General features: G+C 42.2%; 1 protein-coding gene across 1 annotated transcript; it reads right to left on the bottom strand.

Annotated features, from left to right (window-relative positions):
- Positions 1-9,162: 9,162 nt before the first annotated feature.
- On the bottom strand, positions 9,163-30,409 carry SERTAD2 (SERTA domain containing 2). Its single transcript, XM_006862960.1, has 2 exons — positions 30,331-30,409; positions 9,163-10,145 (listed from the first exon to the last, which is right to left on the bottom strand). The coding sequence occupies exon 2, from the start codon at positions 10,139-10,141 to the stop codon at positions 9,200-9,202; it is 942 nt and encodes a 313-aa protein (XP_006863022.1). The 5' UTR covers positions 10,142-10,145; positions 30,331-30,409; the 3' UTR covers positions 9,163-9,199.
- Between the last annotated feature and the right edge of the window lie 22,373 nt (positions 30,410-52,782).

Genomic DNA, 52,782 nt, shown 5'->3' with positions numbered 1-52,782 from the left:
GAACTTGTTCTTCGTTTGCGTGTGTGTTTGGGTGGTTTTATGAAGGGTTTCCAGGACAGAAGGGGACAGAATTACTGCTCTGAAAGTCTTCATTCCCACTGAGTTTTGTTACAGAACTCCACGGGGATGCTTGATTTCTGGCGCTACAGCTTTCTATACCTGATTGTTCATGACTAAAAACTTTGGTTTCTTGAAGTCCCATAGCACAGGAGGGTTATGCAGGTGGAGTCCGGAGTTTGGGATTGACGTAGCTCCTTCACGCACCCCAATCTGCACCTAGTCTTCCGTAAACCGGTTTAGCCTTCCCTCAGAGACCTCTCCAGATTCGCCAAGAGAGTGGATACGAACGCTTCATACTCTACTGAACTCTACACAAACAGCAAGGATTATTGTCTCTCTAGAACTTCTCCAGGCCTGAGGAAGTAACATTTCTTGTGAGCATAGAAAGCCCGCGGCCACCTGGCACTTTCAGGCACTTCAGCTTGGGGATTGCTGTTATTGTTGTTGTTAAGTGCCATCGAGTGGATTCGACTCATAGCAGCCCTGGATAGGGTATCCTAGGTGCAGCTGGTGGGCTTGAACCGTCAACTTTGTGGTTCAAACCAACCTTGCCGTCCAGCGCATTAACCCGCAGTACAGTGACCTTAAATCCCTTTCTAGAACGGGCCTGACTGTGCGCCAACACGCAGACACAGACATGGATATACTCCTGAGAAGACCCCTGGGAACAGTATGGAAGGTGGCGACCCTGCAGGGAAGGTGGGCCAGGCCAGGATGTGTTTGCGTTCTGCCACATCCCCTGGCCCAGCCAGCTAGGAGCAGGTCCTCTAGCTCACCAGCCCTCCCCTTCTTCTCCAGCCTTTCTCGGCCTGTGCGCCCGCAGCCATTTCTTGTCACAGATGAACAATAGGCCTTGCTGGCAGCTGGCAGCCTGGCCGGCCTTCGGGGGTAGCTGAGGGACCTCCCCTGGTGGCTGCAGGGCAGAGTCAGCAGGGCTGCTAAAGCCGGGTGCCCAGCGTGTGTGTCCTGGTGGTGCCCAGTAGACGTGCAGTACCAGGAGACTGGGAAGCTGGCACGGGTGAATTTAGGACCATGGTTCTCCTTCCACCCAGGAGCTTTTGAGAAATCCCCAATTCCCCCAGGGCCACCCAGAGAGATGCTAGAGAAGCCCCCACATGACTCAAATACAGAGTAAGGGACGAAGCCCAGCTTCTGAGCCAACTGAGTTCCTGAGAGGAGAAGGGCTGGCAAAAGGTCACCCAGAACCTGCATGAAAACAGGGAGTATCAACCATGTGTAACCATCCCAACTTCTGACTCACTGCTAGTCCCAGGGGAACAGCTTCCTTCTCTTGTTCCACAAAGGAATGCTGTGGTGCCAGGAGGAATCCTGAATGGTGCAAGTAGTTTACGCTAAACATTTGTGGTGTTGAGGAAGAAAGCCCTGGTGATTTGTTTCCATAAAGACTGTAGCAAAGAAAACTCAAGGGAGTAGTTCTGCTGTGTAACACAGGGTGGACATGAGTTCAAAGTGACTTTGGGCAACAGGCTTGAGTGGTTTTGTTTGTTTGTTTGTTTTGAAAAGAACCAGAGGTGAAGTGACTCATCCAAGGTCAGGCAACTAATGAGAGATAAAGTTTGAGTAGAACAGAGTCTCTTGACCTTGTCAGCCTCTAGAAGTCACCTGCTGTGGACTTAATGGATCCAGGGCAGTGATGGGAGAGAGAGAGTGAAGGGTTTATAAAAGTCAGTGAGGCCTGGACGGAATCCCTGCTCTGGTAGGTGTCAGCTGTGGGAAGCTGTTAACCTCTCTGTGTCTGGTGTTCCTCTTCTGCTAACCAGGGGTAGTAAAATAAACCTCGAAGACTGGGGTGAACAGTCCATGAGATCATGCTCATGTGTGTGCTCAGTATGTGGGAACCCCAGGGACTGCTAGTCCCATTCAGTCAAGGATTTCCTTCCAAGGCTCCTCTTTGAAGAGGTCCTCTCTTCTGTGACTATTTCAGTGCTTAGAGCCCTTTTGGCCTCCGTGCCTACCTGCAGCACTCAGTGTCCTCATGACTGCCTAGCACCAGTCCCCAAGTCTATGTAAACCCCTGAACACAAGGACTGTGGTCAGTGCCAGCTATGGTTAGACATTATCCTAAGCACTGTGTGGGTAGCAAAGATCATAGTTTGGCAAAGACTTTCTGTAAAGGGCCAGAGATAGCAAATGCTTTAGACTTTAAAGGCTGTGTGATCTCTGTTGCAACTGTTCAACTTTACCATTGTGTCATGAGGCAGCAATACATGAATACGTGTGCCTGCATTCCAGTAAAACTTCACTGACAGGATCAGGCAGGAAGCAGGATCTGACTTGAAAAAGATGGCTATCCCAGCAGCAGAGGAAAACACGCCAGCTGTTTGCAGAGGCGTGAGCCCTCCAGCTCAGAAGAGGCTGGCTATGGCAGGGCTGGAAGGGTGTATTCAGTGGCTCCACGGCATGATAGTATTGAAGCCTGGCCTTGAAATGGTGAGTGGGCTTTAGAGGCCCGAGCAAGGGTGCAGGGGACAGCAGGGGCAGCGTGATGTATGCTGGGGATGAGGGTGCCAGGTGAGGAGAGGGTGGGTCTCGGTCAGACATGGAGTCCCATGCCACTCTCATTCTGTACAGCAGGGTGAACTACAGTATTTTTTTTTTTTTTTTCTCTAACTCAACGCTTCTAAGTGTTTACTGTGTGCCACTTACTACAGATAAAAGAATAGATGTTAATGTCCATAACTTGCATTTTTATTGCACGGTCAACTGTTTTCAAAGTTGAGTATCTACAATGATCTTGTCCTTGTCGGCAAGCACGGAGAAGGTGAGCAATTCACTCATAATACCCAAAATAGTAAAAATGTTAACAAAAAAAGCCCACTGTCATACAGCCGATTCTAATTGTGACCTGCTCTAGAGTATTTGGACTGTGTCTGTACGGGAACCAATAGCCTAACTGTTCTCCTAAGGAGTGACTGGTGGGTTTGAACCACTGACCTTGCAGTTAGCAGCCAAATGCCTAATCCACAACACCACCAAACATAAACCTCTCCTGGGCAACCGAACCTAATTTCTAGTCACTTAGCATCCCCAGAGGACAACTGGAAAGGGCTCATCATGTTGTTAATGGACTGACTGGAACCATTTCCCATGTCTCCCACATCTAGCTTCCTTCCCTCAGCAGCTGGTCTTATGACCTCAAACTGCCTAGACCAGTCCAAGCTCAAGGTGAGCTCGACCCAAGGACTCCACTCACGATGGCCCAGCTGCCGGAAGGGTGCACAGGATCTCTTCCATTAACCCCTGGAAGACACAAGGGAGGGACGAGGGTCTAGACTGTATGAATTAGGGGGTCTACTGGAAAATGGAGTCCTGGTGTGGCGCTGCGGGTTAATACACCAGACTGCAAAGCCATTTGAACTGCAAGGTCAGCAGTTCAAGCTCACCAGTCGTTCCTCAGAAACCCTACACAGGGTTGCTATGGGTAGGAACCGATTCGACGGCACTTCACAGCAAGTGGAAAATGACAGAGTCCTGGAGTGCACCAGACTGCTCACTGGCTGCTCCTTGGAAACTTTAAACAGGGTCACTACGGGGCAAAATGGACTCGATAGCACTTAACAACTGGAAAATGAGTCCTGGTGTGATGCTGTGGGTTACGGCATGGACTGCAAAGTAGGTTTGAAGTGCAAGGCCAGCAGTTCAAGGTCACCAGCTGCTTCCTATTCAGGGTCACTATGGGTCGGAACCAACTTGATGGCACTTAACATGAGTCAGAACTGAAATCAATGGTGCTTAACAACTGACAGATGAAACCCTATGGGGCAGTTTTATTCTGTGACACACAGCAACAGCTGTAAGATGTGGAACAGAAGACTCATGTGAACCACTGGCAGGAAGGATCGTAGCAGGAAGACTAGTTGGAAGCAGGTGCAATTAGAGACTAGGAGGTGAAGAGGGTCTGAGTTGGGGAAAGTGGTGGAAGCAAAGGAGGCTGCAAGAGGAGGGAACATTCTGGAAGACAGGCCTGGGAGAAACGTGATGTGGCCAATGAGAGGTCCGCATGAGAACAACATTGGTTTGGACCTGCTGAGTCTGAGATGGTCAATCATGGTAGGTACCTGAATTCCAGAGCTCAGCAAGTTAGCAGGAGTTGGAAATTTTGAGTCCTGGGCAGCTTACACCACCTGGGAAAAATCTAGCAGAATAAGTGGGCCTTGACAAACAGCTGATCCCAGACCCCAAACCCACACACTGCATCAAGTCAGTCCAAACTCACAGTGACTGTGTAGGGCAGAGGAGAGCTACTCCACGAGGTTTCTGAAGCTGCAAATTTCTATGAAAGCAGACTCCCACATCTTTCTTCCACAGACCTGGCTGGTGGGTTGGAACCACTGACCTTTCAGTTAGCAGCCCCGGACTTAATCCATGGTGCCACCAGGGCTCTTTGGTCAGACCAAACCCTGAAAAATAAGTATTTAAAAACATCTTCAGGTACAGATATAACAAAAAGATTAAGAGGGAGAGAGTGAGAAGAGAAAGCCATCACTGCATCCAGGGGAAAATTCTGGTTGGGAAGGTCAACTAACTAACTCTTATGGAGGCCGACTGAGTCTATTCTGACTCAGGGCGACTGACCCGTGTGCAAAGGAGAACTCCTCCACAGGGTTTTCAAGTCTGTGACTTGTCTTCCAAGGCAAATCTGGGTGGGTTCGAACTGTAGACCTTTTTTGATTTAGTGGAGCGGGTAACCAGTTGTGCCTCCCCGAGACTATTCTTCAACATGAACAAATGAGAGCATTATCAGCTGGTTGTGCTCTGGTCATAAGAAAACAGTGCATACACGCCTTGTGCATCTTTTTATTGTTTATTGTATAATATAAAACTACAAAAGTAAGACTGCTCATTTCCATGTACATTTAATCTGTCCAGTTGTTTAGATTACAGCCCAAACCTACATGTGAATACAGCCATCTGGGTTTCAATGTAACGTCTGTAATATTGCATAGAAAAGGCACAGCTCCCAGGTCTGTGGGGGAAAAGGTTACACCTCCTTTTGGACAAAAAGCCCTCCTTAAAAACCATGCACCAAACATATCACTATTTACAGCTTTTCCAAAATCATGGCTGTTTGCTTGTACAGACTGCACTTCTCTTCTGAGTTTTTTTTAATCCCCAAAAGAAGTCCAAAAATTCTACTGGCTTTGTTTGCAATAGCATTTGATCTTGGCTAATCTTCGAGAACCACTTAGACTCATTCTGAGAAGCACTGTCAGCAACAGTACCCAAGCAGACGCACACACCTCTCTGCTATGGAGGAGCACCGACAGCCAGGATGGGGTAGATACGCTCTTCTCACAATTCTCAGAAAATGTATACAGGTCCAATTTGCAACAGCAAGGATTTGAAATTAAGACAATTAATATATAGTAGAATTACAATCGCTGCACAGTCTTTTTTTTTTTTTACATCTGTCATTTAAGAAGGCTGCCCTGTGGTATTCATAATTCATTATTTACCACAAAGGTGGCTAATAAATTTAAGCTTTAAAAACGATCCGTAAGTTGATACTTTGGCTCTTTGGAGTTTATTTATTTAAGAAAATTTCCTTGACTGACCTTAGGGCAGCTGGGGCGCTCCAGGGGCTATGGCAATAAAAGCTCATTTGATAAAGACACTCAAGGTGTAGCGGAGACTCTGGCTATTTCGAGGGTGTCAGTGTGGGTGCCCCTTCTGTCAGAAAGAGAAAGTGCTACTAAAAAAATGTTAAAAATATTAACCTCTGATGCTCGATTTTCTAAAAATTTGGAGGTATTGAAACATTCTTCATCCATACCTTTTGCATATTTCAAATAGACCCATAGTAGAGAAGAGAGTAAAAATGAATGTGGACTGTGCATACGATGAGAAGACCCAGGGGTTGGGTGCAGACCCCCCCTTTTAATACAGATTTACATTCCTACAGGAGAATACATTCCTACCATACATTCTGCACATGTTACGATCCAGATGTTAGACCTCCACAGTACAATAAATATATTTACACAGAAAATTTAAAAAAAAAAGGAATAAATAACTTATGGGGGAAAAATCACTTCAAATTCAAAGCTCTTATTATTCTGCTCTCATCTTGTCACTTCATTGCACATCACTGTCAGTAATTGTCCCCTCCCAGCCCCAGCCCGCTTGTCTTTCTTATAAAGGCACCTCAGACAGCCTGCTCGGCTGAGGGCCACGTGACACCCTTTTATACAGGGGAAGGCGCTGCTGCCAAGTGGGATCTGGAAGCACACCCCACAGTCCAATGAGGACCTGGACACCCCACTAGGACGCAGACTCTCCCCTGTTGGAACATCACTCTATAAAAACAAGACTCAAAGACAGTTGGAACACTTGATAGTTCTGCTCTTTTTGAAAATGGGTCCAATCCTTTCCTAGGTCTTCCTCGTGAGACTTTGAATCGCAAGAATTTATAGCACGGGTGTCCAGAGTTTGAAAAAAAGCATTTGCCTGCTGTTGTTGGGGTTTTCGTTTTGATTTTGCAGCCTAGCTTTACAAATTACAAGAAAGCCAGAGAACTACTTTTAGGCAACACTTCTCTGTGCTTATCTGAACTGTTGCCCAGCATATGGGATTTGTTTAGACACACGATTTGCTAATCCAACCAAAGTACAGTTGTGCAAAGTTACTGTAAATCCTTTTTTAACAATTGTAACTCAACTGTTTTACCATGTCATTGTTCGGAATAACCAATACTATTGTATATGTGTGCAGCATGGGGCGCGTCTCCCCAAGCTACAGAACCATGGAATCGGGGGCAGACTTGTTCTCTACAAGAAAGGAAAGCTTTTCAAGCTGACAAGCACAGTGACACCGGATGCATCCATAGCACCCTGCCCCCGACTATATGGTCCCTAGTCCTGTCAGAGGAAGACAACACATCTGTAGCAACAGACGTGCCTGCCGTGTGGAGGTTTCTTGTAGGAGAACAAGGGCAATTTGATCAGTTTCTCGCTTCTCTGCTGAGCTGATAATTAGGCTTTAAGACATATTCAAGTGGGGAAAAAAGTAAATTAGAATGTAGAAAGATTTAATTATATCATATACAAATCTTTTGCTTAGACAAGCAGTTCCTTCATCACAAATATATTTGCTTTTGCCATGTGCATTATAAAAATAAAACCATCTATGGCTTCTGTAAAGTGCCATTTTTATAAAGTTGTCTTTTTAAATTGGCCAGAAAGGCCCAATTTTATCCATGGCAAGAAGTGAGCAGAATTGGTGACTGAATATTGACAAATGACCAACAACAAAAACAACAATAACAAAATCCCATAATTTAAAAAAAAAAGAAAAAATTTAAATAAATATAAAAGGTATTCCTAAAGAAGCCACCTGCATTTCAACAATATAGGTTGTCACCTACACTCAACAGCTAAAGTACCATTGGAAGAAAGAAAAAACTACAACTAAAAGGCCATAAACAATTTCGGCAACAAGCATGATACATTGCAAACGGTTTAAAATTAAATGTACAACACTAGGAATCAAAAGCTACGTCTCAAGTGTCCTGTGGGGGGGGGGGGGGGGGGGGGGTGAGGGGGTGAGGCAGGGAAGGAGGAACATGCATAGAAAGTCTGGTCTGTGTATTTGGGTAAAACAGCTTTGTAAAGTGTGAAGTAGTTAAAGCAGTTGATTCAAGAAAGCAACCAGATTGGAAGCCGTGACGTGACTGTGACAAACTCCATCCAGGTTCAGGAGACACAGAGGTCACAATGAGAGTGTGTCCTGGGCCGGCGGCGGTGGCGGTGGTGAGCTGGGCTTGCTGTGGTAATGGTGGAGGATGCCACTGCAGCACTTAGCAACGAGGAGGGAAGGGAAGCTCTGGGGAAGGGGAGTTGGGAAAGACAATTCGGCAACATGATGGATGCCTTCTGGGGAGATTTATTTTATTTGATTTTATTAAGAGCCTTAAGCACTGCAAAAGGGTTTTACTTCCGTGTAAAGGTTGGTCGCTTTTTAATAAAATTTTGTTCAGATGTAAAATTTCAGATCATAACAAAAATTATGCCACAAAAGAAGACTTGGGTTTGATTTAGGAAAAAATACACACACACACAAAAATGGCATACAAACACACACCTGAGTCCTTGGGTAGGCATCCTCTCAAAAGAGGAAGCTAAGGAGAACCATCACCTCCACTCCTAGCTCCATAGCCATCTCCCGCCAACTGCTTAATGCCAAGTTTGATGAGCAGTGGGGCTCGGGCTTTGGAAATCACAGTCCTGGAGGGTGTTTGGGCCAGGGGGTCGAGGCTTGTGAAACTTGTCTGTGTCACTGCCTGGCCCTCTCTGAGAGCGGACGGGGTGTGTGTGTGTGTGTGTGTGTGTGTGTTTGCTTTGGGGGATATCAACTGCAAATTGATTTGATCCAATTTTCTCTTTGCACCATACACATAGAAAACATTACAACTCTATAAAAGTACAAGTGCAACTTGTACATCTGAAGTTTGCAGGAACTATGTGAGCAAATCCTATCAAAATAGCTATTTCATATGTATAAACAGCATTTTTTTTTGTTTGTTTGTTTTTTTAAAAAAACAATATCATAAACTGCAGAATCTGTACAAAAATATAAAATAAATTTGGGCAGCAGTTTCTAAACAGCCATGTAAATGCAACACTTACGAGGAGTAGTTAATGCCTCTAAAAAGGCTGAATTGCCAAGTCAACCTATACAGGGCGAAAATGCCAGAAAAGGTACTGAGATTATCTAAATAATATATATTCTTTTTTTTTTTCTTTTTTTTCTTTGTTTTAACCTCTTGCAATAAAACTTATAGAAAAAATAGACAAATATGCACATGCAACGTACAGCTTTCCCAACCTAACCCTTGTGCTTCACTCGGATTGTTGGTGTCATTCAACAGCACAACACTGTTCTTTCCTAGACCAGGGTAGCAGGTCTCTGAGGAACCACTCAAAAAAAGCATATTACAAGTGGTCATACTTAGACGAAGGCACTCCAACTCTGCTCAAAGCAAAAACTAGTGTGATCCTTTTGTAAAATCTTCTTTTTCTCTGGAAAAAAAAAAAAAGGCAAGCCAGGGTGCATGCACAGTGCGGAGAGTGGTGGTGGGGGCCGTGGGAGCACTTGCGGGGTCTGGGTGGGCACGCAGGTCTTAGGACCCCACCAGCACCTCCATGATGTGGTCCAGTTCTGTGAGGTCCATTTTGAAAGGCTGACTTGGGGCAACGGGCTGACTGCTGTAAGGGGCAAGAGTCTTCAGGAGGTCGTCGGCCGACACCGGGGCCATTTTGGAGGCTGTCCCCGATGCGGACGTGCAAGGGTCAAAATCATACATGGACGTGTCTATGTCAGCAAACAGGATATCATCCAGGGTCAAGTCCGTCAGAAAGCCCGTGGAGGTGGTGATTTCGAAGTTGCCGGGGAGAGACTCTATAAGTTTCGAGTCGTCCGGCCGGCCCTCTGAGAGTCCCTCGGATTTCGGGGTGCTGGGCTCACTTGGGGTCCCTTTCGAGCTGTCAGTGGCGGCTGCTGGGGCCTCTGTGGAGGTAGATGTGGGGCAGAGCTCCTCGATCTCGTCCAAGGCTGAGGAGAAGCTGTCCTTTTCCAGAGCCAGAGCTGGAGGGGACAGTTTGGTGGGCGCCACAGGCGCAGCCTGGGCAGTGCAAAAAGTGTCATCGTCATCCTCAAGCAGAGAGGCCGGGGTGAGGCAGGCCTCCAGGGTAGTAGTGCTTCCGAGGTCACAGGGGTGGGCGGGCAGGGAGGCGGGGTGGCTGAAGGTGGGTGGGGCCTCTCGGTAGCTGTCACCCAGCGAGTCGCTGGGCTGAGAAGAGGGGGCAAACACCGGCCTCAGGCTGCCTTCCTGTTTGAGTTCCTCCTGGATCCGCCTCAACATGTTGTTGATTAAAACAGTCTTCTGCAAACTAGGCTCTGTCAGGGGCCTGTGGTTGTAGAGTTTCATAAGGGAAATGTTGAAGATAGTCTGGCGCTGTAAGGTGTAAGACACCTTAGATGGACCATCAGAGGGAGACACGATTTTGCCTTCCAGCCCATCTTCATGCTCATCAAACTTCCGTTTTCCTCCTTTACCCAACATATATCTGCAAAGGAGAGAGGAAGAAACGGAATCAATCACACAAAAACGAATTTCCACAATGAAGAAAAGAGCTTATTTGGAGGTCAACAGGACTTGGACTTCAGTTCCTTGTCCCCCGTGCCATTTAGAAGAACAGACGAATTCACTGAGAGAAAACCTTCTTCTGAATGAGAGAGAATTGGGACATCCACCTTCCTGGGCCCACAGAGCAATTTTTATCACTAGGTAGTCTGGTAAATGTTTCTTGAGAAATGTGTCCAACATAGACAAGTTAAGAGTTGCCATGGAAACAGTGATTTTTACTTTCTCAGCTCATGTGCTAGCGTTCGCATGCCTAACATTAACATGCAGGTTCAATTTCCCTCCCCCAAATAAATTTATTTTTAAAGCCCGAGAGCACACTTACATCGTGTGACCTACACAGATATACATGTCATAAACTACAGCTTAGACACACCTTGAAAAATTAAAAGAACCCTGTTGGAGAAGGGGAAAATGTACAATGTTGGTGGAACTGTGTGCGCTTTCAAAATGCTCTTTCCTTCCTCATTATGCACAAAGCCTTTCTGCCTGTTTGGTGACATGTGGTGAAGCACTTGGCCTGTGTTAAATGACCGCAGCGACTGAGCTGCCACCATGTTTCATTTTAGAACCAAGCAGAGGAATGTGTATTTTGTTATTTTCCAGCCCAAGTTTTTCCTTGGCCCAATTTCACTACATACAGTTATGTATGACTGCAACTGGATTAATTTAAAAGTAATTTGCTCTGATTACAAGCACTGCTGTTGGGGTACCTGAAATATTTCATAACAAAATACACACCGTTCTTCCAGAGATTACAGATATATTTCAAAGAAACGGCAGCCCTCCTGTCTTAGATCTTGTGAATGTGGTAATGGATTGAATTTTAAAACTGCCATGAAGAACCTCTGCCTTGTCATCTCTCCTGACACTGAGGCTGCCTCCTCTCTAACTCTGGCTTTAGTGAAGACACCCATCATTGGGTTGTCACCTTCTGGACAGTGGGGCCTTCTTCCTCTCCATCGCCTCCTTTTCAGAATTCCTATGTTCTACACAGAACAATCTCAATCAAGCTATTAGCCTTTGCCACAAAGACCTTACTTTTTAACCATTTAATCAAGACAGCTGATTTTTAAAAAAGACAGCTGATCTTATGATGTCCAAGCCAGGTTTTATGGTTCTAATTAAGCCAAATAAACATACTAGTGATTCTGAATACAGCACAAGATCAAGCAACATTTCATTCTGTTAGACATGAGGCCACCACGCGCCAACTTGACATCAACTTAACAACTGCTTGCTCCCTCACCCTCTACAATACTCACACTCGGTGTGTTAATCTTCTCTCAGTGTGTGACTCACTCTGATTTCTTCATATATATGCAATTGCTTTGCAATTATCCAATTTTCCTTCTAAACTCTCCTTGCCGCTTAGTGAATTGCTACAGCTGATTTTGATCTTACCTCATTCTTTCTTACCTCACTCCAAATCTATGCCGTCTTAGACAGTATCGAGCATTCCATAGATGCATAAAGCCTGGCTTTCAACGGGCTAAATATCTCCTCCCAAAAGAGTAAGGCTAAACATAATATAAGAGCCACAGAACTTCCAACACTTTGCTCAAGAAAACCAAGTTGCCCCTGAAGGCACACATGCGAGTGATCACAGAGCTTGCCTGTTTTCAGGAGAGAAACATGAAGATTGACGCAATCTAGCAAAGTCAGAATTAGCTTGAGCATTTATTTGCTAATGTGTATGAAGAATATGGAGCTTGGGTGTGGTGTTGAAGGATAGTTCTCTGGACGAAAGGTCGGTTTGAATAGCAAAGTCGGCGGTTCGAATTCACCAGTGGCTCCTTGGAAACCCTATACAGGCACTTACCACCACACCACCATGAAGAATGTAGAGTTACTGGTATGAAACATTCGCCTTCATTTTGTAAACATTAAGAAAATGGCTGTCAATCACCAGGTACAAAGATCAGGCAAGTAATTAACTATTCTGATGCCAGGAAGGTATAATAAACAAACTCATTTATCTACCATCTCACATAACAGAAATGCTTCCCTCTGTTTAATCCTAAAAGTCTCTTTTGTATATATTCTTGGCAGAGAACCTTTCCTCTCTAAAGTATCGCTGCCCAACTGGAGGTGAGAATGAAATCAGAGCTGAGGTGATTTCACTTCACATTACAAAACATCTTCTACTTTATGTATTAGGAAGTGTTACTGGACAACTGTGTCTGGAAACAGAAAACTGTATTCACAATTATACTATCTGTATTTACTTAAATTTCAGTATTTAAATACTTACAGAAAAATTCCGCATTCACAAAAGTGCTTACTAAAGTGCATTTAATTCTTAAATAAAGCTGTTGCAAAATAATGTGATCATGCCCAACACGTTTCACTTAAAAGTGTGTGTGTACACATACACAAATACATACACACATACTCTTAAACAGCCTTTCTCTGTGGTCCATAGATGGCGCCGGTCTGTGAACTGTTGATGACTGTGATGATATAAGGTTAAGCAGATATTAGAGAATTTTAAACTTTGATAGCAAACTGAGACTAATTGTATGCTTATCAAATCTAATTTTTAAAAATAAGCTTTGTATTTTCAACATATTTGTATTTTTATTTCATTTATAAGCAATTATTTTACTTTTATAAAAGTAACAGTTGATGAAGGACTGAAACAAAACAAAACAAGAAATTGGGCCATTACGGTTAGTTTGAGAAACATTATCCTGAAATATAAACATAAAAACAAATCAGATCACCACCACTAAACTTCTGCTGGTTTTCTGGAGGAGAGGTGACAGGTATGACCTTTTTTGTCAGTCACTATGACACAGAACTGTCTTTTAAAGATCTGTTGCTGAAATTGACAAGACAACTTTGAACGGAATCTACAGAGCTCAGATAGAGATGTAAAAAGCTCACTGGACATGCAATGTTATAGGTATTCAGCAAAATTCCAGTAGTTGAAAATGTGGAGATACTTTCAGAGAGATTCCAATACAAGAATGACCAGCTGTTCATAGCTGTGTGGTAATCCTAATGATTTACAAAGAGATTTGTAATGCTGCCCGGAAGAGCAGGGAGGAGGTCCCTTGTAAGTAGGATCTGTGTGCAGGAATAGATACACAAACTGAATCTTGTGCCTTTCAAATGTGTAAATAAGGACCCATGACATAGTATATATCTCAAAGCAGGTTGGCCTTCATTTCTCTATATCATGTTATGAAGCAAAACTGGCTCCACAGACCCACACAACATCCTGATATAAAATCTAACTCTACTGAAAAATACATAGAAAGTAATAAAAATCTAACAGCATACAATCTACCCCAGTTTTACTTAAAAATGAAGTCAAGTTTTCTGAATGTTTGTTGAACACACTATGTTTAGAAAGTACAGTCTTCTAGCTGAAAAGGCAGTCAAAGGAAGGTTCAAACCGCGAGGTTTGAGAGCGGCTGAGTCAGAGTGGAGGGACGTGTGCGTCTCGTTCAGGGCTTTGTATTAAAGGCACAATTTAAAGAAGAAAAGAAAATACATGCATCTGTTTTAGTGCAAGACAGTGAGTAAGAAGTCAAACAATGCCAGCCTCTTCTGGGATCTCTGGGGCTGTAAGTTCAGGCTGGCCACAGCTAGGCCTGCTGCTCCTCAAAATCCTGTTTCCTCAGCCATGCTAAGAAACAACAATAGTTCTTTAAGAGGGATAGCAGGAGGGCACGTGACCTTTTAAAAGGCCTCACTAGGATGCAGCTGGAAGAGGAAGCAGTAGCGGAGCTCACCAACACTGAGGAAAAAGGAAGGGGTTCCTTCTGCTGCTAGGAGACTGAGGGAAAGGCCCAGGTGACAGTGGTGGGGGGGTGGGGGGAATGAGCTGGAACTCACAGAAACGAAAGGTTTGTGATTCAGTGAGCTCCCAAATCACTCCAAGGCTTTGATACCCTGCTCTGTCTCTGCCTTACAATTCAGGAAGACCCAAGCCCCTAAATAGACGTCATCTTTACCATTTTTCAGACAATACCCCAAAGAGACCCTGAGCTTTAGGGCAGGTGAGAGACCTTCCACATGGAGGAATCAAGAGGGGGCTCCTGCAAACTACACATCACCTCAGACCACCTGAGCTCAGCTCCCTCCTCTTATACAGATGTAACTAGTCACAGCCACTTTTCTACAGACTCATTGGTTCTTAATATCTGGTTTGAGACAAACCACCATCCTACCCCAATAAATTTGTTAGAAACAAACTCCTCAACCAGCTACCACCAAGTCGATTTCAACTCATAGCAAACCCTCTAGGGCAGAGTAGAACTGTCCCACAGAGCTTCCTAGGTTGTAAATCTTTATAGGAGCAGGCAGTCACTGCTTTCTCCTGTGGAGTGGCTGGTAGGTTTGAACTGTCGACCTTGTGGTTTGCAGTCCAACACTTAACCAACTATGCCACCAGGGCTCCTACCTCAGAAGATACAATCTGTTGGGGAGATGATGCTAAAATCCAACAAAAATAACATGTCTCTCGACTTGCCACACTGCACTGTTGTTGTTGTTGTTAGGTGCCGTCATAGTGACCCTGTGTACAATAGAAACACTGCCCAGTCCTGTATCATCCTCACAACTGCTGCTACGCTTGAGCCCATTGTTACTGCCACTGTGCCAATCCATCTTGTTGGGGGTCTTCCTCTTATTCACTGACCAAGCGTGACTTTACCAAGCATGATGTCCTTCTCCAGGGACTGGTCCCTCCTGTCGTATGTCTGAAGTATGAGAGATGAAGTCTGGCCATCCTGGCTTCTAAGGAGCATTCTGGCTATACTTCTTCCAACATACATTTATTTGTTCTTTTGGTAGTCCATGGTACTTTTAATATTTTCCTCTAATACCATACTCAATCCTTCTGTGGATTTCTTGACTCACTGTCAAACTTTCACATGCAGATGAGGTGACCGAAAATACCATGGCTTGGGTCAGGAGCACTTACATCCTCAAACTGACATCTTTGCTCTTGAACACTTTAAAGAGGTCTTGTGCAGCAGATTGGCCTAATGAAACACACCTCGTTTGATTTCTTAACTGTTGCTTCCATGAGTGTTAATGGTTGATCCAAGCAAAAAGTCTTTGACAACTTCAATCTTTTCTCCATTTATCTTGATGTTATTTATTGGTCCGGGGGTGAGAATTTTTGTTTTCTTCACATTGAGGTGCAATCCATCCATCCTGAAGGCTGTGGTCTTTGATCGTCATCATACTGTTGTTGTTGTTGTTAGTGCCATCAAGTCAGTTCTGACTCATAGAGACCCTGTACTGGGTTTCCAAAGAGCAGCTGGTGAGTTTGAACTGCCAAACCACCAAGTTGGTGGTTCAAACTGACTTTGTAACTTAGCACATTAACCCTCGGCGCTAACACCACGAGTCCCATTATACTGTGGTGGCAATATTGCTGTGATGTGGGAAATTATGCCACTAGTATTTCAAATACCAGCAGAATCACCCATAGTGGACAGATTTCAGCAGCACTTCCAGGCTAAGACAGACTAGGGAGAAAGGTCTGGTGATCTACTTCTGAAAATTAGCCAACGAATCATAACAGAAGATTGTCTGATATGGTGCTTGGAAGGCACTTCAAACTACACAGTGGCTACGAGTCCTGGTGTAGTACTGTAGGATAAGCACTGGACTGCTAACCACAGCCCTTCTTCAGAAACACTCTACAGGGTTGCTGTGAGTAGGAGCTGACTCAACCAGCACTTAACAACAATACATTTGAACACACTAACAATTATGAAAATGGCCCAGGCCCAGGCAACACTTCATACTGTTGTACACGGAGTCACCCTGAGTCAGACTTAGCTTAAGAACAGCTAACAACAGCACCAAGGAATCTCCTCAGGAAACAAAGAAACAGAAAAACGGAAGACCGTGGTTATGTCACCATTCAGAGTTCCTGAGTGGCTCCCACAAAAGGATCGTTAGGCGCTGGGGTGACCAGGGAAGATTTACTGAAGTAGGATTTGTAATCCCACCATTTAAAATCTGCATCTAAGCTGTGACTGTCTCCTAATGTCTGTCCCACCCTGACAGTAAGACCCATGAGTGTACAGGCTGTGTGTTTTGTTCATCCTGCATCCTTAGTGTATGACAGAACTGACACACAGAAGACATGAACCATAAATAGTTACTAAATGAATGAATGATAAATGGAAAGTGAAAAGACTTATTTTAAAAGGGCCAGCCAGCCAGAGAAGAACTGTAATAAAGACAATGTGTGTCCCAAGCATGAACTGTATTATGGGAAGGAAGTGTGAGAGAGGAGAGTTGAACAGATCTCTGAGGTAGTAGCTTGATGCACTAGAATCTGAAGTATAGATGCTAGGCAGGAAAAGCTCCAGTTCAGAAAATTCTTTTGTGAATGCCTTTTCTTATTCTTTAGTTCTCAAACTTGGGCAAGTATCAGTCAACTGGAGGGTTTTGTTGCATAGATTGCTGGGCCCCACTCCCAGTGTCTCCCTCCATTCAGCAGGTCTAGGGATGGGGCCTGAAATCTGAATTTCCATCGAGTTACTAGGTGCTGCTGACACTTTGAGAACCTCAAGTCAGGCTTTTCCCCATCTGGTCCTTTTGTGTGTAAGTCTAGGGTACCTGTACACACTTAATTTTGATTTCCAAGGTCTTCTGTATTTGTATTTTGTTGTTTATTGTTGTTGTTAAGTCATTTCCAACACATAACAACAATCTATAAGGATTTCCAAGGGGTGCCTGGTGGGTTTAGACTGCTGACCTTGAGGTTAGCAGTCCAATGCTTATCTTACACCACCCTAGGTGTTCTTATTATTGTTAGATGTCATCATTTAAACAAGTAGAAAAAAGAAACAAACAGCATTTTTTGGATGGTAACTGATAACTGACTTTAAAAAAACTACATGCAGAATTAAGATGTTTTAAGTTCAATTTCAAAGTTAAAATACAGTTTCTCAGATTGATACAAGAGTTCCCACTATCCACAGCAATTGGCAAAGCAGTTCATAAAGATAATGTTTTACATCCTAGTCTGGTGAGTAGCGTCTGGGGTCTTAAAAGCTTGCAAGCAGCCATCTAATAAGCAATTATTGGTCTCTTCCTGTCTAGAGCATAAGAGAATGAAGAAAAACGAAAGCTCAAGGAAGCAATTAGTTCAAAGAACTAATGGTCCACATGATCCACAGCCTCCTCCAACCTGGGACCAGAACTAGATGGTGGTCCTGGCTACCTCAACTGACCACTCTGACCAAGACCACACACAAGGCAGGTTAGAATGGGTTTAAAAAAAAAAAAAAAGTTCAATAGAATTCAAACCCCAGACCAGACTTATTAGTCAGAGATTAGAGAAGCCCCACTGATTACTGTCCTGAGACAACCTTCTAACTTGAAACTGAAGATACTACTTGAAGCCATCTTCCAGTCAAATAAAAGGAATTATAAAATAAACAAAACACCCATGAAGAATGAACATCTCAGAACAATCAACTCCAGGACCAAAAAGGCAACATTTGCCCCAAACCAAAGATATGAAGACAGGGAGGGCCAGGGAAGCCAGACCAATGGAAACGGGGAATATCAAGGGAGGAAATAGGGAAGGAGCTGACACAATGCAAGAATTGTAACCAGTGTCATGGAACAATCTGTGCTTGAACTATTGATTGGGAAAACTAATTTGCTATGTGAACTTCCACCTAAAGCTCAATAAAATGTTAAATAAAGAAAGAAATCAAACAACCTTTTGCATTGGGCAAATCTGCTGTAAAAGACCTCTTTAATATCTTAAAAAGCAAAGCTGTCACTTTGATGACTAAGGCGTGCCAGACCCAAGCCATGGTATTTTCAATCACTATTCTGTGCATGCGAAAGCCAGTTAATGAAAAAGAAAGACAGAAGAAATGACACATTTGAATTATGGTGTTGGTGAAGAACACAGAATTATGTCATGGACTGCCAGAAGAATGAACTTATCTGTCTTCGAAGAAATACAGTCAGATTGGCTCCTTAAAAGTGAGGATGATGAGGCTTTGTCTTTCATCCTCTAGACATGTTACCCAGAGATGGACCAGCATGGTTGGCAGAGGGTCATTAAAATGGAAGAACTTCAGTGACATAGAACAACTGTGAGGATAACGCAGGATGAAGCAGTGTTTTTATTCCATTGTACATGGGGTCACTATGAATTAGAGAAGATGCGAAGGCACCATAAAACATAGGTCAAACCCACTGCCAGTGAGTCGATCCTGACTCACAGCCAACCTGTATAGGATTTCTGAGGCTGTAAGTCTTTGTTGTTGTTAAGTGCCATCAGTCGGATCCGACCCATAGCGACTCTGTATAGGGTTTTCGAGGAGTGGCTGGTGAGCTTGAACTGCCGACGACCTTGCAGGTCAGTGCAACCAGGACTCTTAAGGGAGAATAAAGCCTCATCTTTCTTCCACAGAGTGGCTGATGGGTTTGAACTGCCAACTTTGCAGTTGCCACAGCCCTAAAGGGTGCAGATCAGACTGCTGTGGCCCACAGGGTTTTCCCTGGCTGATATCTGGAAGCAGATAACTAGGTCCTTTTTCTAGCCAGTCTCAGTATGGACACCCTGCTGAAACCTGTTCAACAATATAACACGCACACCATTTGGGAATCGAACCTGAGTCTTCCACATGAAGGGTGTGAATTGTACCATTCAAACCCCACTGGCTTCCCTCCTCGCAATCTTCCCGAAGGTCTGGCCTTCTGGTGAAGATGCTTTCTGACTGTGTGCCAGTCCAAGTTTGCATTGTTTTAACTCAAGTCATTCTAAATAATAGTCATTAAAGTGCTGTAGGATAAGCACTGGACTGCTAACCACAAGGTTGGCATTTCAACCCACCAGCTGCTCTTTGGAAACCCTTATACTTGTAACTTCATTCATGGGCCATAGAAAACTATCAACTTAAAAATTAGCCAGTTGTATTTGGTCAAACATTTAATTAACTCACCCTTAATGTGAGGGCTGGAGTCCTGGTGTGGCGCTGCAGGTAGTGCCCTGGACTGCAAGGTCAGTTTGACCCGAAAGGTCCTACACAGGGTCACTATGGGTGGAAACCAATCCATAGCAGTTAACAACAACAATGTGATGGCTGGAACTGTGATTGCTTTGGCAGGGCCATACCAAATGATTTTGTGGTCCTGGTGTGGTGCTGTGGGATGACGCACTGGACCACAAGGACAGGGTTACTATGAGTTAGAACTGACTCAATAGCACTTCACAACAGCAACATATGGCCCGCAGGCTGTAAGTTCCCCACCCCTGCAATACAGGATTACTGTGAGTTGAATTTGACATCACTTAACCATCACAACAACAACAACAACCATCAACAATGTGGTGCTGTGGGATAAAGCACTGGACCCAGTAAGGCTGGTTTGAACCACAAGGTCAGTGGTTCAAATTCACCAGCCCCTCAATGGAAACCCTATACAGGGTGGCTATGAGTCAGAACTGACTCAATGGAACTTAACCACCATGACCACCACCCCAGAGATGGAGCTCTGGTAGCAAAGTGGTTATGAATCGGGCTGCAAACCTCAAGGTCAACAGTTTGAAAAACTACTAGCTGTTTCACGAGAGAAAGATTAGGCTTTATGCTCCCGTAAAGATTTACAGCCAAAGAAACCCTGTACAGGGTCGCTATGAGTTGGAACCGACTCCATGGTACATAACCACCACCACCCCACAGAGAGGGATTTTACAACACTGACAGGGGACAGTCTTTCCAAGTCAAGCTCTTTAAAAGGGGATCACAATTGACAGCTCCGTTCCAAATTCTGTAAAGAAGAAATGACTGCGGAAGGCATTAACTGACTATATGACCAAAAAGGCATTGAAGGGCAGGGGAGTGCACACCCAGGAACACAGGCAGGCTTGGGCTTCAGCACAGTAGCACATGGATGGAAGGGATGCTTGTTGCCACACAAATTAGGGGGCACTTCAGAACAGCTGAAAGCCCAATCAGTTCGCAGCTTGCTTACACTGTCACGACTGTGATCCAATTGCCTTTTGTACTAGTAAATACCAACAACTAGAAATTCAGAGTTTTTCCTTCTCAGGGGCTGTAGCAGGCTTCACAGTTAAGTTCTGTGGTGGCATTTTAATTCCATTAACAAGGCAGGACTAAGCTATGGTGTTAGTGGTTAGGGAGTGGTTACTTAGAGGGTCCGCAGCTTCTGGGGAGCTGGTATGGTTTATTTCTTCATCTGGGTGGTGAACACACTGGTGTTTTCTGTGTGCTAAGTCATTGGTCAAGTGCCCTTAGGATTTATGCACATTTCTGTAAGCAGGCTTTACTTTAATAACAATGTTTTAAAAAATGAGTTAGCAGTCTCAAGGAAAATAATATGAATTGTTAAAAAAAGCTTGAAGCAACGATACCCATAATTTCTTCCAGTACACCATCCACTGTGACCTCTGGTTGCTGCACAGTGGGGACCCCACCCATAAAGACAATGCTGATACTGAAAACCACCCCTGGGCAATGACTTGTCCTTGTGGATCTACTCCTTTAAAGGCAGGGGAAAAAGTACGACAAGATAATGTAACCAGTCTTAAAACAAGGCTATTCAAACCCACGGCTATTGAGTTGAATCGGACTCATGGTACCTCTGTAGAGGGCTTTCAAGACTGTAAATATTTACTGGAGCAGAAAGCATCTTTCTACCCCAGAGCAGCTGGTGGGTTTGAACTGCTGACTTTGTGGTGGGCAGTTCAGTGTTTATCCCACAGAGCCACAGCAGGACTCTTGACAGAGGCTTATCTCCTCACTGACATTGTGTGTGGACAAAACCCACAGCCCTTAAAGTAGAAACACACACCTTCAGTTTCTTTTCGGGATAGTGGTAGAAGAAAGACTTTTTTGCCCTTAGCAAAATGTTTGTGTGACAAAAGTATGGGACAAAAGGAGAGGCTGGCTCAAAGCTGGGCCAGATTGTTTTGGGACAACTTCTGAATTATAGAATATTCACATTGCTCTTTCTCTCCTCACCAGGCAGTAGCTGTGTGTATGAGAGGTTTAGGATCCTGCTTTTGAAATGATTCAAAGGGAGAGCCTCCACTTGGAAGGGACTCTCCTCTAAATGAGAACTACCCCAGGGTCTACAGTCAGCCTGTGGCACAACAATTCACATGCAGGAATCCTGCTTCAATGGGGGAAGCTATGGCTTGCTCAGAAACTTTGGCCACTGATAAAATACTACACCTTAATAAAACACCCATGACTAAGAAATCTGATAACGTCTCCGATGCTTTTAACACCCTCTCATCTTTGAGATCACATAGTTGGTGATGCTGGTAGAATCAGAGGGGAAAGCTAATAAAAATAGGCCACCTGAGTCCTCAGCTGAAGCTACCTCCAGTGGAAGGTGGGTGGGTACCTGGGTTGGCTAGGTGCGGGTACAGTCACATGCCAGAACGACTGCCTTGGCCCAGGGCAATGGATGGAATAGGGCAGAGTTCCAATGGGGAGACAGCTTCTGTGCTTATTTACAGACAGGGTAAGAACTCCTAAAAGACAAGGGTGAGTTTCAGGGGCAGAACACCAAAAGTCACCTAGGTCAGGAAAGTCCTTTGAAACACACACACATACACACACACACACACAGCGCTCCGCAACCCCCTCCATTCCAGGATTTCAGGTCCCTGCAGTAACATCCATGCTAATTGGTAAGTAAGACAAAGCCTTCCCTAACAAATCGGCAATGTAATTATAAAGCCAGTCACTAGATCAAGCCAGTTAACTGTGCTCCAGAGATAGTTTGAACCTGTAACCTGATACCACTGTTTGCATCCCGGTGCCTCCTCCTGGCTCTCCCCTGCTGCACCCCCGCCGACTGGAGGCCCACGGGGTGACACAGCAGAGCGGTTTATTAATGATCAGAAACAGCATTCTGACAGAGATGGGCAGTGATAATCTTCTGGACTTTTCTTGAGTGTCCTAAAGCCTGTAGATAGCTGAAATTTGGCCAGGAAGTTAACCTCTAAGTAAATTAAGAGGAGAAAGTTTTACTGTTTGGGTTGTTTTTGAAAGTTCACATTTTAACTAAGTCAAGCATTTTTTCTCAGTATTTTTACATGCTGCTATTAGACTGAACATAATTTTCAATATTGTCCGTTTGTCGGATATAATTTGGGAGAAGGAAATTAAAAATCTAAACGTTGACAATGAAATGCATTTAATAAGCAATATCAAGCCAAATTCTGAGAAGGAATTTTTCAAGTAAATTATTTCTTTGGAATAAATTATGACCTTGTTAATAAACATCTAGAAAGAAAAATACGCTTTATGTAAAGTAACTGTTAAGCAGTGTAAAGTATTTCTAATATTCTGTCTTACTGACTGTTTTACTGACCTGACCCTCTGTTGTTGGGAATTTCAGGTTTTAATCCTAACTCTCAGGAAGTTACGGACACTAACCACCTTTTAGCGACCAAAAAAAAAAGAAAAAAGAAAAAAAAAAAAGCAAACAACTCTTTCATTTTACCAGAGAGTTCTTAAAAGCAACACAAAGGTAATTAAAGTAAAAGGTTGAGAAAAATTATACAGTTCTCAATTGAAATTTAACAAAATATACCCAATATGTCATGTAAATTTGTGTGAAAATATTCCAGGATATATTTTATAAAGTCCATGTAGATGAACCAAGATCAACAGAGTGTTGATAACTATTAAAACTGGTTATACTCTTCCCCTTTAATAAGCACAATGAATTATATATATCAACAATGAAAACGATTATATTAACAGAATAGTTTAAAACACTTAACACACAGAAGCTATTAATGCTCTATGTAAACAAGCATACCCAGTACAAGTAGGAACTCCCTTCTAACTCTAAGACTGAATGGCATAACCAGCCACAAGGGGGCATCATAGAGCAACAAGGCAACCCTGAAGTAGACCCTTCACAGCAATTTCTACTAATAGAACTCTAACTATACAAATTTCCAAGATTGTTCCCAAATTCAGGTCTCCACAGGCCACTGCTAAGCAAGCTGGGAGTCTTGCCAAGACCAGACTAAATTATATTAAGCTATGGTTCAAACTCTCAAAATAATGTGTGTAGAAAAGGTTGTTGCCTTTATAAAAGTTAACACTGATGGTTCAAAATGTGTGGTTAAACTCCTTGGAGGATTCTGGAAGTGAGAAAGAACAAACAACAAACACACAAGCCTAAGTCATGAGATGTGGGCGTGGAGAAGCCAAGAGTTTAGAGTTTCCAGGGGGGTTCTTCATGTGGACTCCCAACATCACAATAAGTCTCAAGTTTAGCACTAAGAATTTTATCAGTATAGAAACCTCCAATAATTCACTGTTTCTTAATACAGCAAATTACCTCCACTGAACAAATACAGCTTCAGGCAGTTATGTGGAAAAAGTTTTCACAAAGGATACTGGGGAGGAGCCATCTATTTGTAAAATGTAGAGTAGTTAACCTTCCAGAGAATGAAATAAGTTACTGTTATTTTTTCTATTTGAATTACAAATTAAATCTATATGATGTATATTCAATAATAACTTTAACAGATGAGCTATTATTAAACTTTCCATTTGAAACATAGTAACTGTGATGTGAACATATTATAATACCATTTACATCGAATACATTATTATAATTATATGGAGTCCTGGTGTGGTGCTGTGGATTAATGCACTGAACTGCACAGCTAGTTTGAATGTCATGGTTGGCGGTTCAAGCTCACCAGCAGCTTCTCAGAAACCCTATACAGGGCCGCTATGGATCGGAACCAACTCGATGGCACTTAACAACAACATTATAATTACATAAACAATCATGCTACTTTATAATACTGAGATGTCAGGAGCAAATTTTTTTCCATTTAGGATTTAAAACCTCATTAACTATCAAGTAAAGAGTTCTTAAATTTAAATTTCTTTTTCAGAAGAGTGTCAAGCCCTTCCCCCACCCCATTCATAAGGGAAATATTCTTTCCCTGCATTTATAATTGCTTGGATGGGATTCTCCTTTCAACTCTCTTGTACCATCTTTTCCCCAAAGATACTTTGTTTTTCCCCTCACACTAGAGACCCTTAATAAACAGGGACCTTAAAAAAAAAAAAAGGCTTTGCTTAGAAACCAAAGTCTTTGCCTAAAGTACATAACAACTTTTTAAAAAATAAGAATCATCAGATGTATAAAGCAGTCACATTAAATCAAGTATAATTTGTAAAACAATTCTGTGAATGGTAAAACTGTACCTTAGTTAAAACAAAAGAATGGCTTTGTTCAAAGTTTTGTTAATCAACTACTTCCTACTAAAAGAAATAAAAATTAAGCGTGCTACATCATGAAATGATTTATGGAGTATTTCTTAAAAGTTATGATTAGCCTTTTATCTTCTTTGCTTCCCAAATTTTCAGAGTGGAAAATCATTTAAAAGGAGACATGCTACTACAATACAAAACTGTCCTCACACACGTATTTCATCTTTTACTTCCATATGCAATCTAGAGAGGAAAATTAAAGAAATGTTATTTCGTTATTTACTGAGTAAAACTAAACATTGTGTGGTCTAAATCTGGATTCCTTAAGAGAACAAAATTGCCCCATTTCTACAGCATGACAGATAAGTATAAAAATGTAAGGTACAGCATGATAGGGACATACTTATTGCTGTTAAGTGCTGTCGAGTCAATTTTGACCCATAGCGACGCTGTATAGGGCTTCCGAGGAGCAGCTGGTGAGCTTGAACTACCGACCTTGCAGTTCAAATGACTTTGCAGTCTGACGCATTGACCCAAAGAGCCATTCCAGGACTCCATTAGAGGCATATAAAAGGAAGGCAATGTCCCATGTAAGTAGGTAAACTAGTGATAAGCTTTAACGAAGTTAATTTAAACTTTACATACTTGAATAAGTCACAAAAGTAGAGAAATGGGTATGAGGATACAAACTAAACTTGGGAGCACTGGATGATACTTTGTAAATAGGGCAGCTATTTATTTTTAGAAACTTACTTTGAGGTTATTTTGAGATAAAAATGCATTTCTAACAGAAGACTTCTCTGTATTGATGACTTACTGACTTTATGAAAAGTGCAATCAAAATAATCAGGGTACTAACACTAAATGTAGCAACTATTTTCAAAGGACACTAACTCTTGAGACTTCAATTATCTTTAAGAAAGTCTTTCCCCTATCTACCCAACTAAGTCATCTCCTAATATTCTTTTCATATCAACCTATCTCCAAGGCAATATTAAGGAGGCAGCTCGGTAGTGTAGTGCACAATGAGCTGGGCTGCTAACTGCATGGTCAGTAGTTCCAATCCAGCAGCTGTTCCGTGGGAGGACGATAAGGCTTTCTGCTCCAGTAAAGATTTACAGCCTTGGAAACCCTACACAGGGTTGTTAAAAGTTAGAATCGACTCAGTAGCATACAATCACCACCACCACCACCATAAAGAGGCAGGTGTCAGCTGATGTATCCACATTTGAATTTGTAAACCAGTGTCTGTCAGACAACTAAGAATCATTAATTTAAAATAAAGTAGCTATCACCTGCCAATGGGCTTATTCTAACACCTGCCCAGGTTAATCACGGAGAGTTCGCGCAGCAAGTTCTTCATCAGCCACAGACCATAGTGTTCAAGTTCCTACACCAACTCAGGTTTCTACGACAGCACAGGAGACACAGAAGTACACAAGGAACTTGCTCAATTAAAGTTCAAAAATCTGAAAAGCAAATCTGTATCACGTATTATAAAATGGGAAGATAAGTTTGAAACAGTTACTACCTTGTTATCTCATCAGCTAGAATTTTATGCAAACCTGTCCGAGGGTAGTGATGTCCTCAGGGGTGATTCCCTGAGTTTAGCTCTGGCAACACTTTTCAACACAAGGGTGGGGTACTCAGCAGTCTGCTGGAAGCCCGAGTGGCTGTGTGGTGTGGAATGATAAGCAGCCAGCCAGAAAGGAAAGCAAGAGGCTAAAGATTGATCTGCAGCAAGTGGCAATATATGTTTTGACCATGGCATATTTAAGGAGTACATTTTACTTTTGCCCAACAAGTTCATACAGGCCACCTTAAAAGAGACTGTATATAATATCTTTATTTAAGAGCCAGGATCTCTCCCCTTCTTCATGAGTCTATGTAAAACACCCCTTGGAAAAAATATTGGGTTTAGCTGATATCTTTGCAGTTGTAAAGGGTTTTGTGAGGAGAACTGGAACTGGGGGTATCTTAGAATTAACTAACTGCAAAGCTACAGATTATGCACAGAGACACCCCCCCCCCCAAAAAAAAAAAATAGGTAATGCAGTCATGAATTCATTTTCAGAATGTAAGTCTGCAGCGACCTGGAGTTACTATAGAGAAACAAAGCTGCCTTTGGGCACCTAAAACTAGTCAGACCTGCTGTAGCAGTTGTTCAGTGGCCAGATATGCTCTCCCTCTCCTCCCCCACCCTATGCATCCACAGAGCTCCCTCTCACTGGGGTGGTGGTCCTGGCCAGGCACACTCACTGTTCATCATGCCATCCCTGCCCCTTGTCCATGCAGCCAGTCCTGGACAGGAGGCAAACGGGACAGGCGGCTGAGCAGGAGGGCAGAGGCCAACTCCATTCTGAACCCCAAACTGCAAGGAGTGTAAGGTTCCAACTTATGTGATTCTGAATTTCTATTTCTAAAAGTCAGAAATAAAATTTGGAAGTTGCTTCAGTGAATTCTGGGAGTTAAGTTCCAATGGTGGACAGAAGACTCAGAAGAAAGAACAAACAGGTCCCTTCTCAGCTAGGACCCACTCAAACCACAAAAGAGAGCATTATTTCCAAGAGTGAGTTTTTACACTGCCCAGGTATGACACTCTAGCAAATGATCAGTGTCTGTCTTACTCCATTAGAAATCTTAGGTTTTAAAATATATTGATATTTTTATTGTATTTCAAAGGTAATTTTTAGGTAGCTACGCATATTATTTGTCTCATGATCTTCAAGGAAAGGGTTGTACACACACAAAAAACAAGACTTCTCTTTAATAGCCAGAATAGGAAGGTCTTCTTACTGGCCTGACATATGCCATTCACAGATTCATACAAAGAATGAACTGCTATGCAGTGCTAATGGAGAGAGACACTGCTCCGCCGCACAATGAGTGATGGGTACTCGGGGACAGTCGTGTTCACTGGGGTTTCCCAGGCATCTGCAACCAGGGGCCGAAGTTCACCACTGATATCAACTGCACTGTCCATTTTGAGACAACCATTTTTAAAAAACAAATGGCAACTCAAGTTACTAGCTGTTTCCTTCAGAAATATAAAGATTAAATGAAATACCCACACACTTCTTAAATAAGACGTCTAGCTTACACGTAGCTCAGCTGTTTTAAGGAACAAATATCAGCAGTACGAAGAAAATATGTGATTTGTGCAAGTGTGTTGTTCACAGGATTTTTAGATGCCCATGCTCTGTCAGTATTAATTAGTGGAAAGATCTGTAGAGCGCGAATGTTACCTTTATTGCAAGGCCATTTTCACTTGGACTGGATGTTGCCCTTTGATGCCTTTAGCATAGGCTCTGATCTTTGGACTCACGTTATCAGACACAGCTTTCTCTCTCTTTTTTTTGCCAAGAAACTATTTCAACTAGAGCTATCTCCTGCAGTCTAAGCCACAACAATATACATGCAGTTTCTGTAGTAAAAAAAGTTTAATATTTTTTGCAAGTTGATTTTTCTGCACATTTGATCTATAAATATTGACAAAGGGCCTTGAGCTTTCTGACATACACTAAATATGAATTAAAGCTTCATCCTTTGCCAGTGCTCTTTAAATAGGATCACAGACAAGAAATCTCTAGAAGTTTCTGCTGCAACTTTTACCTTCCCGAGTTACTGAAGTTTAAATAAAATATTTTGACTGAGGGCAAACTGGTAGTATAATCTGCTACTGCTAATTTGTAGTATGCTACTGATAGAAATAAGTTTATATAATTGTATTCAGACAGCTTTTACTGTCCCACGCTGTTGTGAGCGTGTGTACAACCGTTTCTATCATGTTGTAACTTTTATTTTGCCTTTTAAGGTCTGTTTAAAATAGCAGATGTATAAAAGCTATTAGTCTCCACACAAATTATAGTGAATTCTAAAATACCAGAATACGTGCTACCTGGCTATGCTCATTCTTAATACTTCAGTGCAACTTAGTAAAATTTCTATTTCAGCTTCTCGGCGGAAAAAAAAAAAAAGCTTTAAAGTGGGAGCAAATCAGCAAACAGGAGTCGACAGATTTTCTAAATCTAAGTTGATATCCTTCCTCTTAGTACTTTAAGGGAAACAAGACTGAGCAGCTGTTACCTAAGAAGCAGTGACACTCGCCTGACAATAAAACTGTTCCCTAGGACACTCCTGCAGTATACTGGTTGTCATTATAAAATGTGAGTCCTCTCTCCTACCTGTTATATAATGAAGCAAGGAACAGAGCTGAGTGTTTTAAAAAAAAAAAAGGATAGAAAAAGATAAACGCTGTCGAATCCATTTCCGTTGAGTTCTCACCTGACACCAATATGGTTCTCCACATTTTAACGAAGAGTAGGGAGAAAAAGTAAAATTAAATTTGAAGGGTTCCAAACCTGATGAAAAACAAACAATTATATAATAGTATATAAAATATCTAAGTAAATCAAAAAACCTAAGATCAGGCAAGCAAAGCTCCGTGAACAAGCTAGTAGTCTTCCTCAGGCCAGAAGCTGAGAGCTCAGGATGGGTATTTTCACCCTCCCCAATAGATTATGGGGAGGAAGGGCAGTTCTGGGGGGTGAGCTGTTGTCTTTAGTTAGCTGAGCAACTACCCAGATCAGCAAAACAATCCAGAAGAGCATTCAGGTAGTCAGGTCCCCCCGCGGGCGGTTGAGTGGAGCCAAGGGCCCCACTCCACTCTTGTCAGAGACTAGCCATTTCCTAATTGTCAAAGGCTACTTTCAACACTTGGTCCTCAATGATTCTCCCGTTGGCTCCGTGGCCTAGGCTCTTTACACACATTACGGACATTTCTTAACATACATTGGGAAATCAAAAAGGCCTTTCATGAACAAAGCTTGAAAACATTTATTATTGTCTTTAAGGCTGACTGGAGCTGCCCAATTCTATTCAAATAAACGCCGCTATAGGCTGAGACTCAATATCTCACTCACCCAGAGGAGTGCCCCTCCCCATTTCAGTGCTCGTAAAAACCTACTTTCTTCATACGGAAACATCCTGAAACTACCCAACTTGAAAGCACGAAATCATCCTAAAACAAATTATATCTAAAACTATGAGCTCTCCTCCCAGCTCAATTAGTGAGAGGTAACTATTTCATAGCCAAGAAAAAAATTGTGAGAACAATTTTTGACTTTCTCTAGATGTAATGGCCCCCTGACAGCAACCCTTACCTAAATGGTACAAAGTCCAGGGCTTGGGACAGCTGGCTCCCCTCAGTCCCCCTCCCTTTTAGTCACAGGCGGTCACCACAAAGATGACTTGTAGAATTCTAATTTAAAAAACCAATGAGACTCGAAGTTTAATACACGCACATATCCAAAATCAATTCACTTGGGCGCTCAGGGGAAAATACAGCGTTGGAAGTAGAGGGGGAAAGGTGGGGGACAGGGATGCTTCTACGCTAAAAACACAAGGGAAACTCACAGAAACACTTTACAGCAAGTTGACTGCAAACCTGACCAGAGAACTCCAAAGTGAAGCCGTCTTCACGCCAGCCATTCAAGGCTTGAAAAAAAAAGTCTCGCATGTTCACAACACAACCGCCACAACACACACACGCACACCAGCTGTAAACGGCGACAGCTCCCGGCTCCCTCCGCCCAACTGCTCGGCTCGCTTATGCTCCGACCCCCTCCTGACCCCGGCCCACGACGGCGGCCCCGGCCCTTCCCCCAGCAGACCTGACCGCAGACCCGGCGGGCTCCCGGGCCCGAGCTCTGGGTCCAGGGCGCGTCCCTTCCGCGTACCTGCTCCGGCCCCAGGTTCCTCTCGCGGGGGCGCCCGGGCCCTTCGCCGTCCTCCCGGCCCTGGCTGGCTCCCAACGCCAACCCCCTTCCCCCGGAGCCCCGCGTACCCGAGGATCCCCTGCAGCCCGGCGCCTGGAGTACTTACCACATGCAGCTCCACCTGGGAACTAACGCATCAGGAGGGGTTTCCGCCCACTCCTCAAGCTACACCCGCTCCATGCGGACTCCCCCGCTCCGGGGGCCCGAGGGTGGCGCCGGGGAGCGGGCTGGAGGCGAGACCCGGGCTAAGACTCCACCGTCCTCCGCCTGCGCGCACGGAGCATTATACAATGGTGGAGGAGGAGGCGGTGGCGGCGGCGGCGGAGGAAGCGGGAGGCGGGCGGAGGGGGCGCCCTGACTGAGCGAGCGGCAGCTCGTGCTCCAGCACTCGCCGTGCGGGAGTGACGTGCGGCCAGCGAGCCTCCCGCGAGCTCCGGCCGGGGGCTCCGCAGGCCCCGCCCCGGTCCGGCCCCGCCCCGCCCTCCGCCCCGCCCCCTCCCGGGCGGTCCCGGGAGGCGCGATCGTTGCCGAGCCGCGCTGCGGCCGCTGGAGGAGCAGGAAGGAGCAGGCGGAGTACAGGAGGTGCCGGTAGCAGCGCCGCCCCACAGCTCCCCGCTCCCGGTCCGGCCGGCGCACCCTTTATTTTCTCTTAAGGCTTAGGAGAGGGGAGGAAAGAAAAGGACACTTGGGCCAGAGAGCTAGAACTATCACCAGCCATCCCCCGACACTCCAGAAAATAGTCGAGTAAATGACGAAGCCGGTGGTGACAAAGGCAAAGGCGGCGGCGAGTGTAGCGCGCTCTCAGCCCGCTGAGTCGCGCGACCGCAAATATGACAAACATCTGAGCTATTCGTCAACTTGGGGCCGATCAACAGGGGGCGGGGAGGGGGGCGCGCAAAAATCTGGCCTCGAGGCACTGTGTCCACGCTGCCCACGCTGCCCGCGCAGGTCTCCAGACCTGCGCTCTGGGATGGCGGAGTCCGCGGGTCCCAACAGGACACTCTCGCACCCCCACCTCGCACCCAGGTTTGGGAACACACGAAGGACCCACTGAGATACCCAAATTGCTAGTGTCGTACGCGCGGTGGCCACAACCCAAGAGTCAAAACCGGTCACCAAGTCCACAATACTCAGAACTAGAGAGAACCGATCTGCATCATCATCCGTGGCTGTGCCTTGGTGCAGACCCCGTGGCCAGTTGCCCAGGCAGGGCCCCCGCAGATGGGAAGTCAGGCTTGAAGATACAGAAGTGTTCGAGGGGCAGTCCTCGGCCCAGAAGTTACATTGATAGCCTTTCCCCTTTCCTTAAGAAAGCTTTGGCTTTGAATGAGTTCTTACTTTTAACAGGAAAATTTATACTAGTTGGGAGAGGTGTGTGCGCGCCTAAATAGTGTGAATTTAAAAGCATTAAGAAAAGAGGCCAGAGACAGCTCGACTGGAATATTAATGATTATTTTTTTAAATTACATGCTCATTCAGTGTAAAGATATTATAAAAAGTAATTCAGTTACCTTAAAATTTTGGCTGTCACCCCAATCAACATTATCTCAGCTCGCTCTGGCATTTAATGGTCCACTATGCTAGTTGTATTTAAGGATAATAAAGCTTTAAAACCCAACATAAAGGTGATTATAAGTCGTTAACATCAAGACAAGTTTAGACCTCTTCAAGCTGTTCTGTATTGATTGGATATCAATCAAATTGATGATCCTATCGAAATTAAACTTCGACAATGTTTCCTGTTTTATCTTTATTTAAGGGGCGTGGAAAAGGTTTTCACTGTATAAGAAAATTCTCTACAGATGTTTCTTTAATTATTGTTGTGGTTAAGTGCCAGTCACCTCCTACTCAGATTGGCCCAATATACGGTGGTTTCCAAGGTAGTAGCTAATGTGCTTGAACTACCAACCTTGCGGTTTGCAGTCCAGGGCTTTTCCTACTATTTTGTGGATTAATTTTTGCCAAGTTAATCTTTTAAAAAGTTTCATTATAATGGTGTTTAAAAGACACTGAAGTAGTGTTCACAGCCTCTCTGTAGGGCTTGCTCAGTTTACCTGGGTGGCATATCATTCCAATATTTTTCTGTGAGCCAAGATCTTTTTTTTTCCTTTCCAGAGTTCTGCATTTTAGAGATGACACTAACTACTAACAGTTTCTTAACTACCTACTCAACTTATACTTTAAAGCACTCATCTTAGGAAAAGTCATTGAAATAGAAGCTAAATAATCTCTTCCAGTGATATCCTTGTAGGGAGTTCAGAGGCATCAGCTTGGTTAAATTTTAAATTAATTTTAAAATTTTTATGAATTAAAGTTAGCAGAAAGGTAGATTTGCAGAATTTCTGTGGCATTTGGGTATTTCCTAGCCAAGTGAAATACTAGATGTAGTGTCCCTGTAAAAAACAACAACAAAACAAAAAATTATAATTTTTACGTCTCGAGAGTAGACACACGATTCTGCCAAAGTATGTATTCTGGAGCTCTGGTAGCGTAGTGGTTACGAATTGGGCAGCTAACCTCAAGGTCGGCAGTTCGAAACTACCAGCTATTCTGTGGGAGAAAGATGAGGCTTTCTGCTCCCGTAAAGATGTAAAGATTTGCAGCCTCGGAAACCCTGTGCAGGGTCACTATGAGTCGGAACCGACTCCTTGGTACTTAACAACGTCAACATCTTATCAGGGAGAGCAGTAGCTCTGTAGGATAAACACCTGATTGTGAATCACAGGGTTGGCAGTTTGAGCCCACCAGCTACTCTCTGGCACAAAGATGAGGCTTTCTGCTCCTGCAAAGATGTACAAACTTGTAAATCCTATACAGGATCACTATAAGTCAGAACCAACTGGAGAGCGGTTAACAACAAACATCTTATCAATCCACAGGTTACATACAACTGCCTCCTCCCTACACTTTTGGATTTTGGCATCTCTGACTAAGAAGCCAACAACAGCTTGCTAATGTGATCCAACACCAGATGTTTAGCCCTTCCTTACAGGCCAGCACAGCCCGCCTGCTGGACCCTGGGAATCCAAGCCCATGAGAATAAGATGCCATGGGTATGCTTTTAAAAAAATTATTATTTATTCCTTGCAAATGGACAGAAATGTTAAGCACATGGTCACTCTTTGGGGGCATTTAAAAGATCACTTAAAATAATTCTACTCTCAGGGCCTAATTCAGAATTTAGTTTCTCCCTCTGAATTTCACACAACATAACTTTAGAACTAATATAAGAAATTAGGCCAGTCATCCACATTTAACTATCAGAAACATCTGAGGGGGACTTCAAAAAGTTCATGAAAAATCAGAATGAAAATACATGGGATTTTTTCCCATGGACTTTTTGATGCCCCTGTTATTTGTTTACAGAGAGAACAGAAACATTCATTATATTATGTAAGTAAAGAACTGAAGTGGTAATTTCTAAAAATACTCATGAGTATAATTTAAGAGTATTTCTCAGCATTATTTTGTAATTGTGGGTACAAATTTATACTTCGCTGCTTCTCTTTTGAAAATTTCTCTGTCCTTGCAAACTAGTAAGTTACTGTACTAACTTAAGGCCACTTTTAGCATTTAATTAGCATGCACCAAATAAATGACAGGAATAAGCTGGATATATAAACTGAGAAACAAAGACTTTAAAATGACTTTCAAACACTAATTATTTTTCTTTTGCTCTTTTATTACACATTTTGGACTCTACCTGAACTACTGCTAATTATCATCCATTTATATACCTTGCAAATATTGGCCTTAGCGGTTTTATGACAAACAAGATAAACATTTCAGGTATTAAAATAAATTATATATATAGTCAGCAGGGCTAAATAATCTTTTCATAAAACAGAGATATTAACTAAATTTGAACTTCCAATAGTAAACTTCTCTGATAAACTTCACTGATAACTGAAAATTTGGAATAAATCTTCAAAACAAAGTTTTAGCAGTTATAGCATCTGATTATCAAGGAGTTGTTTACACAGGATACATGATTTAGAAAGCTAAATATACTCACAAAGATGACATGGGTTCAGTACCTTTCAGCTACTGTTGTTGTTGTTGTTAGGTGCCATCAAGTCGGTACTGACTCATAGCGACCTTATGCACAACAGGCTGATCCTGGGCCAACCTCACTATTGTTGCCACACTTGAGCCCACTGATACTGCACTTGGCCAATCCATCTCGCTGGGGGTCTTCCTCTTTTTCTCTGACCCGCCACCTTATCAAACATGATATCCTTCTCCAATGACTGGTCCCTCCTGACAATGTGTCTGAAGTATAAGAGACAAAGTTTGGCCATCTTAGCCTCCAAGGAGCACTCTGGCTGCACTTCTTCCAACACAGATCTGTTGGTTCTTTTGGCAGCCCATGGCACTTTCAATATTCTCCTCCAACACCATAACTCAAAAGCATCAATAGCAATTTAAAACTTCATTCTGCCAAAGGAGCAAGTTGATTCATGTTACGTCTGCAAACTCTTCTCCATCTCTTCTTCCACCTACTTGGTCAGATTTTCCCCTATTTCTCCCTAAAGTCACACTTCACACATGCAACAACCTCAACACCACTAACAGGTTCCTTCTGCAAAGCTTCCCAGATTGTTGCAGGACTGCCTGACGACTTGTGCATGCAAAGAGAGGTTTCAATCTTCCCTTCCAAATAGGCCTTTCCTCTTAAAAAAAAAAAAAAAAAAGTACACCTGAAAATACTTGAATCCTAACTTGGGATAAAATCTTAAGGGCAAATTTAAAGAAAGTACATTTAAAACTATTGTTAGCACTGTGCTTTTGTTGATTCATCCCTCCTAACCATTACTAGTGATGGCTTCTGTTGTACCTTTGCTTCCTTCTTACTCCATTTGCCACAATTTTCCATGGAAACCCTTCAATAACTTGTGAGGCCCACCTCTAGAACACCCTCAAATGCTTCCACCTTTGCATTCACCCTCCCCTCTGCTCCACTGCAAAGTAACTCTAGGGCTCCCATCCTGCTGCAATGTTGCCCCCTCTAAGAGTGGTGGTGGCAGCTTCTCAGAAACATCTCTGCTCCTCCTAAGTTCTTGGCACAGTACTGCCCTCCTGTTGGTCTCTACACATTGACTCTATAATTGCCTGTCTACAAATCATTCTCCTTGAGGTGTTGACACTCTTCTCAGAACACTAGGCTTCCAGAGAAAATGTCAAGGAATATATGTGATCACATAGATTCCAGGCCTTACTGTCTCTAGGAATCAACTTGGTGAAAGGAAGAGTTCTGAACTAGGAGTGTGTTGTTATTGTTAAGTGCCTCTGAGTGAGTTCCAACTCATAGCGACCCTGTATAGGGTTTCTGAAGCTATAAAGCACTGCGGGAGCAAAATCCTTATCTTTTTCCCACAGAGCAGCTGGTGGGCTTAAACCGCTGACCTTGTGGTTTGTGGTCCAGTGCTTAACCTACAGAGTCACCACGCTCCCCAAGAGTATGAAGACCTTCTAAAAACTAATGGTTTCACTTTGATTCATCAAAGTGTTTTCGTTTCTTAATCTTGCTCTGTCACAGGTTTACAATGGACACTGGGTTCTGGTGGTAAGAGCTCAGAGTCCAGCCATTCCGCCACAGCCAGCAGTGAGGCTGAATCAGACCCTCGACAAAGCTGCTTCCACACCCCTCAGGAGGGGCATGAGCTCAAAGATTCCCATGTCCCCTCCACAAAGGTAGAAGTCGAGGAAAAAACAATGACAACAATTACTTGCATGGCATAACTTTAGGACTCAAATGAGATAAAATGGAAGAGCTTTGTAACCTGCCACCAAGTTCACATTAACGTATTTCTAAAAGAAAGGTCTAGAAGTACAATGATAATGTGCCTTCTTCAAAAGGATACATTCTTAGATTTGTTTTTCACGTCTAACATTTAAGACTTAAGCTAACATTAAGATTTAAGCTGAGGCATCCATACTCTCCTGAATCTGTTACCCACAATAGTTCGAGCCTCCTAGCTGTGATGTCTCTAATAACTCTCTTTACAGGGTGGTATTGTGGGTCTATTTCCACAGAGATTTACAGTGTCCGAAGCTCAAAGGAGCAGTTCGATTCTGTCCTATAGGGATGCAATGAGTCAGAAATGACTTGAATATATGAGTTTCCTTTGGGTTTACATATGTATAAAGGAGCTCTGGTGGCACAATGGTTAAGCACTCAGCTGCTAATTGAAAGACCAATGGTTTGAACAACTCACCAGCCACTCTGCAGGAAGAAGGACTGGTGATCTGTTCCCATAAAGACTGTGCTGTTATTAAATGCTGCTGAGTAGGTTTTGACTCACATTGACACTGTATACGGTTTCCAAGGAGCGACTATTGAGATTGAACTGCCAACCTTGAGGTTAGCAGTCCAGTGCTTATCCTACGGCACCACAAGAAATGCTAGCTTAGGAAACCCTCTGGGGCTGTTCAGCTATGTCCTATATGTTAGTAGGAGTCAGAACCAATGACATGGCACCTAGGAACAACATGTACATAGGAGTAGAACAGCTTACAAGGCACTGTTGCATAGGTTCACTTGTCCGCTCTTCATAATATCTCCTTTAAGCCATTAGCATGGCAGGAACTATTGCCCACATATTGCTGTTGTTGTTGTTAAGTACCATCAAGTTGGTCTGACCCATAGTGATCCTGTATAGGGTTTCCAAGGAGTGGCTGGTGAGCATGAACTGCCGGCCCTGCAGTTCAAACAGACCTTGCAGTCCAGCGCTTCAACCCACAGCGCCATACCAGGACTCCCAAGTCCACATTAGAGCCATGGAATAACAACAAATCTATTTTTTACACAAATAGCTTCCGCTTTGCCTGTCATTTGCCTTGTTAGCACCACATCTTCACCTACAGAATTAACAACTCACAACCACAACAACAAAAAAGAAACCCATCATTCCCTCTGGCCCCTCATTCAATTCCAATATAGTGCATAAAGTTGTTATCCTTGTTTATTATCTGGGATAAACACTGGACTGGAAACCACAAAGTCAGTGGCTTGAGCCCACCAGTTGCTGTGTAGAAGAAAAATGAGGCTTTTTGCTCTGGCAAAGATTTATAGCCTCAGAAACCCTATGCCAGGTTGCTATGCATTGGGACCAACTTGATGGCATGTAACAACAACCATCTCTAGAACAGTACCTGACATGCATCAGGCATTTAGCAAGTAGTCACTGAAAAAATGAATGGACTAAAGAATGCTGAAAAGCTTATATCAGCTTCACAAACTCAAGGGGTAATCTTTCTTGTTAAAATTTCCTTTTCACTGAGCTCTGTGTGTGTGTGTGTGTGTGTACCTATGACTAACTATACACACACATTGTTTAAGTATTATTTTGGAAACTTCAAAATGAGAGGGAGCAATGTGAGAGAGATATTATTGTAATTAAAACTGCTTTTTAGCATTTCTAGAAGATGCCATTTGAGTTTCACATAGTTAAAAGGACTATTGGGTACTCACAAAGTAATGTATTGTTAAGAGTTAGTCTAGACAGCCTAACTATTTGGGGAGCAACCTTGTAAATAAATGTCAAATTATTGCCATAATTCCACCATTCGGAACTTCTTTATTGAGAGTTTACTCTTTCTACTTTTTTTAAGAAGTAAAGTCTCTTTCCAGGACAAGATGGAGGAGTAGGCAGACATGCTGAGCAGACCCTCTGCAATAAGGAGATGGGAGACCAAGTGAAACAGATATGGACAGTGATTCTGGAACCCTGAACTTCAGAGAATAGGATAGAGAGGTATATACTGAGTGACGACTGCAAGAGAAAGCGGAACAGGAGCAGTGGTAGAAAAGAATAACAGCGGCCATCTTGAGTTTTTGCAAGCAACTGTCGGTACAGTGGCCATCTTGAATTTTTGCAAGCAGTTGTCGATACAGTGGCCTAGAGGAGCAGAAGTTTACTGGAGATTGGTGATTAGTGGGGTGCAGTTCTTCCTTGTTCACCACACTCTTGTCAGCCCAGTAACCTGTGGCAATCCCCTCTGAGGTTAGGCACCAGACACACCACCCCTGCATCTGGAGGTCCGTGAATCCACCCTGAATTACACTACCCAGACAGAGAACTGTGTTCACACTTCCACTCTCTAGCACATCCACCAGGACACAGCTGGTGAGTGGCTGAGAACACACCTACATACAGTCATCAATTAAATATAAATATAATGACACCACATGTCTCAGAGAAAATAATTTCTGCTTATATGAAGTAACATGACAGGATGCCTCAAACCAGTGACCAAATATAGAAACAGAAAATAGAATACCAGAAATGGTATTGAAATTACTTGATAAGAAATTTAAAAGAACGATATTTGGATTCCTTCAGTGGATTGAAAGAATGAATGAGAAAACTGCAGATGAAATTAAGGAAAACACAGAAAAAATTAAGACTAATTCAGGAAAATACTACAAGAACAAACAGACAAAATAAGTGAAAAAAATTGGAAACCATACAAAAACAGCAACCAGAAAGCCAGAAGATTAATACTAAGACTTAGGAAACAGTTCATTGAAAGGGCAAAGAAACAGAGTTGAATCAATGAGGGCAGATTAGGGAGCTTGAAATTTGAAGACAAATCTCTCACTATTCATCTGCTAGAATAACAGTCAGAAAAAAGAACAAAAAAGCCCAAGATTTATGTGGGACACTATTCAGAGGAATAACTTGTGTGTGATTGGAATTCCAGAACTGGAAGAGACAAAAAAGTCAATAGAGAAAATTGTCCAAGAGTTGTTGGAAGAAAACTTCCCTAATATCATTAAAGATGAGAAGATATGCATTCAAGAATTTGAATGAATTCCAAACAGGACAGACCCCAAAAGAAAATCACCAAGACATGTTATAATCAGATTTTTTACCAAAGACAAAGAAAGAATCCTGAGAGCTGCTCAGCAAAACATAAAGTTATCTGCAAAGGAGAACCGATAAAACAAAGTTTTGATTTCTCAGCAGAAACCATGCAGGCAAAAAGACAATGGGAAGACATGTGTAGAATTCTGAAATAAAATAATTGTCCAGAACCATATAACTAGAAAAATTATCCATAAAATATGATAGCAAAATTAGGAAATTTCCAGGGGGGACTACAAAGGCAAGAAGTGACTGGCTTACAAGCTTTCAAGAAGGAACCTGGTGCTAGGGAGCATGGAGGAAGGCAGAATCTCCAGTAGGTACTATTCAATCTCTCTGGGCGGAGCTGATGAAAGAAGATACAGATGGGTAACTTGTGATACTGTAGTGAATAATGCTTATCAGGACAGACTATGAGGGTTGGAAATGCAAAGGTAGACATTTTGTAACAAGGAAGGGAGTGATTAATTCTCCAGGATAGGAGCGGAGGCCTCTGGGACCATCAACGGAGAAGAGCAGAGAGCGGGACCCTACCCAGAGAAATAGAGATGCCTGAGCTAGAGACAGAGATGATGACGTGGAGTGATGAAGCAACTGGGGACTTTGGACCCAGAGAGGGAAAGGGACTGTGGGTCGAAAACTGGGGGGAAGAGCGGGAAGTGTAGGGGGCGGGTTTCTGGGATATGCCCTTTGGGTGGTTGATGATGCATGGAGGGGACTGGAACCATGGCAATGAGATGATATAAGATGGAATGAATGTAAAACTAAAGTTCTCCCATGTAAACTATCATATAATTCACAATAAAACATTTTAAAAAATTAGGAAATTTCCAGATATACCAAAATTAAAGGCATTTGTAAAAATCACACCAACCTTATAAAAAATACTAAAGGGAATTCTTTGAACAGAGAACCAACAACAGACAACAACCTGAGATCAACATACATAACAAAAGCATCCAGAACTCAACCCAAATATAAAAGTATTCAAAGCAAAACAAACCTACATGATGGAAAATAGGGACCCAGAGATATCAGTATGCAACAACAAAAGCAACGATATCAAAAACATAAAGTAAAAAGAGGGAATAATGTAGTTACAGAACTTCCAAGTACAGAAGAAATCAAGTAGATTTCAAGAAACAAAAGTTAATTAAATGACAATAAACCTAACCCTAAAAGTAGACCAAGTCTTACTCCTAGCACTAGCCCAACCCCTACGTCTAACACAACCCCTAGTACTAACCATAACCCTAACACTAAACCAAGTCCTAGGTTTTGCCTAGACCTAGCCAGAGTCTTAATCCTAACTCTTTACTCCTACCCGTCTTCCCCCAAAATAATCCAAAGTCTCAGTTAAATCACAACAGCACTTGATATTTATGGGCAGAGAAGCCTGGTGGAGACTGGAAAAAGCCAAAGCATATGCTTAGGTTATCAACCTTGGTATAAGTTCAAACAAACAAATAAACAAAACACTAACCAATCCTACTTGCTTTTCAAAATTTCATGAGAATACATGAATCAAATGACCACCTATTACTGTCACCTTTATGCCTTCTTGGGTCATGTGAATGTCATCAATCAATTCTTAGGACAACTTAGCAAAATAATGATCGGGGAAAAAAATGTTTCAAAAGTATTACTCTAATGCTAGATGTCCTTTTTGTCTCAAAAATCAAGCAAGTTTATGTGACTTGAAAGACCAGATTCTGTGTTTCACTACACATGATTTTATATCTATTGATAAACACTTGAACCTCTATTGTGTACCTTTTGTAGAGTCTTAGTGTGTTGCTGTGGGATAATGCACTATACCACAAGGTTGGTTTGAACCAAAAGGTTGGCGGTTTAAATTCACCAGCTTCTCCTTGGAAACTCTTTACAGGGTCGCTATTGAGGCAGAAAGGACTCAAAAAGGTACTTAACAACAAAAACAATTTAAGTCAATTATATGTAAAGCGGTTTAAAGACAAATACGGTGATGTTGTAATGGAAAGAATATATTTAAGTAATTTTTCAAATTTACAGCTATAAAACGTCTACTTTAAGAAGTTTTAAAAAATGTCAAAACCTTAATTAGTATATGTTGTTGTTGTCAAGTGCCATCAAGTCAGTTCTGACACATAGAGACCCGCTGTTACGGAGTTTCTGAGGATCGGCTGGTGGGTTTGAACCGCTGACCTTGCAGCTAGTTGCCCAGTGCTTATCCTACAGCACCCCACTAGGACTTCTAGAAGATGCCTCTAGCTACAAGCTATGAGAAATCACTAAAAAAAAAAAATTTTTTAATGTGGGCAGAGATACAGTTTAAATGTAAACACAATATACAACTGAAAGCACATCCATTCTTTGCCATTTTGAATTTTTATTGATTTTCTGGAGGGGAGGTAACACTTCTTTTAGCCACCTATGTAAAACTGTCTTTTAAAGAACTGTTTCCAGAATAAGCAACAGGACTTGTTCAGAATTATACAACCATCCAATAATAGCAATCCCTTGTTTAAATAAAAAGTCAAAAGCCACTTTTATGCAATTTATATTTAAAAATTCAGAAATGCACAGAGTGAAGTCAAGTAGAAAGACATGAAAGCAAGTATCTCAGATAAACACCAATACCACATTAGATACACTTGTGTAATGAGTCAACTGTCTCTTTAAACATATGCTGAATGTTGAACAAAAGATTTAATCTTGCTAACTAATATTAGTTTCAAAACCGTTTTCTTAGAGAAGTCTTGTTTGGGTTATATGAAACTCCTTAAATGGGCAATTATCAGAGAGACAGGGTTTAAGAAGAAAATAATAGTGTGAATGATCTTTATGCAACTTCCCTTTTTAAAACCAGAAGTTGAGTTTGTAACACCGAATTTAGAAAGAAGAGTGGATGGCAGCAAATATCACGAGAAAATCATCTACAGCAGACACCCACTGCCATTCTGTTCTTGTGCAAACCAATGGGCACTCTGTGATCTTCGACCGGCTCAAACAATGCATGGATTTAATCGTCCCTAAAGATGATTCTTTAAAAAAACATACTTGTGCACCTGAAAGAGTCTAATCCAAACAAAAATCTCACTTGAAAAGCGCTGGATTCCCCATTTCACAGAGCACAACCCAGTACTAGGTCTGGAGATCAAGACTTTTTTGTGGGAGTAATGTTGGTAATCTCAGTAACATTTATATATATATATTTTAACTTTCTTTAGGAAACTAAAGCCCAAATTGCTAAAGAAAAACATAAGGCTTAAAGAAATTAATCAGATGCTCATTTTCAATTCATTCTGATTTGCTGCCAGTTAAAACTAGTAGGCATCATCATACCTTTAGTTTTAGTGATCAGAATTAATAATAGCTAAAGTGCCCAGAGTCACTGTTTTCACATTACCACCAGATATGAAAACTGTGAAAATAAACACCTTTCACACAAAGTTCATCAGATGAAAAGATCATGATTAATGGAGAGCCCTACCATTTTATGGACAAGAATATGAATGTCAATTCTCTCCAAACTTATCCATAAATTAAATGCCATTCTAACATAAATCCCAGTAGGCTTTGTTTTTATGGAACTTGCAAGTTAATCCTAAAATTCATCTGGAATAGCAAAGGGCCAAGGATAGCCATAATAATTTTAAAGAACAAGATGAGGGACGTGTGCTATCAGATATCAAGGATTACTTTAAAGCTCTCGTAATTAAAACAGAGTGGTGTTGGCATAGGGACAGATAAACAGATCTATCTGCTGAGAGTCCAGAACTGGGAGTCCAGAAATAGACGCACACGTATATAAAAATGTGCTATATGACAAAAAGGAGACTGCAGATCAGTGGGGACAGAATGGACTATACAATAAATAGCTCAGAGTATTTGCATAAAAAAATAGAACTAAAATAAAATTAGTTGCCTAATATTTATTCAAAAAATACTTTTCATGCAGATCATAATCAAAATAAGCAAAACAAAACACGAAAACTTTTAGGAGAGAACCCAGCAGAAAATGTTTATGGCCTCACAATATGGATGGGTGTGAATTATTTTGTTTTCCTTCTGAGATCCATTCTTCACTGCTTTGCTTTGTGCCTTGAAATGCTGACCTCTAGGGACTGCTCCCTTGCCAACTGGCTTCCAATTGGGTTCAGTCAAAGGAAGGCACCAGAAGGAGACCAGTGGGTCAGGAGAGAGACGCTGGGGTATTTGTTCCCTGCTCCTTCTTGCTTGGGGGCCCACTTCTGGCAGTGTGCATCCTTACATTCCAGGTGACCCCTTCTTCAGGGCTTTCAGTGGGTTCCAGAACACTCCTTTTTGGGGGCCCAGTTCTGGCAGTGTGCGTCCTTACATTCCAGGTGACCCCTTCTTCAGGGCTTTCAGTGGGTTCCAGAACACTCCTTTTTGGGGGCCCAGTTCTGGCAGTGTGCGTCCTTACATTCCAGGTGACCCCTTCTTCAGGGCTTTCAGTGGGTTCCAGAACACTCCTTTCCTTGTCCCTTCAGCTTAGTGTTAAGAACAGCTTTCTACTGTTGCTGGTTTCAGATAATTCAACTTTTGTCATATCTCTGTAAATAGTCTGTTTATTAAAGTCACTCAAGTTGAATCACTTCAGTGGAATTCTGTTTCCTGCCTAGATTCTATTAAGAAAAATGACACTCTACGTACAAATCATAAAGAAAAGATGAATAAGTTCGATTATATTAAAAATTAAGCATCTATCAAATATCTGTTTAAAATATACTATAAACAAGTTAAAAGTAAAAGATTTACAAAGATACATGTGATTCATCAACAAAAGACGAATATCCAGAATTAACAAAGAACTCTTCCACATCTTTTTAAATACATATACGTGGATAAGTCAAAAAAGTACCGCTAGTAAGGTTTGAGGGAGTTCTGGTAGCTTAGTGGTTATGAGTTGGGCTGCTAACCTCAAGGTCAGCAGTTCAAAACTACCAGCTGTTCCATAGGAGAAAGATGAGGCTTTACAGCCTCGGAAACCTTACGCAGGGTCGCTATCAGTAGGAACCGACTCCACAGCACACCACCACCGTCACCAGTAGGGTTTGAGTTCATACACGTATGGGTTTGTTCCAAACAAAACGTGTTTAAACATGTCTCACCAATGAGAAGAAAAACAGAAATTGTAAAAAGTGAGACTGACAAAAACTAAGCTTGACAATATCAAATATTGATGAGACTGTAGATAGACAAGGAACTCTCTCATAAACTGTTGGTGGGTATATAAAGTTGGTGTGACCACATTGAAGATAATTTGGCATTATCTAAAATAATGCAGTCTTTTTTGGCTTAGGTTGCCTGAGAAAATGAAGCACTACAGAAAACAATTCAAGGGGCTATTCTCAGAGATATCAGGGAAGGTATATAGTTAATAGCAGTTGTGTGCTGGCAAATGTTTGCCAATTTTTCTGGAAAATACTCCCATCAAGGCCGGTTCTAAGCCTCCCAAATGAACTCATATTTGGAAGAGATGCACACAACTGCTCTCAGGAGCAGACAACAGTTTCTAGCTACATTCTAGATGCTGAGGACAGAAGTTAGTTTGTTACATTCAAGGGGCTCCAATAAATTTGTGGAAATATGAAATGAAAAGGTAATGAAATTTTTCTATGAAGTTTTTGAAGTCCCTTTTATAAAATGGATACCTTAGGCATTATTGGGGTTTAATTCTTCTTGAGGAATTCTGGCTGTGAGGGGTGAATCTAGAATCTAGAGAAACTCTTGTTGGTTGTTTTTTTTGTTGTTGTTGTTGTTATTATGACAAACCCATTACTGTCCAGTGGATTTTGACTCATAGAAACCCTATAAGATAGAGAAGAACTACCCCATAGGGTTTCCAAGGCTGTAAATCTTCATGGAAACAGAGTGCCCCATCTTTCTCCTGTGGAGTTCCTGGTGAGCTGAAACATCAACCTTTTTTTAGCAGCCGAGCACTTAAGCACTACGCTGTCATGGCTCTTCCTGTATCCTCCTGTATCCCTACGGCGGTGGTGGTGATGTGCCAACAAGTTGGTTCTGACTGATAAAGTCCCTGAATAGGGTTCTGGGGCTGTAAATCTTTCGGGAGCAGAAAGTTTCATCTTCCTGCTGAGAGGAGTGATTTGGTGGATTTGAACTGCTTGCTGACCCTGTAGCTAGCAGCCCAGCTCGTAACCCACTCTGTTACCAGGGCTCCTTTATCCCCCTGTAGAGACAGAAAAAACTTTGTGGCAGTGCTGTTGATAATGCAGAAATAAAGAAATATTCCAGATGACAGTGAATTGATACACTTGAAAACTATAGTGATTCAAAACGGACTTTTTGTTAAGTACTGTCCAGTCAGTTTTGATTTACAGCAACCTTGTATGGTGTTTCCAAGGAATGGCTGATAGGTTTGAACCATTGACCTTGTACTGATCAGCAGTCCAGTGCTTATCCTACAGCACTACACCAGGACTCTAAAATCAAATTGAGAAATATGAGGGACTTCAAAAAGTTCATGGAAAAATGGAACTAAAAGATAATGGAATTTTTCCACAAACTTTTTGAAGCCCTGCCTCTTACAAAAAATATAATACCATCAATGCAATATATTTTAAAACACGTTTAACTATTGCTATGCATTATTTATGGATATGTTGTTGTTAAGTACCATCGAGTCAGTTCGACTCATAGCTACTCTGCATAGAGTTTCCGAGGATTGGCTGGTGAGTTTGAACCACCAGACTTGCGGTTCACACCAACCTTGTAGTCCAGTTTATTATCCTGCACTAGGGTACAGTTATGCAATTAAAGACTTAAAATGAATTATTATTGTATGCCATTGAGTCAATACTGACCCCTAGCAACTATGTATGACAGAGGAATAACTACTGCCCTATAAGATTTCCTAGGTTGAAATCTTTACGGGAATAGAGCGTCAGGTCTTTGTTCCACATAGCAGCTGGTAGGTTCACACTGCTAGTGTTCAGTTAGCAGCTTATTGCTTAGCCAATGTGCCACCAAGGCTTATGAAAAATGTATTATAGATTTAAAAACATTCAGATGTATAGTTACCTCACCTCAGGAAAGAGAGGAAGAAATGGAATCGGGGGAGACATACAAATGACTTTTACTGTATCTTTTAATTTTAATGTATTTTTTTTTAATATCAAAAGCCAGCCCAAATGTTATAATAAACTACTTTAGTTTATTATTTTACACTTCCTTAGGTTAAAAAATACATTTCTTTTTTCTGTATGCTATGAAGTAACATTTCATAAGCTGGTTTTCCCTTACAATTTTTAGTATCTATTAATTATTAGACAATATTAATATTTCAAGCATTCACTTAGTCTCCATGATTTTAGTAATAAACAATTTATTCTTTTCATTCACTTTGACAATTATCTTTCTTCTATCTCTTAACAGACTGTAAAACCCAATGAAAACACTAAAATAACTTTAAATTCTTAATAGGAACCTCGGCTGAAAGGGCCAGTATAAGACAGTAATTGACTTAAAACCTGTGTTTTGAGTATATTTGTCATCTGCCAGACTAGCTATAAAGGATAAAGCTTCTACACAAAATACGGAAGGCATTTGTTACTTCTTTAATATGCCAAAGAACTCATTTAGCATTACAAAGTGAAATCTTGCTTTAAAAAAAAAACAACAAAAAAAAAACCAGACCGGAAACACACACTTTCTCAATGAAATGTCTTTCACTCTATTGAGGTGGCCACCGACTGTTAATTCAAACACATTTTGGTTTTCTTGTTATATGTCTTGATGTGGAAGAGGGGTGGAGGGTGGAATAGAACCCCCACACTCCCTTGACCTTTGGGACAAGATGTTGCACCTCAGTGCACACACAGTGTGATCCTTCTCCAAAGATATTGTCTTGAAATAAGCCAATGTTTTAAGTACACACTTTTCTGTGAGCTAGCAGGCATTCTGAAGCTAGGTGGTTCTAAATAAAGAACTCGAGTCAACAACAGGAAATAACTCCCACAGAAAAAAGGGTAGAATACAAACTCTCACCAACTCTTGTACACAGCTCACAACGGCCTTTTGTTCCATGCACATTAAGCCTGAAATCTTTACTTTTCAGAGCATGCTTGAGCCTTCACAGAGCAGCCCAATCTTTCTTTTCCTTTCATTGGGGTCTTTGCCTTCTTCTTTCCAAGGAAGTTAACCTTACAACTTCTTACTACGCAGTAACAGCTGAGAAAATGAACAGTTTCTATTATGAAAGCTTAACTTTTGTTGTTTTAATGGAGCTTCTTTGGGGTGGGGGATCAATTCTCACTTTAAATACTCACTTTTTCATCTAATCCATACAACCATGTAAATATACATACAAATGTTCTAAAGAATATGTTCACTCGCAGCATACAGTTCTAAATCTATCAGTAAGGCTACATCATCATCTTAACCCATAAATCTAGACTGACAGGTTATCATTGCTTTAATAGTGACATTTCAACAAATCAATGCATCTAGAAGCCAAACTTGTATTCTACTCAAAGGCTCTCATCTTCAGTCTTTAGAAGACAAAGGAGAAAAGTCTAGATCCCAAGCCAACCAAACAGAAAGACCTACTGATGGTGGTTTTCAAAGTCAGAGTTATTCCTCCTGGTCCGGATTGGTGGCATTCAACTATGTCACAGCAAGGACTCTTGACCAGGAAGTGGGCCTGAGCAAAACAGTTTATGTATGTCTGCAGGCTGGTATCTCTTCCCTCTCCTGTACATTACATTCAGCCTTGCCCTCTCTACTGGCTCCTTCCTGAAGCCAATAAATTACAGACTCAAAGCTTTATCCTCACGTTTAAAACGGGAAACAATCCTCCCCCACGCCAATGCAGCAGGAATGCTGGTGACTGCTCCTGTCTTTATCCTTCACAGCTTTATTCTTCCTCCTGCTTCCTCTGGCCACCCCAGAAAAGGGGGTCAGTCCCTCTTAACTGCCACAGCTAGTGGACACATTTCATTCCTCACGTTACCTAGTCTTAGCATTTGACATTATTGACCACCTCCTTCTTCCTCCAACTGCTTCTTTCAGTAGCTTTGGTCAAACTACAGTCTCCTGGTTCTTATCTTTCTGGCCACTCTTAAGTTTCCTTTCCTTTGCTGGCTTCTCTTCCTCTGCCCTTCCCTATAAACCTGTAGTTCTCAGCTTTTAAAAAAACCATCTCTAGTCACAATTTAGAGTCTGGCAGGGAAATTAGGAGTAGGAATGGTTGGGTAGGATAGCGGAATCTTCAAGAAAATTTGGAGGTATTAGTATTTTGAAATATTTCTCAGATGATGATAATCAATACCTAAATGTTCATATCTCCTACAATATGTCTTTCCCCGTTTTTCTCTTCTTCTCACCCTACAAACTCTCCCTGGGTAACCTCACCCACTTTCAGGGCATCTATATCCTGGTGTGGCACTGTGGGTTAATGCGCTGGACTGCAAAGTCGGTTTGAACAGCAAGGTCAGTGATTCAAGCTCACCAGCTGCTCCCTGGAAACCCTATTTAGGGTTGCTACGGGTCAGAACCGACTTGAAGGCACGTAACAACAATAACAACACATACTAACCACAGAGCAATAACCTTTCTCTCAGAGCTTCAGATCTGACCCTTATATGTAGGAAGACCATACATCCCGGCTGGGCTGGGCTTTCCTGGTTTATATTGGCTGCCCTTGCATAATTGTTAATAGCACCCTGCAGTCTAACACTGTTGTTATGAAGTGCTGTGAGTCTTCTGCTTACATATGGCCTTTCTGGTCCTGGGTTTGTAGTTCTATCAAAATGATCTGCTAGGCTACAACTTTGCAGGATTGGTCGATTGCTATGAAAATTAGGTGACTGTGGCCATGGTCTTAGTGGAAGGAGTAAAGGGCCAGTCCCACAGAGGCTGAGGAAGAGCCTGGAGCAAAGTACATCTTTTGGATCTGGGGTCCCTAAGCTAAGAACCTCCTAGACAGCAGAGAGGGAGATGAAGAGTTATAATACTGCAGATGGCCACAGGAAGCACAGCAATAAAAGTGGCATAAACAGGAGACTGGTGCAACAAGTTGCAGTGGGCTTCTCACTCCACAGTGTGAGGTAGCTGCTGAGGGCTGTGGACCCATAGAGCCAGAGCGCTGAGCACCTCCAGGAAGGAGGCTTGTTGGTGGAGTGGGGTGCCTCAGGGTACATCTCAGCAGAGCTAAAGAGCTGTAACATGTCTGAGCAGGGTCAAAGCTGAGGGGGCCCAGTCACCAATACATGACCAAGAGGACGCTATCCTGGCTGAGAAGAGTGGCCAGGCTGAGGGCACAGCTAAGATAAGACTATTGGAAACTGTTCCTGATTGATGAACTGGATCCTATTTCCTGAGCTGTTCTTGTTACTTACAAGTAGATACTGATCCTGAGAGGTAACCTATTACTTCCCTAAATAAATCCCATAACTATGAGTTCTGTGTGTCCATTGCAGAAAATCCAATAACAAAGTAAAGTACCATGGAAGGGATGACTGGCTCAGAATCGGTAGAATTGTAGAGAGGAGGTATGTCTTAACTCCACCTCACAGAAATCAGTTTTGGGCTGAAGGGGATTTTCATCCCACCTCATGAATGTAGACAAGTCTGATACTGCTAGATTACACACCCTTTGCATTCTCTCAAAAGGTTCCTGGTTTGAATAAGAAAAGCAGATAACCTATTAGACATCTCCACTGGATATCATAAGGGCATCTTTAACTCACAGATAACGAAAACTGTCCTAATTGTATTCTCCTTAAGCCTCTTTGTCCTTCTGAATGTCAAAATATAATTAAGGTAGCAACATCCAACTGGGTGTCTAAGTTGGAAATCTAAAATTCAAAGTCTCTTCCCTCTCCCTTGCTCTCATAGTCAGCCAGATATAAAGTCCTATCAATTTTACCTCTTAATTATTTTTCAAAGATGTCCACTCCTCTCTAGTTCACCAACCACTGCCCAAATCTACATCCTAATTATCTTTCACTTTGGTTACGGTAACAATCTGTTTTTCTACTTCCAGTCTTGAATATTCTCTTCTGATGCATCCTCCTCCCCACCTACTATGTGCCAGGCAGCATGCCACCAAGTACTGGAAATACAGAGATGACAGGGAAGACAGACTCATACTGTCATGCAGCAGGTTACATGATGACAGTGGTATGCACAGGGCGAAAGTGGTCAGGGAAGTGGTGATGGAATTAAAGGTAAAAGGGAGTTATTAGTTAAGTAAGGAAAGCAGATGTGGGATGGGTTAAGGTCCTTAAAAGCAGACAGAACAGCATGATAGAAGGCAGAGAGTGAGAATTTGTTGGTGATATGGGTGTGGATGTGGAGTTCAGGATCCAGGCATAGCTATCCAGAAGCCTGGGGAGTTTGTCTGGGGCAGGTCTAAGAAGGCTACATTTGCCACATCAAAGAGATGTTACTGTTGTTATGAAGTGCTGTTGAGTTAGTTCTGACTCATAGCAAACCTGTTAGTGGATTTGAACTGCTGACCTTGTGGTAAGTAGTCCAGTGCTGATCCGTCAGTGTCACACCCATCATTCTGAAGATTGTGAGGTGTCATGAAAAGATTTTCCATGGGGGAGTAGTATGATCTGACTTTCATTTCAGACGCAACCTCCATAGCTATTCCTGAACTTCACAGAATGATCTGAAAATTTATTTACAGTAACTAAATGATGGGAAAAAAAGTTTAAAAGATGTTACACATGTTTAAAAAATTTGCAATTATTAACCGACTTGGATTCTGGCAAAAAAACAAACAATTGAACCTGAATTGAAAAACTTGAAGCAGACCTTACTAATCACTAAAGGTTTGTTGTTGTAGATGTTGCTGGTGATGGTGGTGGCTGTTGTGTGCCAGGAAGTTGGTTCTGACTCATAGGGACACTTTGTATTGGGTTTCTGAGGCTGTAAATCTTTACGGGACCAGAAAGTCTTATCTATCTCTCATGGAGCAACAATCCACAGCATTACCAGGGCTCCTTTGGTGATGTTGCGAGCTGCTGGCAAGTTGGCCTCCAATTCATGATGACTCCATGCACAATGGAACAAACTGCTGCCCAGTGCCACAGTATCCCCATGATTGATTACCGATCAGGCCACAGTGATCTGTCAGGTTTTCACTGGGTGATTACCAGGACTTTCTTCCTCGTGCAGTTTAGCTGAGGAACTCTACTGAAACCTGTTTTTCATCAAAGTCACACAAGCGTCCACTGACAGGCCAGTGGTAGTTGTGCATGAAGTATGCGGTTGTGAATTGAACCTGGGTCTCTTGAATAACAAGTGAGAATTTTATCATGGGATCACCAATGCCTCCCCAGATAACAGTTTAGTATATGGCAAAGATGGCATATCCAGTTTGTAGGAAAGGAAGACGTGTACAACATAGTTTACTACTTATGGGAGAAAGTAGGTATCAGATTCTTGCCTCATGCAAAATGACAAAACAGATTAACTGAAGAAGCTCTTTAATTAAAAGACACTTAATTTAATTGAAAAATACTAGGAGGTCCGGTAGTGTAGTGGATTACGAGCTACCTGCTAACTGCAAGGTCAGTAGTTAGAATCTACCAGCCACTCCATGGGAGAAAGATGAGGCTTTCTGCTCCTGTAAAGATTTATAGCTTTAGGAAACCCTGTACAGGGTCAATATGAGTCAGAACTGATTCCACGGCACATAACCACCACCAAGAGTAATTAATAATAAATAAGAGAACTAAAATAAATTACAAGTGAATACTTGATCTTAGAAGTAGACACAACCTTTCCAAACATCAAACAAAAGAATCATAAAGAAAATACTGACTGCATTAAAAAGAAAACAGTATATAAAAGAACACCATAAAACAGACAAACTACTGGTCAAATTGACAAAGGAAAAGGATGAGAAGATGCAAAATAACAAATGAGACGGGCAATGTTACAACAGACCCCAATGAGATAAACAGGATCATAAAGGAATATTTTTTAAAAACAGTACTCCAACAAATCGGAAGACCTAGAAGAAATAGACAATATCCAGAAACGTATTACCTACCTAAGCTAACACAAACTCAGACATAAAATGTGAACAGACAAATTACAAAGAAGAAATTGAAAACATCATTAAAAGGTCTCGTAACGTGGTTACGAATCGCACTGCGAACCGCAAGGTCAGCAGTTCGAAACTACTAGCTGTTCCAAGGGAGAAAGATGAGGTGTTCTGCTCCCGTAAAGATTTACAGCCTCGGAAACCCTGTAGAGGGTCTCTATGAGTTGGTTCCGACTCGACTCCACGGCACATAACCACCACCACCAACAGTAACAACAACAAAAAGCTCTGGCCCAGAAAGCTCCCACTGGAGGAGTATACCAAGCATGCAAACACTCAGAGAAGACTCGACACGAATCCTACTCAAACTATGCCAGAATGTAGAAAAGGAATAAAATTATACGCCAGTATCCTTTATATATATAAATGCAGAAATTCTCAACAAAATTCTAACCAGTAGAATCGAACAGCACACAGGAAAAGCAAACAACAAAACACATCATGACCAAAGGAAATTCATGCCAGGTATGCAAGAGCAGTTCAATGTTAGAAAATCAATGCAATTCACCACATTTTAAAAACAGGCAAAGAATTATATGATTATCTCAATCAATATAGAGCAAGCATTTGATAAAATCCAACACTCTTTCTTTCTTTCTTT

The sequence above is a fragment of the Chrysochloris asiatica genome, unplaced genomic scaffold (assembly GCF_000296735.1).
Source record: "Chrysochloris asiatica unplaced genomic scaffold, ChrAsi1.0 scaffold00052, whole genome shotgun sequence".
Lineage (NCBI taxonomy): Eukaryota > Metazoa > Chordata > Mammalia > Afrosoricida > Chrysochloridae > Chrysochloris > Chrysochloris asiatica.
The sequence above is the reverse complement of the archived record's forward strand: the minus strand, read 5'-3'. Positions and strand labels throughout refer to the sequence as shown.

Bases quoted from the DNA above. Each gene is read 5' to 3' on its own strand.
- SERTAD2 (XM_006862960.1), bottom strand. From the start codon at position 10,141: ATGTTGGGTAAAGGAGGAAAACGGAAGTTTGATGAGCATGAAGATGGG.